The sequence below is a fragment of the Sesamum indicum genome, linkage group LG5 (genome assembly GCF_026168435.1).
Source record: "Sesamum indicum cultivar Baizhima isolate 11 linkage group LG5, ASM2616843v1, whole genome shotgun sequence".
NCBI lineage: Eukaryota > Viridiplantae > Streptophyta > Magnoliopsida > Lamiales > Pedaliaceae > Sesamum > Sesamum indicum.
Window position 1 is genome coordinate 6,935,228 of NC_142661.1, and position 72,089 is coordinate 7,007,316.

Sequence of the window (72,089 nt, forward strand, 5' to 3'; positions counted from 1 at the left end):
ATTTAGCCATTGGGCTTTCGGCCACAGAGTGCGGCGATGGATTTTTACGTCGCTGATTCATTTTACAGACGAAAAATAGGGTATCAGAGACGGAATGTAATTAACTAAATATGAAATAATGGAATGTAATAAACAATATGAAACATGAATGATTAAGAAAAAATGTTATATTAATATGAAAAATTATCTAATTACAAAATTGATAAAAAAAATTAAAACCTAATCTAAGCCCTCCTCTTTAGCGACATTAATATCGTCCTAGTTTGGGACCGGGGGGTCTGTCCAAGGCGGTTCTGGAACGCCTCCTGCAAGACAAAATAAAATTATTAGTACTTTTAACCAAGAATTATTTTTTTTAAAAATAATAATAATAATAATCTACTTACCGCCACGTCAGCCGCCCTCAGCCCACTCCAGCCGCCGTCCTCTTTTTTCTTGTAGCACCTTTCAAATAACTCCATCCGCTTGGGCGGCTGATCAAGGTTTGCCTCTTGTAAAAGAAAAAAACAGTTAGCATCTTATTTATCAATATTTTCTTTTGTTGACAGATGAATATGATTACCTAACTAGTTCTACTGACAAAATTCATTTGATGGGCTAAACAAACTTAAAGGCATGTGTTATCTGTTTGTACGTGGTTACAAAGGAACTATATATTTTTAAATAATTATTAATTTTTAATTGTATTTTAATTTCAAAATATTACCTCTATATTGTTATTGTTGATATTATTTTCTAAATAATATTATTATTGGGATTATTCATCTAATTTTGTGATTATTGACATTGTTATGAAAATAAAGGTATTATTGGTAATATTATCCTAATTTTTGTTAATGTGATTATTAAGTAAAAAATTATTAATGGGAATATTGTTTCAATTTTTTTTATTATTTACATTTATTATGTAAAAATATTAATATTGGGAAAATTGGTCAAAAAAAATTTATTAATGTGTTTATTATGTAAAAATTTATTAATTGGAACAAATTTCCAATTTTTTCATTATTTTAATATTTTTAATTATTTACATTTATTAATTTTTTAATTATTTACATTTACACAATGAAATAAACATAAATTACATAAATTACTCAGCAGATTATACATAAATTGCATAAATTACATAGAAATTGCATAATTTACTCAATTCAATTACACATAAATTGCATAAATTACACAACTTGTAGAAATGACCAAAAATCAGAAATTAACAAAAAAATTATAAAATTAACAAAATTTTCTGTCAATTTTTAAAAATTAAAAAAAAATTATAAAAAATTTTAAAAAAACCAAAAATTTATAGAAAAGTTTTAAAAATTACCTAAAATTTATAAAAAATTAGAAAAATTACAAAAATATTAATGAAAATTTGGAAAATTAAAAAAAAATCATAAAATTTTCAGAAAGCCGAAATTAGTTTTTTCAAAAAAAAATTCAGAAATTTTTTTCAAAAAACCGAAATTTTATATTGAAAAATGGCTGAATTTTTTTTTTGAAAACTAGCCAAAATATTATAAAAAAATTGGTGTTTATTTTTATACGAAAGTGGGGTAAAAATGGAAGAAAAGTGTGGTAATAAAAAAAAATAAGAAGAAAAATGATGGGGAGGGGGTCCAATAGAAAAAAAAGCAGCCATTTGATTCCAGTTACCTTTAGACGGCGGCAGTAGAGCTAAGTACCAGGTGAGGGAGGCAGTCGGTCGAGGAGAGTGAGGGAGGGAGAGTGAAGGAGGAAGAGGGAGGAAGAAATGAAAAAAATTTCTAAGTGTTGTATGTATACTGATTTTTTGAAGTGGGCTTTGGAACGGGCAATTTTTAAAAAATCATTCCTAAAACCGTTCCTAGCAAAAAACAAACACGTCGTATCTGTTGACAAGCATTATTTAAAAAATCATTTCTATTATTTAACCGTTCCAACAAAAACAAACAATGTCGTTTTGTTTCGGAATGACGTCATTTTGGTATAATATTAATACGATCATTCCTAATGATTACAAACAGTTCCTAATTGTATCTCAAATTTATTTTTCCAAAAAATTCATAAAAATAAAAAATATAGGAGAAACCTTCCCAGACATGTTAATGATCAGAAAAAAGTAGACCATAAATTAATTAAGGCCATTGAAAACATATAATGCATTGAATTAAATTGATGTATGTTCGAAGATCAAGTGTAGTTGTATATATAAGATTGTTAATCTTACATAAATGCAAGTAGCATCTTATACTGTTGTATTAGATTGCCTAATCAGACCAGTTAAAAAAATTTTATCAGACCATTGTATATTATTAAATCAACAAAATACTACATTCAATGAAGTTTTGGACATTTTTGTTATTCTGATACATAATTAACGATGTTAAAAATGATGCAACTTTACATGAAACCAAGTAATTTTAGATCAAATCACTAGATATGTTCACATATGGAAAGTATTGGTATGCGTTTAAATTTGGAATTCATCAGTGTCCCAGATTGAAATATCATAACTAGGAAGTGAACTAGGAATCTGTGGACATATTTGGGAACAGATAGTTTATAAATTTAGGCACGGTTTTATTTAAATTCATTTTAGGAATGGTCAAATATTTAAAAACCGTTCCTAAGTTTGTTTTTCCCACCACTTTTCATTTGGCTCGAAATTAAAATTTTTGAACTGATTTTGGAACGGTCAAAATAAATTGACCATTCCTAAATTTTTATCTTTCTCCTATTTTATTTAGGATATTGTAATGTATTTCGTAACGATTTTTTTAAAGTCCGTTCAAAGTTGGAACGGTTTATTGGTTTCTGTACAGTTCCTAAATAGGAATATTTGTTTTTTGTTTTCAAAAATAATTTTAATTGTGTGAGAACATTATTTTTCAAATTGTCCACTCCGTTCCAAAAACCATTCCAATTTGTAGTGGGTTTTGGAAAAGTTTTCCGAAACACATTACTTCTTAAGTAAAACTCATAATTTGGAACGATTTTTGGCATAATTCATTATGTGTGTACTAAAATCGTTCCAACTTGTAGCTTATTTTGGAATACTTTTTCTAACTATCATCTTTTGGACATCCATTGTCACACATATAGGAACGGTCAATGCAAGACCATTCCTAATTTTAATAATCTATTGCAAATAGAGTTCCAATTATTAACCGTTACTATTTTTTAGCGGTCTTTGGAACGAATTTTGTAACGGTTAGTTTGGAACACATATTAGAATGATTTTTCCGTTTGAAAATTATAACCCAAAAAAAAGTGGACCATGATGTCATCTATCAATATCCGTTCCTCATTTGTTCCAAAGCCCGTTCCATAATGAAACGGGTTTTGGATCGATTTCCTTACCCGTGCCAAATTCTGTCTTTTTTTGTAGTGTATATAAAGCCTTTTCCAATTTCTTCCCATTTGTTACGGTTTTCTCATATTGTATCCCATTAGATGGAAATATTATTTAATTTTGTCCTCACATCTATTTGCCATCCAATAATGAATTTAGCTTTAGCAATGTCATGTGCATTTTTATTTATTGTCTGTCAATTATTAGACAAACAATGCACTTGAGGACTATAGTTGAGAAACTTATCAACTCATGAGATGCAATGTAAGAAAATTATAATCAATGGAACTAAATTGAAAAGGGGCCTTATGGGACAAAAAGTGCAATTTTTTGCTTAGAGTTACATTACTTTGTCTACTTGTTAGATGGACACATCCAACCATTTTTTGTTTTAGTTCATTTTAATCCAACATAGTGTGCCGCCCAATTCAATACAATAGAGACACTACTTGTAAACCAATTTTGAAGTACCTTTAGTTTACCATAAAAAATAAATATTAGTTATAATTATTGAATATACTAGGTAGAATCACACTATTGGGATATAAGTTTATCCAAAAACTAATAAGTTATATGAACGAGTTCTTTGAACAAAATTATTATTCCAAAAGCTTCACTATTTCAACTTTGACCCCTTCAGTCTAATTTATATTATCACAAATAATATAGGTAACCCCTAGGACCCACCATTTGGTTAAATCTAAATTCATGATATTAGCTATTGCTAGGACACAATATTTGATTAATATGCATTTCTTTCTTTTCTTTTTTTTCTTGGATACGAAAATCATATCGTAAATTTTCCACCAAGAGCTATATAATACATTTAAGTAATAATTCAACCCCCTTAGCGCTGTAGTGAGCATTTCTTGCCAATTGATGTGCAAGACTGTTAGCTTGTTGATGAACATGCACAAAAGTGATAGAATGAAAAGCCACTGCTAATGTCTTGACATCAGAAATTGGTCCTAGTGATAAGGAGACCAATTCAACAACTTTAAGCTTATTGATGATGGATAAGCAATCACCTTCAATAAGAACATTCCTGCAGCATTTCCACTGCTTCCTTTGCTTCCAGGATAGTCTGGTGTACTAGGAAAATAGAAATGTTTCATCCACCCTGCTAAGCAGATTTCTTTAGAGTTTCTTGCAATAACCCCTATACCCATAGATGATTGTTCTTGAGAATTTGCACCATCAGAATGAACTTTTACTGAATCAGTGGGTGGAGGATACCACTGATTTGTTTAAGCATTAAAAATGAGAAAGGCCTGATTCTAATCAACAAACTCCTACGAGGATAATTCGTTTAAACTAGATCATGCATTCCCCATAACATAACTAATTACTATGACATAATTAATCATGCTATGTTGCTAGTAAGCAATGAACTAAATAAACAATTACACAGATTTATAAAGTCCAATTAGTTAAGCAAACCTTCTTGATAATGAACAATTGGCCATATCATTCAAAAATTAGACGTTCGTAATTAAAGCATAGAATAGCATGAATATTCATTTAACAAGTGTAGAGAGAGCAGATTAGATCTCACAACATATTGCGAATCAAGCAATCACCATACCTTAACCAGAAAATAAGGAATTTAGCCGGACATGTTAATGGAAGAACATACAAAGAAGTGGAATTCCATTAACTCTAGTAATAAATTAAAAATAAAGAGAGAGGATGAAATAAGGTAGAATAAAGTATTCTATTGAGCTCCAACGAATAACGAACAACCTTCAAATGAAGAGACCCCCTTATTTATAATAAACGTCTCCTACAAATCTAGACGTGGGGGAGGGGATAAATACATAATTAATTCTAAAAAGGTAAATAAATCACAATAACATGTTTTAAGGAATCATTTCCAAATCAAGCACATCATTCCTTTTTCGCTTGCGGAAATCACTCATTTTCCTTCCATCACCCGAATTGACCACTCCACTGAGCGTGGTCACGTTTAGTCAATGCTGCAGAAATTGCCTTGTAATCTCCTTTTTTTTCTTTTTGATGCCTTCAATTCCGATTTTAGCTTGATTTTTGCCATTTTTGTCTCATATCTTTCCTTTTGACTGAATATACAATAAAATCACATGATTAGGAATGTTTTGGCTTAAAAAGGAAGATTAAATCGCTATAAAATCGTGACAATTGCAGAATTATCAAATACCCCCACACTTAGCTTTTTGCTTGTCCTCAAACAAAAATCAAGATGAATCATGCATTCAAAAACTCCCTCCAAATTTTGAGCATACTCAAGGCAAATTGTAATCATGTGCAAAGTAAATGACATACTTTATGAAAAAGATAAGGGAAAAAGTATTATTTTAGTCCGCTAAGTATGCCTAATTTTAATTTTAGTCCGATAACTATATCCATTTTTGTTTAGGTCCAGTAACTTAAGAAATTGCTTACTTTTAGTTCTCTGGCAGGTTTTCGGACAATTTTACCCCTATGAGTGCATATGGACTAAAACTGTCTTTCAAAAGTTACATAAGGGTAAAATTGTCCGAAAATCTGCCAGAGGACTAAAAGTAAGCAATTTCGTAAGTTACTGGACCTAAACAAAAATGGATATAGTTATCGGACTAAAATTAAAATCAGGCATACTTAGCGGACTAAACTAATACTTTTTCCAAAAGATAATTCAACATGTATCAAACAAGTTTTGACGTAATGACTATCATCAAAATCGATCGTACAAAACTAGTGGACTATTTTTTCTCTCCGCTTTCCATTCTCTCAAGTGTATATATGGCTCAAGTGTATCTCTCGACACTTATTATGACAACGCTTCACCATAGGTTTGCCTATACACCACATCTGCACCACTTTTAAATATGCACATACATGGATCAAAAGGTTTTTGATTTTGGTTGTAATGGGGCTTTGGTTTGGAGTAGGATAAAAGGATAACGAGGTTAAATTTCAAGAAACTAATTAGAGCACCAAAAAATTTGAGTGAACAATAATGCGAAGCTCTCTAAGTTTACTCACCTACCTTCAAGATTTTTCTTTTCGACAATTTCTCGAACTATTCATTTCTTCTTTCTTTTGGAGAGTTCATACATTTTTTTTTCTCTTTTTCTTTTCTTTTTATTTTTTTTGGTGGCAAGAAAATTGCTTTTTCTTTTTTTTTTCTCTTTTTGCCACTTGGATTTTTCTCTTTTTCTTTTTCTTTTTCTCCTCTCCATTTTTTTTTGTGATAGGCATAGAACAAGAAAATTGATGTCGGCTCCCACAAAGTAAAGAAGAACACAATTTAAAACCCCACACTCATTGCGAGATATATCTTTTAAGCACATAAATCACAAAGGTCGATCCCCCATTTTGAGAACTTGTTCTTTTGAACATAAACCCATTTCTCTTGATGCTCTAATAGTTCTTGGAGGGATCAAAATTAAGATTTCAAACAAACAACGAGATAGCTTCGTATATGACGGGTTATTCAACAAAATTGGTCAAAAAAGGCTCAAAGGTGTTCTCTATAATTAAAATGTGTTGGGTGGTTAAAAAAGGCCGAAAGTGGTTTCTAATGCCTTTATCTTATCCAAATAAATGCACATTTGTATGGCCTCGATGTGGTTCGAGGCAAGTTCTAGGAAATCAAAGCCATAGAAGTGTTATTCTCTCAAGAAAGAATGAAATTTTTATTTTGGATATATCAAGTTCAAAATCTCACAAGGTATGTTTTAGACCATTAATCCTATATCAAAAGATTTTAACTCAAGTCATTTTTTGTAAAAACAAGCTTTCAACTTGTGAATTATCCTCAAACATAAAACATGTATTCTTTTTGCACATAACACCATCAAGCCAAGAGTTGTCCAAGATTGAAAGGGTTTTATCATGCCAAAGTTTTCCACAAATTTGCCAAACATCAAAAAAATTTCACATCAAAAAGGGGAAGGAAAAATTTCCACAAAAGTTTTGGTCAAGCACAATTCCATCAAAAATCAAGCACAAAAATATCTTTTCAAGCAATTTCAACAATTACATTCAACGACCAACAAGAACAACAACCATTTTCAACAAGCAACCAACAACACCCAATTCAACAAGCATGCTCAACAACAATACCCCCACACTTAAAATCCACATTGCCCTCAATGTGGACCATGACATGCATCTCAAGGAAAAATTAAAATTAGAGGGTTTAAGGAAGCGTCCCTGAGTGCATGTCGCGAAGAGCTCATGCTGTGGGTGGTTGCTTTGGTGTCAGCCCGATGTGTTCAAACAAGCCCATCAAATTGGCTTCTATGCAAGCGGTTTTTCGAGCTATGTCGTCCAAGGTTGTTTGTTGTGGATTCGGTGGCGGTGGTTGTGGTCTAGCTGTGTTGGTATCCTCTCTTTGCTCTATTGCTTCTTTGTTGGTTTCTTCTTCCTCATCATTTTCTTCATCCTCATCCTCATCACTTCCTTCATTCTCATCCTCATCGTCTCCATCATCGCTTTCTTCATTCTCGGTGTTTACGTCCTTGTTTGGCTCATTGTTATGAGGTGGTCCTGAAGTGGAGGGCGTATCTCCGGTGGGCGATCGTCCTGCATCCACAAACTCAAAAAGACTACCATTTCTATTAACAAGACCCATTCGTGTTAAAGTAGCCATGTCCAATGGTTCCGATTCACAAGCAATGTGGAGGTTATGGAAAGAAGGGCGAAAAACACCAAGAGTAACTGCAATTAAAGTAATGTATGAACTAAGAATTAAAGCACGATTTCGGTTAATAGATGATTGAAATTGCGTAGCCAACCAAAATCCAAGATTAACTTTAATTCCGTGTAACATACACCACAAGAAAAATAATTCAGCTTTAGATAAAATTCCGGACGTAGAGAAGTGTTGTCCCATCAAATGAAATTTAACTACTCCTGGCGTGTCTAACATGAGTGATGATGGAGTAGTGAACTCATAAGTGGTGTAAAATTCTCTCGTGAGTTCATCATAGGCATGCTCAGTGCAATCAAAGAAACATTTCCAACCAGTATTCTCAATCAGTAAGTTACTACTATCAACAGCATGCAAAGTGCGTAAAGTGTCAGTGTTCAATATTTTGCATGGGAAGAATAGTTCGAGTGTTGAGTAGTGTCTACCGATCCTTTTCCGCGCGGGTTGTGAATCTGAACCCGCTAAGAGCCTCAGATGATGGTGGAAGTGTGTTTACACAGCACGTGCTATGAGAACGGTGTCCCGATCGTGAGGATGTTTCTTCTTCTCGACTCCTTTCTCGGCTACTCATTCTCAGTCAACTGAAGAGAAAATAAGGCAGATTAAATAAAATAGAAGAAGAATGAGATAAAAGAGATAGAGAAAACCATGCACTGATGGCCTCGGAGGTGCGAGTAGCAGCAACGGCGGAGAAGGGTTTCTGCGGCGTCATGAAGGAGATGAGAAATAGCAGTGGATCAGCGGCCGAGAGGGAGAAATCCAGTGGTTGTGTGACTGTCGGAAAAAGAAGAGAGAATGGCGACGGTGGTTGTGGAGGAAAACAACAATGGTGGGTTGAAGGGGAAACTGAGACTGTGGCAATGGTTAAAGGAGAAACAACAACGATGGATCTGGGTTTTAGTCTTTAGCATCGGGAGAGAGAAAGAACGGCAGCGTCGTGGTGGTGGATCGGTGAGGAAACAGCAACGGCAGCTGCAGTTGTGGACGAGAGAAAAAGTGACAGTGTGGTTGGAACGATGAACGAAAACGGTGGCGGAACTGAGATAGAAGACGACGACGTGGGTCGTCGGTTTTTGGTGTCGGAGATGACGGCAGTGCGGAGACAGACGGCGAAACAGCAGCTGGACTACGTGAGCAACGACGGAGTCGACGGCGAATGGCGGCTAGTCGGAGTTGGGACAACAACGATGGTTGTGGAGACAAACAGTAACAGCAACGGCAAACAACGACTTCTTGATGTGGTGACGGAACTGAATGTCGGCGAAACTGGATAGAAGGCGACGATGTGGGTCGTCGGTTTCGGCTGCGAGATTGAGAGAGAGAGATCTTGGTGGTAGGTGGTGCTGCGACGGCTTTTTTGTGGGAGGGAAAGTTGAGAGGGAGAGAGTCAAAACTTTGGGAAAGAGATGAAGTGCTATGAGAGAAAAAGTGAGAAAATCTTGGTCAAAATAATTGAAAGATTTTGACCTATTTTCCTTTTTAAATGATTTTTCGATTTTTTGATTTTTTATTTATGTAAATATAAATAAATAAAAAGGAAAGTAAATGAAAATTGGTGAAATGAATAACAACGTGCGAAGTTTGACTAAGCGTGGGCACGCTTAATGAAAACTTCAAATCTATTTTGGTGAAGCAAGCCAAACAGATTTGGATGCTCCATTAAGCGTGGGCACGCTTCGCAAAAATTTAAGAAAAAAAAAACACTAAAACTAAAATCAAACAAAAGAGAAAAGAAAAGGATAGAAATTTCATGGGTTGCCTCCCATGCAGCGCCTTTCTTTAACGTCTTTGGCTGGACAGAGAGAGGTGTATTTAGGCGAAGGTGGGCTCCATAAGTTGAATTTTCTTAATTGTTAGTGATTGAAAATCCTCGTAGAAAGGCTTGAGCCGATGTCCATTTACCTTGAACACCTTATGAGTTGTGGGACTCTTGATTTCGACTGCGCCATGAGGAAAAACATTACTAACAACAAAAGGTCCTATCCATCGAGAATGTAACTTATCCTGGAACAACTTGAGCTTAGAATGAAAGAGGAGAACTTTTTGCCCAACAATGAATTCTTTTCGAGAAATGGTGCGATCATGGAATGCTTTGGCTTTTTCCTTGTAGACTTTTGAATTCTCATAAGCATCATTCCTTAATTCCTCGAGTTCTTGTATTTGCAACTTTCTTTGCCTTCCCGCTTCATCCATTGCCAAATTAAATTGCTTGATCACCCAATATACCCTATGCTCAAGTTCGACAGGGAGGTGACAAGATTTACCATAAACCAAACGATATGGAGACATACCTATGAGGGTCTTGTATGTCGTACGATAAGCCCAAAGTGTGTCATCCAAGCGTGTACTCCTATCCTTTCGGTTAGGATTCACCATTTTCTCGAGTATGAATTTGATCTCTCGGTTGGAGATCTCCGGTTGGCCATTCGTTTGGGGGTGATAGGTGGTTAAGATTTGATGAGTGATATTGTATTTCTTGAACAATGCCTCGACCACCTTCTTGCAAAAATGTGTCCCTCGGTCGCTTATGATTGCTCTTGGGATACCAAACCTAGAAAAAATATTAGCCTTGACAAATTCCACAACAGTTTTAGCATCATCGGCTCGAGTGGCCTTTGCTTGTACCCATTTAAACACATAATCTACTCCTAAAATGATGTAAGTCTTGCCAAAAGAAGATGAGAAGGGGCCCATAAAGTCGATTCCCCACACATCAAATACTTCACACACAAGTATCGGGGAAAGGGCATTTGATCTCGATGGCCAAGGTTTCCTACTTTTTGGCAATTTTCACAAGATTTAAAAAATAGATATGCATATGTAAACATACTTGGCCAAAACAAACCGCATTCTAGTACTTTTCATGCTGTCCTTTCTGGTCCAAAATGACCTCCACATGCATATAAATGACAAAACTCAAGAATTGAGGGGATTTCAGTTTCAGGAACGCACCTCCGAATGATTTGATCCGAACAAAATTTCCACAAGTAAGGCTCATCCCACACATAGTGTTTGGCATCGCTTTTGATTTTATCTTTTCTTGCTCTAGTCAAATCTCATGGAAGAATGCCGGTAACTAAGAAATTGACTATATCAGCGTACCATGGGGTGACTCCTTGAATGGTGTGAAGATGTTCGTCCGGGAACTCATCATTTAGAGGTGGTGGGTTTTCGTCAGTGACCAATCGGCTAAGATGGTCAGCTATGAGATTTTTCGCTTCTTTCATGTCTTTAATCGTCAGATCAAATTCTTGCAGCGGTAGTATCCATCTTATCAGTCATGGTTTTGCCTCTTTCTTTGACAACAGGTATCTCAATGCTGCATGATCAAAATACACAACAACTTTAGTTCCAAGTAAATAATGGCGAAATTTTTCTAAAGCAGAAACAACAACCAAAAGTTCTTTTCCATTGTGTAATTGCTTTGAGCGGTGTCCAACAACCGTGAGACATAGTATTTCACGTGGGGATCTTTTCCAATCTTTTGGCCTAGGACAGTCCCGATGGCGTGATTACTGGCGTCACACATTATCTCAAAAGGATGGTTCCAGTCAGGGTGACTAATCACTGGTGCTGATGTCAGGGAGTCCTTTAACCTGTCAAAGGCTTTCATACAAGCTTCATCAAACTCAAAAGTTACGTCTTTCTGCAACAGCGCACACAATGGTTGGGCGATTTTCGAGAAGTTGATAGAATCCTGCATGTCCAAGAAAAGAATGAATCTCCCCCACACTGGCGGGGTAAGGCAAGGCTTTTATGACGTCTATTTTAGACCTATCTACTTCTATCCCCCTAGAAGACACATTATGCCCTAATTAAATCTTGATCTACCATGAAATCACATTTTTCATAATTTAGAACGAGTTTTTTTTCTATGCACCTTTCAAGTACTTTAGTCAATTTTTCCAAGCAATCTTCAAATGAGTTGCCGTAGACAGTAAAATCATCGATGGAAACTTCAATGAATTGTTCAACAAAGTCGGAAAAAATACTAACCATACATCTTTGGAAGGTAACGGGTGCATTGCATAGACCAAAGGACATTCTTCTATAGGCGAAAGTTCAAAATGGGCATGTGAATGTTGTTTTCTCTTGATCCCCCGGTACCACTAGAATTTTATGGAAGCCTGAATATCCATCAAAACAACAATAATGAGATCGACCGGCTAACCTCTCTAACATTTGATCTATAAATAGGAGTGAAAAATGATATTTCCTAGTGGCGACATTAAGCTTTCTATAGTCAATACAAACTCATCACCCATTTTGAATACGTGTGGGTACTAAATTTCCAACATAATTTTTGACAACAATGATATCGATAATTTAATACAATGTTTTCAATAAAAACAAATCACTTATTTTTTGTTTTCATGAATCACAATTATTTAATAATTAATGAATGCATTTTAGAATATTGAATCATACTTTTAATATAGTAAAATAAGAAATGCCCCTTAATAGAACAAAAGAAAAAAAGTTGATCATTACTACCTTACAATGATTATAACGATTCACATGAATAAATTTATTTTGGTTTATGATAATTAAAAATGAAGATTCAATTAAAAATTTAATTAACGAGATCACTTAGATTGAGGCATAATTTGATCTATAGTTAAAGTAATTAAAAAAGTATTTAATCGATCCAATGAATTTGTTTAATGGAATTAATTTAAGTCAATTAAACTTTTCATTGATTTAACCTAATACTTTTTTAATCATTTGATTGATATTAAAAATTAGTTTTATTGATTTGTATGAGCCTAATCAAATCTTTCATCGGACAACCATATTGAAAGCTTTTGAAATGGAAGAAGATATTCGACTGGCTATAAATCAATTATTGGGTTGTTTAAAGCGCAAGCAAAGATCTCAAGCGCTTCATCTTCCATTTTATTTGGATTTCATTGCCCGGATTTGATGGAATGCCTATTAAGATAAGAGCATATAATAAAGATAAGAGTTAAAATTCAACCAAACCAAAACCAATTATGTTGGTAAGAAATGAATATGATTTAAAATAGAACATTCTACATACCTTCTATTTTCTTTTCTATCTCAGTGACAACGTTAACATTTCTTGTATTGCATCCCCAACCTGAATGTTGCGAAAGTTTTAATATGCGTCATGACAAAATGACATAATAGTTCATTCATTTTCGAAAACCTTCTATAGTTGAAAAGTTAAAAAATAAAATATATCCACATAAATTTTGGTCAAAGATCAAATGGATTTATGGGTTTTGAGTTTACCTGTTCCAGCACTAGATCATTCCTTCGACAACTATAGACTATAAAAGTTGCAACCTCCTTTAAAGAGCGGAAGTTTTGAGAGACTCTATCATGAATATAGTATTAATATATGAAAATTTAGTTGAAGAATGTTAGTTATATTACATTGGTTTTGCATAACTAAAAAATTTACAGATTATTTAGGTAAAGTATGAAACAGTCATTACCTTATCACTTGCATTTGAGGCATTGCGCTTTCTTTTTTGTAATATCCAACACTCTAGTCGTTCCTCTAGGGATAACTTGTATCTTGGTTGGATTTCAATAATTTTCGGTAGAGGGTCCACATCTTGTTGGAGAGGGACTTTCTTCACTCTTACGTCCAACTTGTCTACAAACAAAGTGTTATATGTAGATTAAAGAACAAATAAAAAATTACCAAGAAAATAATAAAAATTTAGAACAAAAAACAATAAGATGAGATAGAGATTACTTCAGTACTCGAAATCAGTAAATCATAATAGCAAACGGATTTGTAATCTTCAAATGATTTGGATATATAAACCTAGATTTCGTCTCAAAAATAAAGAATTACTATTATTTTAGTTTTATTGGTCATAGGGATCCACATTATATCTTGTAATTGAGAAATTTCACCAAACTAATGTTAATTCAATGGTCATGGACTAAACACATGGTGGCTAGTCGCTAATCAAGATGCCTAAAGAGTCGAGCTCAAGAGGGACTCAACCTAAGATCTGATTAACCCAATCAAGAAAAGTTGGTTGGTCCAATCCAGACCAACTTGGGCTGATGCCAAGTATCAATACTTGGGATAGCCCAGCCCAATGACCTAGGACCTCCTAACCCTGGGTCGAGTTAGCGGGCTGACCTAATCGAGCTCCTTCTTTTTTTTTTCTAATAATAGATGACATATACATTTTATTTTATTCTTGTAGCTTCACTATTCTAGATTTTTTATTCTAAAAAGTTTTACCTTTATTCTTCTACTTCTATATTAGTACAACAATTCACTAAAACTAATTGTTATTTTTTTTAAAATGTATTTTAAATATGTTTCTTGCCATTATTTAAGTATATTATTTGTAGCTAGTTGGTTAAATTGTTATTAAGTTCTTTATGCATTCTTAGCTACTTCTTTTTTGTAGTTTTGATTTTTTGTTTGGTTTAATTTATCATTTATTTATTTAAAATAAAAGCCTAAAATTATTTAAGTTTGTTAAAAAAAGTATATCATCTTCATTAAAAAAGAAAGAAAAGAAAACAGGCACAATCAGGTTTGGTTTGAGCCTAGATCAGGTCATCACAACTGTTATTGCACTTTCTCTTCATCCCTCGTTTTGTGCTTAATTTAAGGTATAAAAATTCGTGTTTTCAAATATGAGTTTAGTCACTACAGCTACTGGTCATGGTAAGAAAATATATAAAAAATAAGGTTAAAAAAAAAGACAAGCTTTATTGAGCTTGATTTCTATAGCCTGAAGAATGGGTTCCACATGAATTTATTTTAAAATATTTATCAAATAACTAAAATTGAATTTCTTGTTTAACCATAATTATGGAAAAAAAAATTCTTAATATAGTCAAAAATTAAATATTTATTTTTTTAAACTTTGATAGGAAAGGAAATTAATTAAAAATAAATTGAAGAAACAAAAAGAAAAATAATTAAATATGTAACTGAGGCTCCATTAATCTTGCAGGCAAAGCACAAGAGATGGGATCCTGCGATAGAACTTCACCGGAATCTTCACAAGATGAATTTGAATTTGGGTCGGATGAAATAATTCGGCCAAAATCTTTAGTGTATGTTCTTGAAGAATTCTGTTAACGAATTATACAACAATGACCAATTAACAAATCGATTCAGAAAAAAGAATTAAAGAAGGAAAAAGAAAGAATCAAATTCTTGAGAAAAGGAATAATGGAGTTGCCTGCATAGAATTCATCTTACATTTCTGGTGTTATCCGCCATTTCTTGGCTGCCGAAGGAATCAGATGTAAAGTACCTAGGGCTCTCTAAGCGTAGTACTTTAGGGACTTGAACAGTGTTCTGCAGTGAGTCTGTTGAGGGAGAAAAGGCGTGAGCAAATGTGAAGTGTGAGTAAATATTGTGTGTGTATGTGTGAGTGATCCAAACAACAAAGCTCGAAAAGGGGTAGCAGAAGCCTCGGAAGTTACTTTCTGTCTTTTTCTCATAATATTTTTCTTTTAATTTCTTCTTTTGGTTTGTCTTTACTTAATATTATTGTAATAATTATACAGAAAGCACTTTTAGAAAGAAATGTGTATAGTGATCTATCTATGAATACAATACAATAATTATTTTCTACATTAGATTCCTCCGAAAAAGGCAAAAAAAACGAAGGGGAGATAATATTTATGAAAATTAATTAAAGAGTTCATCAATCTGTGCATATTGTTGTATTGTAATCAACTATTTGTCTTTACAAAATTCTTTATATACAACTCCAGTTTTTGAGTAAAATTAAAAAACTTAAAGTAGTGATGAAATTAAAATTGACACTCAAAAATGAAAAATTAATCATGTATTCCTTTCTTGCAAGTTCAATCATTTTGCGTTTATTGAAATTTGACAATACTTTTAACTAAGGATCCATTGAAATTCGGTATCAAAGGCTGGATATTTTGAAAGAAATATATGTGGTAGGTGTGTTTTAATATGAAAAATGAAATTAATGGTTTGGTATATGAAGATAGGTATAGACTAATGTCACTTATTGGATTCATAATTTTAGTGATTATTACACTTTGAGGATTGGATTTCTTTTCATAATTTTAGTCAAGTAATTTAAGTTTGAAATTGAATTGCAATTATATTAAACTTATACAGATAAACTGATGTGTGTAAGAATTTTTTGCACCAATTTATTTGGTTCTTTGCCACCACATAACATATCACTTTCAAATATTTTGAAAAGAAAAATCAATTGAAACTTTGAATCCATTAATCCCAATATATATATATACATGTATATAATAGACACTTCAAAAAAGCTACAAGAATAACAAAGACTAGAGGGTTGGATATTACAAAAAATAAAGTAGCTTCTGGAATATCCAACCATCTAAGGATGACAATCTTCTAGCGGCTTCTGCAACGTCTCCTGGAAAACAAACAAAATTATTAATACTTTAAGCAAGAATTATTTTTTTAAAAAAAATAATATTAATACTGTACCTACTTATCGCCATCTCTAATGCCCTCGGCCCGCGCCTGCCGTCCACATTTTTCTTGTAGCAAACATTTAGCATCTTATTTATAAAATAATGGTAAAGAATTTAAAATACTATTATTTACTTACCAACTTTCTCTTGTGTATGCTGATAAAGGAAGACCTTCCCCCCCCCCCGATATACCATTGAGGACGACATAGAGTTCGCCGCCCATTTCACCTTATTCTCTGCGGACTCCCGCTGGAAGACCACGCTGGCCTAGTACGTCTGGAGCTGGAGCCAGGCCTTGTTGGCCAGCCAGAGTGCCTGACCAGGATGGACAGGGCGACGGAAAGTATCTTTTGGATTTACTTATCGGCTAACATGTGGAAGACCTAGAACATAGACTCATCGTCACAGTCCCACCAGTGGGTCATCTACAATAATAAAATTAAATAATACATTAGTAAAATTCATTAAATAATTAGATTATAAGATAAATCAAATTAATTTAAAATTGATTATTCTCATGCTCTGAAACCAGAAATGCTGGTACACTTGCGGCACCTGCCTCAAACATGGCGACGGGTGGGGAATGTGTCCCCGTCACGACTGCATTAATGCTCTCATGAAAGCGACAGTCAAACCTAAATCGACATGCTATATTAGATGTTTTCAAGATAAAATGATACTAAAAAAGTTTCAGAAACAAATTTACCCACGTCATCGAGGCTGATGTACTGGGCAACCTGATGGTGGGGGGGTGATGGTAGTGGTGGAGCAGCCATCGGGGTGGCAGATTGTTGTATCATCTCATCAACTGCCGGTGCAGCTCCAGATGCTCCAGCATCATCTGTAGTCTACAGGGTGGGGGACGGTGCGGTCGTGTCAGGTGGTGTGGGTGGTCGAAGAACTGATTCCCCAACTTGGGAAGCATCCGACGAAATTGGTAGAAGTGGCAGGCCATGACCATGACCACGTCCTCGACCATATGTTACAGGAGGTGTACCACTAAGCATGATCTGAACAAATTATTGAGAAGTATTAGTCTAAATTTTACGGTTATTGACATTAATATGTAAATAAAAAAGGATACACTAATTCTTACACAACGAAAATATTATCATGAAGTTATGATTATTGTACTCATTAATTATTTAAAAATGTATAATTCTCTTGTGCACATATACAAAAGGGCCAAGTATTGCTTTAAGCTTGTTTAGCCTATCACTTGAATTTTTTATTGTAGTATTCTTTACATTTATCCATTTTAATCTATCAACATTGTCTGTTGTTGACAGATGAAGATGGATAAACATAACAAGTTCTATTGCCAAAATTCAATTAATGGGCTAAACAAGATTAAATGCATGCGTGATCTATTTGTATGCTGTTACCAAAGAACTATACATTTTTAAATAATTATTAATTATTGGAAATATTGTCCTCAATTTATTTTCTATTTGTAATGATTACGTAATTGTATTTTTAATTTGAAATATTATCTTAATATTGTTATTGTTGATATTATTTTGTAAATAATATTATTATTGGGATTATAGGTCTAATAAAAATGTTACTGTTGGGAATATTTTCTAATTTTGCGATAATTGATATTGTTATGTAAATAATGTAATTACTGGGAATATTAGCCTATTTTTTGTGATTATTGACATTATTATGTAAAAATATTATTACTGGAAAAATTGGTCTAATTGTTTATTATTGACATTATTATGTAAACATGTTAGTATTAGGAATATTAGTGTAATTTTTGTGATTATTTACATTATTATTTAAAAATGTTATTATTGGAAATATTGATCTAATTTTTTTGATTATTTACATTATTATTTAAATAATATTATTATTGGGATTAACTATTGGTCTAATTTTTGTTTACATTATAATGTGAAAATTATTTTATTGAAAATATTGGTCTAATATTTTTTATTATTTACATTATTATTTAAATAACGTTATATTGGTGTAATTTTTTTTTTGTTATTTACATTATGATGTAAAAATTAACCTATTTATAAAATAAATTGCACATGTATACAATAAATTTCACAAATATTTTAAGCAAATACGATATAATACACATAAGACTTGCATAAATTATAGAATATTCAAGTAAATTGCACAAATAATTACACTATACAATTGCTAAATTACACAATAATTGAATTACACAACTATACAATTAATTTTGAAAAATTACAGAAAATTTCTGTAATTACATAAATTACATAAAATAAATTTCTATAATGTCATAACTTCTTATACAACTATATATTTCTATAATTGAAAAAAGTGCATAATAACTTTTTTAACAGAATTTTAAAAATAACTAAAAATTGACAGAAAATTTTTAAAAAATTTACAAAAATTTTGAGAATTACATAAAATTTACAAAAAAAAAATTTAAAATTTTAAAAAATTAACAGAAAATTATTGAAATAACCAAAAATTATGAAATTTTTTAAAACTTCAGAAATGAATAAATTTTTTTAAAAACTATAATTAAGAATTTTTTTTTTAAATTTGCGAAAGTTTTTTAAAATGTTTTATTTTACACTAAAAAGTCAAGAAAATAAAAAATGTAGCAAAAACCGTCCCAAACATGTTAATGATCAGAAAAAAGTAGATCATAAATTAATTAAGGTCATTGGAAACATATAATGCTACGAGTTAAATTGATACATGTTCAGAAGATCAAGTAAGTGGCATCTTATAATTTGGATATATAAGATTGTTAGTCTTATGTAGATGTAAGTGGCATCTTATACTGTTGAGATCGTCTAATCAGACCGTTAAAATTTTTATCAGACCATTGAATAGTATTAAATCAAAAAAATACTACATTCGATGAAGTTTTTGAAATTTTTGTTGTACGGATAATAAGATATCATATCTGATACACAATCAACGAGGTTAAAAACGATGAACTGTCCATCAGACAATTTAATTTTAGATTAGACCACTAGATATATTCACATATGGAAATTATTGTTATGAGTTTAAGTTTGGAATTAATCAGGGGCCCGGATGCTGGGACATTGTAATTGGGTAGTGAACGAGCAATCTATGGGAATATTTAGGGACGGTTTTTGGAACTCATTTGGAAATTGTTTTCTTTAATCATTTTAGAAGCAAATATTTTATACATTTAGGGACGATTTTATTTAATTTTGTATTTTGCAACGATCAATATTAAATAATCGTTCCTAGGTTTGATTACTCCTACACCTTCTCCTCACCATGAGACGTCCAATTATAATACTGCGGCATAAAACCTTTCATAAATAAGTCAAAATTTACCTCGTGTATTGTTTTGAAAACTTCATTTTTGCACTTCCGATAAGGACACTTAATTTTCTTACCCTCTATATATGCATGTTGAGACTTGGGTCATTCTATACATGTAGCAAAACCATCCTCAACGGAGTAAGACCCGCCATACTTGCAAGGTTCTTCTCATACATCCATCTCCTCAACTGTCTTAACATGACGATGACTCCTACACAAACACACACACATATATATATGTATATTATTATAACAGTAAATACAATCGACAAAATTACAACAAATATAATCAATTCACAAATAAAGTGTTAAAGTTGTTACCTGATCAGAATAACTTCAAATATCAACAAAAAATCGAGACAGGTTGAGAAACAAGAGTAGAAAAATGTTTGTGGGATAGTGAAAGATCAAAAAAATTCGAGGGAGATTCAGGAAATAGAGAGAAAATAAGAATGGAAGAAGATAGTGACATTAAATAGAAAGAGCACACATATTTAGCTGTAAAAAAATAGCCGTTGATTTAGATTTTAAAACGGTCCTTTCGACGAGTTTAGGAACGTTTTTTTTTACCATTGAAATATAGTCGTTGTATTTCATTTGGAACAGTTTCAGTAATACTAAATAAATAATACAAAAAAACAGGTTCCAATTTGCTTTGAATTTTGGAATGATTTTTGAAACACATTACTTGTTAAATAAAACTAATAATTTGGAACGGTTTTTCGCATAATTGATTAAGGGTGTTCCAAATCATTCCAAATTGCACCTTATTTTTTAATACATTTTCTAACTGTCATCTTTTGGACATCCTTTGCCACACATATAGGAATGGTCAACTCAAGACCGTCCCTAATTCTAATATTAGGTTACATAAAGAGTTCCAACCATTTACCGCTACTATTTTGTAATGGTATTTGGATCGGATTTTGTAATTGTTTGTTTGGAACTCATGTTGCAACGGTTTGCCCGTTTCAAAATTATAACCCAAAAAAAAATGTAGATCACGACATCATCTTTCAATATCCGTTCGTTATGTGTTCCAAGGACCGTCCCAAGATAGAACAGGTATAGGGACAATTGCCCTGACCGTAGCAAATCCCGCCTTTTTTATTAGTGTGGTGACGTGCTCTAGCCAAATTCCATCCATAAAGGTGGTTGACGAAGCACAAGATCTAGGATCCGATCATAGCACAGGAGATGGGATCCGCTAGATTTTTAGTTTTACAAGCTAGCTTAAGGTACAATCACTATAAAAAAAGGGGTGATTTGGAGCGGGTTTAGGAACGATTTTTTTTGGGTTTGGAATGGTTTGCAAGATACTGAACTTATTTGGGACTATTTTTGGAACAGTTGGAAATTCATCCTTACAAATGGCGTTACAAAATTTTAGAAATGGTTCAGGCAAGACCATTCCTATTTGGGATGGGAACTGTAACACACTATGAAAACCGTTCCTAATATTAAATTTGTCAAGAAAAATTTATTTTTTTAAATGAAACAGTTAGTCTTATTTAGGAACACATACATAAAACTGTTTTAGTAATGGTATTAGCAACGGTTTTTCAAAATTTGGAACACGTACTTAAAACTGAAATAGTAATGGTATTAGGAATGGTCAGCCACTATTTAGGAGCACTTATTTGAAATGATTTTAACAATGGTACTTCAAACAGTCAATTCAGTTTAGGAACACGCGTTCAGAACTATTTTAGTAATGGTATTTGGAACGGTCATTAATTTACATTTATAACATTACTTTACCATTACTAAAACCGTTCCTAATTTTCTAGTTTTATAATTTATTTATATTTTATAATTTATTCATATATTTAATAAATTGTAATAAATAAATTAATTTATGTATTTTAATATATAATTAAATTAATTTAATAATTATTTAATTAATTCTATTTATAAATTTAATTAATTAACTAAATATGAAATAATGGAATGTAATAAACATTATGGAACATGAATAATTAAGAAAAAAATATTATATTAATATGAAAAATTATCTCATTACAAAAATAAAAAAAAAGTAAAACCTAATCTAATCCCTCCTCTTCAGCGACATCAATATCGTCCTGGTTTGAGGCCCGAGGGTCTGTCGAAGTCAGTTCTGGAACATCTCCTGCAAAACAAACAAAAATTATTAGTACTTTTAACCAATAATTATTTTTTCTAAAAAAAATAATATAATAATCTACTTACCACCACCTCAGCCGCCCTTAACTCACTGCAGCCGCCGTCTCCATTCTCTTCTAGCACCTTTCAAATAACTCCATCCGGTTGGGCGGTTGACCGTGCTCTGCCTCTTGTACAAGAAAAAAACAGTTAGCAATTTATTTATCAACATTGTCTTTTGTTGACAGATGAAGATGGATAAACTTAACTAGTTCTACTGACAAAACTTACTTGATGGACTAAACAAGCTTAAAGACATGTGTGATCTATTTGTACGTGGTTATAAAGGAACTGTATATTTTTAAATAATTATTAATTGTTAATTGTATTTTAATTTAAAATATTACATCAATATTGTTATTGTTGATATTATTTTCTAAATAATAATATTATTGGGATTGTTGATCTAATTTTTTTATTATTGACATTATTATGTAAAAATATTATTATTAAGAATATTTTCTAATTTTGTGATTATTGAAATTGTTATGTAAATAATGTTATTATTGGGAATATTAGCCTAATTTTTCTTAATGTGATTATTATGTAAAAAAATTTATTAATGGGAATATTGTTCCAATTTTTGTGATTATTTACATTTTATTATGTAAAAATATTAATATTGAAGAAATTGGTCAAATTTTTTTTATTAATGTGATTATTATGTAAAAATTTATTTATTGGAATAAATTTCCAATTCTTTTAATATTGGTGAAATTGGTCAAGTTTTTTGAATAAACATAAATTGCATAAATTACACAATGAAATGAACATAAGTTGCATAAATTACTCAATAAATTATACATAAATTGCATAAGTTGCACAATAAATTACAAATAAATTGCATAAATTACACATAAATTGTAGAAATGACCAATAACAAGAAAAAAATCACAAAAAAATTTTAAAACTAACAAAACTTTTCTGTCAATTTTTAAAAATTAAAAAAATTAAAAAAATACCAAAAATTTACAGAAAATTTTTAAAATTACCTAAAATTTACAAAAAAATTAGAAAAATTACAAAAACATTGCTGAAAATTAGGAAACTTAAAGAAAATTACAAAAAAATCAGAAAATTTTCAGAAAACCGAAATTAGTTTTTTGAAAATAATTTCAGAATTTTTTTTCAAAAAAACCGAAATTTTATATCAAAAAATGGGCGAATTGTTTTTTCAAAAACTGGCCAAAATGTTTTTAAAGAAATTGGTGTTTATTTTATACCAAAGTGGGGGGAAAATGGAAGAAAAGTGTGGTAAAAAAAAAAGAAGAAGAAAAATGGTTGGGGGGGGGGGGGTATCAAAGAAAAAGGGGGGGGGGGGGGGTAAAAAAAAAACCAAGCATTTGATTCCACTTACCTCTATATGGCGGCGGTGGAGCTGAGTACCAGGTGAGGGAGGCAGTCGGTCGAGGAGAGTGAGGGAGGGAGAGTGAAGGAGGAAGAGAGAAGGAAAAATGAAAAAATCTTCTAAGTGTTGTATATATACTAATTTTTGGAGTGGGCAATTTTTAAAAAACCAATCCTAAGACTATTCCTAGCAAAAACAAGATGTTGTTTCTATTGTCGAGCATTATTTAAAAAATTTCCTATTGTTTAACAGTTCCAAATAACCGTTCCAAGAAAAACAAAACAATGTCGTTTTGTTTCGAAATGACGTCATTTTAGTATAATATTAATACGATCATTCCTAATGATTACAAATAGTTCCTAATTGTATCTCAAAATTATTTTCTCAAAATAACCGTCCCAAACATGTTAATGATTAGAAAAAAATAGACCATAAATTAATTAAGGCCATTGGAAATATATAATGCATTGAACTAAATTGATATATGTTGGAAGATCAAGTGTATTTGTATAGATAGGATTGTTACTCTTACATAAATGTAAGTAGAATCTTATACTGTTGTTTTGAATCGCCTAATCAGACTGTTAAAATATTAATCAGACCGTTTGATATTATTAAATCGACAAAATATTACATTCGATGAAGTTTTGGACATTTTTGTTATACGGATACTGAGATATCGTATCTGATACACAATGAATGATGTTAAAAACGGCGCAACTATCCATCAGACCATGTAATTTTTAGATAAGACTGCTAGATAGGTTCACGTATGGAAAGTATTGGTATGCATTTAAATTTAGAATTAATCAGGGTCCCGGATTGAAATATTGTAACCGGGAAGTGAACCAGGAATCTGTGGACATATTTAGGAACGGATAGTTTATCAATTTAGGCACGGTTTTATTTAAATTCATTTTAGGAACGGTTAAATATTTAAAAACTGTTCCTAAGTTTGATTTTCCCACCACTTTTCATTTGGCACGAAATTAAAATTTTTGAACTCATTTGGCGTGAAATTGAAATAAATTGACCGTTCCTAAATTTTGATTTTTTCTCCTATTTTATTTAGGATATTGTAATGTATTTAGAAATAATTTTCTTAAAGTCCATTCAAAATTGGAACGGTTTGTTGGAATCTGGACCGTACCTAAACAGGAAAATTTGTTTTTTATTTTCAAAAATAATTGTATTTGTGTGGGAACATTGTTTTCCAAATTGTCCACAAAATCCGCTCCAAAAACCGTTCCAATTTGTAGTGGGTTTTGGAACAGCTTTTAAAACACATTACTTTTTAGGTAAAAATCATAATTTGAAATGGTTTTTGGCATATTTCTTTAAGTGTGTACTAAAATCGTTCCAAATTGTACCATATTTGGGTATATGTTTGTTAACTATCATCTTTTGGATATCCATTATCACACGTATAGGAACGGTCAATGCAAGACCGTTCCTAATTTTAATAATCTATTTCAAACAGAGTTCCAAATATTAACCATTACTATTTTTGAGCGGTCTTTGAAATGATTTTGTAACGGTTAGTTTGGAACACATATTCGAACGGTTTTGCTATTCCAAAATTATAACAAAAAAAAAGTGGATAATGACGTCATTTATCAATATCCGTTCGTCATGTGTTCCAAAGCCCCATTCTAATATAGAATGGGTTTTGGAACGGTTCCCTTACCCGTGCCAAATCCCGCCTTTTTTTGTAGTGTATATAGAGTCTTTTCCAATTTCTTCCCATTTGTTACGGTTTTCTCATATTATATCCCATTAGACGAAAATATTATTTAATTTTTATCCTCACATCTATTTGCCATCCAATAATGAATTTAGCCTTTAGCAATCTCACGTGTATTTTTATTTATTTTTTGTCATTTATTAGACAAAAAATGCACTTGAGGACTATAGTTGAGAAACTTATCAACTGACGAGATGCAATGTGAGAAAATTGTAATAAATGGAACTAACTTCATGATATTAGCAATTGTTAGGACACAATATTTGATTAATATACATTTTTTTTCTTTTCTTTTTTTTTTCTTGGATACAAAAATCATTTCATAAATTTGCCACCAAAAGCTATATAATACATTTAAGTAATAATTCAACCCCCTCAGCGCTGTAGTGAGCGTTTCTTGCCAATTGATGTGCAAGATTGGTAAGGGGACCAATTCAACAACCTTAAGCTTATTGATGATGGATAAGCAATCACCTTCAATAAAAACACTCCTGCAGCGCTTCCCCTGCTTCCAAGATGGTCTTATGTAGTAGGAAAAGAGAAATGTTCCATCCACCCTGCTAAGCATATGTCTTTTGAGTTTCTTGCAATAACCCCTATACCCATATGACTATTCTTGATAATTTGCACCATCAAAATGAACTTTTACTGAATTAGTAGTGGAGAATGCCACTGATTTGTTTGAGCTTGATTCTGTATTGTACTAAGACTCTGATAACAATTCAAGAAGTAGGGAAGATGGATTGTTGACTGATCTATTATCTCCATAGGGTGAGAACTTGATGACTCCATCAAACACTTGTTGCGGTGATTTAGATATTCCAACAGATAGTAGCAAATAAATCAACTTCTAAGCGCCGAAGTGACATACAAGAATTTGGTACTATCGGCACAGTTTAGATAAGGCCCAGATTTTCTTGAAAAATGTGTACTTTAAAAGAACATAGTTGAGTGTTTCGTCCTCTGCTTTACAAAGGTCAAATGTTACAGAATTCAACCTTATGCTTTACCCAATTGCTCAATGTGGGTAATGCATTATTGCAAAATTTACCAGCTAAAAACCATAGTGTTCTGAGGTACTATTACATTCCAAACATACTTCCAATCCTCAGTATTCAGAATTCCTTTAATTAGATTGCAGGATGATGACGGGATTGCATATCACGAATTTTTATTGAGTGATTTGCACTTCTAATAAAAAATTAGCATTTCATGTTGAAAAGTCAGATTATACGATCTATGGAGTGTTTACCCAACAAAATGGCCTATTTGCAACTATTTTGGAAAGAGAAAATATGACTTGGAGGTTAAGCTCCTTCCACTCGGCAGTGTCATGATTGGCCACCTAGTTTATCACTAAACAAATTCATATTTCGGAAATTATTATGCTTTAAACATGCGTCCAACCAAAGATGTCGTAAAAAGGGCATCATTGAAGGCCTCAAGGTGTTTAAAACTCATACCACAGTCCTTCTCTTTCTTGCACAAAGTGATCTACGATATCCAATGCTCTCTCCTGTCGCCTTTCTTGTCCCACCAGAAGATAGACATCATGCCCTCAATCTCATGAATAAGTGATGAGCGAAAATTTTAGCATGACATAGCATACATTGGGATAGACTGAATAATTGCCTTTAGGAGAATCTCCTTACCTGCTTGGGAGAGCATCTTCTTCTTCCACCCTTGTACACATTCTCAAATCTTATCCTTAATTCAAACATCCACCCACCGCCGGTTACCCCAAGTGTTGATTTTCGCTACGACCAAGATATCTATCAGATGCTTTGGTGTTCATTGCATATGTTTCTACTAAACCTCGTGCTTGAGTTTTGGAGATTAATAATTTGCCCCGATGCTTATGTGTATCGGTATAGTATGGTTCCATGGAAAGATGACGATGTGGCTTTGCAAAAAACACAACGGTATCTTCAACCAAGAATAGGTGAGATATTCGGGGTGCCATGGTTGCCACTCAAACCCAATGATTTAGCCGCTTTTAAAATGACACTGAGAGCTTCTCCTCAAAATAAGAATAGGTAAGGCGATAGGGGGTCCCCTTGTTCGATTCCCCTAGACAGCTTTACTAGTCCAAAATTGTCACCATTAAGAACAAAAGAATAACTAACAGTACAAAACAAACATCAAAAGGAGATGGACAAAACAGTACTCAAACCCTCGTCTAATAAGATAGACTCCAAGAAGAGCCACTCAATCCAGTTGTAGATGCTGCTTATGTCAAGCTTCATTTTTAAATAGCCTTTCTTCCTCCTGTCTCAGATTTCAACAAGTGATTAGCGTCATAAGTAAGAAAACTATTAACAGATATTAATCGACCTGGAGGTAAAGGCCAATTGTGTTGTATAAGAATTTCTGCAATTATAGAAATTTATTTTATGTAATTTATGCAATTGTAGAAAGTTTGTGTAAGTTTTCAGAATTAATTGTATAGTTGTGTAATTAATGCAATTATTGTGAAATTTAGTAATTGTATAGTGTATATTTATGCAATTTACTCATGTAACATTCTATAATTAATGCAAATCTTATGCGTATTATACCATATTGCTTAATTATTTCGTGAAATTTATTGTATACATGTGCAACTTATGTTATAAATAGGCTAATTTTTACATGATAATGTAAAATAACCAAAAACAATTAGACGAATATATAATCTCAATAGTAACATTATTTAAATAATAATGTAAATTATAAAAAGTATTGGACCAATATTTTCAAATAAAATAAGTTTTACATCATAATGTAAACAATCACAAAAATTAGACCAATAGTTAATCCCAATAATAACATTATTTAAATAATAATGTAAATAATAAAAAAATTAGATCAATATTTCCAATAATAACAATTTTAAATAGTAATGTAAATAATCACAAAAATTACACCAATATTCCTAATAATAACATTTTTGCATAATAATTTCAATAATAAAAAAATTAGACCAATTTTTTCAATATTAACATTTTTACATAATAATGTCAATAATCACGAAAAATAGGCTAATATTCCTAGTAATAACATTATTTACATAAACATGTCAATTATCGTAAAATAGAAAATATTCCCAACAATAACATTTTTACATAATAATGTCGATAATCCAAAAATTAGACTAATAATACCAATAATAATGTTATTAACAAAATAATGTCAACAATAACAATATCAAGGTAATATTTCAAATTGAAATACAATTACATAATCAATAGAAATACAAAACAAATTGAGGACGATATTTCCAATAATTAATAATTATTTAAAAATGTATAGTTCTTTGGTAACTGCGTACAAACAGATCACGCATGCCTTTCTTGTTTAGCCCATTAATCGAATTTTGCCAGTAGAACTTGTTATGTTTATCCATCTTCATCTGTCAATAAAAGATAATGTTGATAGATTAAAATGGATAAATGTAACGAATACTACAATAAAAAGTTTATGTGATAGGCTAAGCAAGCATAAAGAAATACTTGGCTTGTTGGTATATGTGCACAAGAGAATATACATTTTTAAATAATTAATGAGTACAATAATCATAATTTCATGATAATATATTCGATATATAAGAATTAGTATATTCTTTTTTATTTATACATATTAATGTTAATAGTCGTAAAATTTAGACTAATACTTCTCAATAATTTGTTTAGATCATGTTTAGTGGGACGCCTCCTGTACCACGTGATTGAAGACGTGGTCGTGGTTGTGGCTCGCACCACACGGGAAGCAGTTCTTCGACCACCCACACCACCTGACACGACCGCACTGTCCCCCGCCCCGCAGACTCAGATGATGCTGGAGCATCTGGAGCTATACCGGCAGCTGATGACACGATATATCAGTCTGCCACCCCGGCGGCTGCTCCACCACTACCATCAGTCCCCCCACCATCAGCGCGCTCAGTACATCAGCCTTGATGATGCGAGGTAAATTTGTTTATCAATTTTTTTTAGTATTATTTTATATTGAAAATGTCTAATATGTAATTTTAATTTGACCGCCGCTTTCACGAGCGCATCAATGCAGTCATGACGGGGACATTTTCCCCACCTGTTGCCATGTCTGAGGTAGGTGCCGCCACAGTACCAACATTTCTGGTTTGAGGGCATGAAGGTAATCAATTTCAAATTAATTTGGTTTTATCTAATAATCTAATTATTTAATGAATTTTACTAATATTTGATTTAATTTTATTATTATAGATGACCTACTGGTGGCACTGTGACAATGAGTCAATGTTCTTGGTCTTCCACATGTTGGCCGTTAAGTATATCCGAAAAATACTATTTGTCGCCCTGTCCAGCCTGGTCAGGCCACTCTGGCTGGCCAACAAGGTCTGGCTCCAGCTTTAGACGTACTGGGCCACCATGGCCAATAAGGCGAATCGTGCGGCGAACTCTACGGTGCCTTCAATTGTGTATCAGGGGGTGGGGGTCTTCCTCTATCGACATGCACAAGAGGAAGTTGGTAAGTAAATAATAGTATTTTAAATGCTTTACCATTATTTTATAAATAAGATGCAAAATGGTTTTTCTTCTACAGGAGGCAAAAGTCAGTCGCCCCCCAAGCAGATGGAATTATTGGAGGTGTGCTACAAAAAAAGAGTGGACGGCGACTGGGGCGGGAAGAGGGCGTTGGAGGTGGCGATAAGTAGGCACAGTATTAATATTATTTTCTTAAAAAACTTAATTCTTGCTTAAAAGTGTTTATAATTTTGTTTGTTTTGCAGGAGACGTTGTAGAAGCTGCTAGAGGATAGTCAGGCTTAGAGGGTTGGATATTCGAGAAGCTGCTTTATTTTTGTAATATCCAACCCTCTAGTCTTTGTTATTCTTTTAGCTTTTTTAAGGGTCTATTATACATATGTATGTATATATATATATAGGGATTAATGGATTCAAAAGTGTCAATTGATTTTTCTTTTCAAAATATTTGAAAGTGATATGTTCTGTGGTGGCAAACAACCAAATAAATTGGAGCAAAAAATTCTTACACACATTAGTTTATCCGTATAACTTTAATATAATTGCAATTCAATTCCAAACTTAAATTACTAGACTACAGTTCCTAAATGAAATCAAATCCTCAAAGTGTAATAATCACTAAAATTATGATAAGTAAGTGACATTAGTTTATACCTATCTTTATATATTTCTTTCAAATATCCAGCCTTTGAAACCGAATTTCAATAGATCCTTTGTAAAAACTTGAATGGAAAGGATAAAGAAAGGTGTAGAAATCATTATCGAAAGTTGGAGATCGAATTCTTGAAGAAAACTGTATAACTTGCAGAAGATATTTCAGCTTTGTTTCTTGCTTCTTCTGTAGGTAGCTGTTATACAAACGTTTATATAGAATTTAAAGTTGTAACTTCGATAACTGTCATACTTGCCACTAATAAAAACGTTACAGCAGTGAAATAACACTTGCGACTTCTATTTTACTGCTACAACTTAATAAAGTCGCATATACTACTAATAAAGGCGCAAACCCCTTTTTACGTTTCTTCATCTCATTTGCAGGTTTGTTGCTCGTTTGACAGAAGAAGAAGAAGTTCATGCTCTGCAGCAATGTTGTGTTCTTCTTGATGTATTTTAACATGCCCTCCTCAAGTGAAGCTTGTTGAGATATTAACAAGATTCAACTTGGAGATAAGAAACATGAACCTTGGCCCTGGTAAGGTTTTAGTAAACACATCTGCCGGCTAAACTTTGGAGGAAATATGCATAGGAGTAGTAAATCCCTGTTTGTATTTTTCTCTTACCAAGTGGCAATCAATCTCAATGTGTTTGGTTCTTTCATGGAAAACCGGAATAGCCGTGATGTATAATGCAGCCTGGTTGTCACAATAAAACTTGATAGGTGTAGGATGGATGATTTTGAAATCCTGCAGCAAGTTGAAAATCCATATGAGTTCACATGTGGTTGTCCCCATACTCCTATATTCTGCTTCAGCTGATGATCTTGACATGGTTGTTTGCTTTTTAGTTTTTTCAAAGAAATGAATGATCCTCCCAGAAATACACAATACCCAGTGAGTGATTTCCTTGAGTCCTTGCAACTTGCTCAATCTGCATCGCAGAATGACTTAAGTTTAAAGCTGTCATCTGTGTTTAGTTGCAGTCCTCTGTTCATGGTTCCTTCGAGATATCTAACCAGGTGAAGTGCTGGTTCCAGTGTGCCTTACATGGGAATTGCATGTATTGACTTAGTTGTTGTGTCCCATGACAAATATCCGGCTGGTAAATCCTAAAGTATAGCAATCTTCCTAGTAATCTCCTGAAACTTTCAGGATTTTCCAGTTGTTCTTCTTGTGAGCTGTTGAGTTTTATTCCCATAGGTAAAGGTGTACTTGTTGCCTTTGCTTCTGATAGCCCAACATCATCAATTATATCCTTGATATACTTTGTTTGAGATATGACAATGCCCGTTTTTGACCTGCAGATTTCGACACCAAGGAAAAATTTGGCTTCTCCCAGATCTTTTATAATGAATAGATTATGCAAGTAATTTTTTATTTCAGAGATAGTATCTTTACATGGTCCTGCTAATAAAACATCATCTACATATACTAGTAGACAAAAGAAACCTTTTTCAGTTTGTTTAGTAAATAGACAATGTCAAGCTTAGATTGATTGAAGCCATATTTTTCTAATTGTAAAGTGAATTCTTGATTCCATTTCCTAGAGGCTTGCTTAAGACCATACAAAGATTTCTTTAACTTACAAACATGATCTTTAGGAATAGAATAACCCTTAGGGGGTAACATGTAAATTTCTTCATCGAAAAATCCATGTAAGAATGCGTTATTGATATCTAGTTGCTGTAGATGCCAATGATGTTTTGCAACTACGGCAAGCAGGGTTCTAATTGTGACTGCCTTAGCCACAGCAGAAAAACTATCTAGATAATCTACCCCTTCTATTTGGTTGTATCCCTTGGCTACAAGCCTAGCCTTATATTTATCTATAGTTCCATCTTGTTTAAGTTTTAACTTGTATACCCGTTTACATCCTATAGCTCTTTTTTCTTTTGGAAGTACATTAATTTCCCATGTTTGATTATCTTCTAAGGCCTTAATCTCATTATTCATTACATCAACCCATTCTTTTGTTTTAATGGCTTCATTGAAATTCTTAGGCTCTGCAGGGTTCTTAGCGGCAGTAAGAAGTCATTATGCAGGTAAGGAGAATGCAAAACAACAGGTATATCAGTTTCTGTTTGTGCATGAGTGCATACATAATCATTGAACCTAATAGGTCTGTTAGTGTGTCTATTTGATCTTCTAGGAACACGTAAATGGTCAGGCATTTTTTTGTATTTCATTAGTATTAATATCAATGTCTGTTTCTTGTTGATAGTCTAAGTTATTATTAGACAGTATGTTACGCAAAGAGTAGCTGATGGGATCAGTAGGTTGATTAGAAAAAGAAAAAACATTCTCATTAAAAATAACATCTCTAGATACTATCATAATCTTCTTATTAAGATCATAGACTTTATAACCCTTTTGATTAGGAGCATATCCAAGGAAACACATTTTATACTTCTCAAATCAAACTTAGACTTGTGTGGTTGATTATTAGCAGCAAAACACATACATCCAAAGGTTCTGAACAATGAATAATCTACAGGTTTGTTGAACAAGACTTCATAAGGGGTTTTCCATTTTAATATAGGGGTAGGTGTTCTGTTTATTAAGAAGGTAGATGTTAGATTCTTCTGTCTAGAACATCTTAGGTAAATTAGCTTGAAACATTAGACATGTTGCTACTTGTAACAGGTGTTTATGTTTTCTTTCAACTACACCATTTTGTTGTGGAGTGTAAGTGCAAGTAGTTTGGTGGATTATTCCTTCTTCCTTGATAAAATTTTGACATTGTTCACTTAAGAATTCAGGTCCATTATCACTTCTAATTGTTTTGATTCTTTTATTAAATTGGGTAAGAATCATCTTATGGAAGTTCTTTAGCAATTCTAGAGCTTGTGTCTTATAATGCATAAGGTATGTCCATGTAGATCTACTACAGTCATCCACAATAGTTAACACATGAGTGCATCTAGATATTGAATATTCATCATAGGGGCCCCATAAATCAATATGTAAAAGATCAAAATATTCATTTGAAAAAGAAGTGCTTGAAGAAAAAGGCAGCCTCTGCAGTTTTGCCTGTAGTCAAATTTCACAAGATGTAGCATGTTCTTTGACATTTTTTACTAGACCAGTGTGGATCAATACATTGTGAGATAAGTGGCCTAGCCTCTTATGCCATGTTTCTACAGAAATATGTGAGGCATTAAGTCCAAAAGTACTAAAGTTACACATAATATCCTTTATAATTTTGCTGTCAAAGGATTGTTTATTCAAAATATAAAGTTTCCCTATAAGAAGGGCCACTGCAATAGTATCCTTAGTCTTTGGTCCTGCATCAGACAATAAGAGTCAAGAAGTTCAAATTTGATGTTTGGTGATGCACATAAACTACTAACAGACAACAGATTGAAATGTAAACTTGGGACATATAAGATGGTTTTCAAGATCAGTTTATCACTAAGCTTCATGTCCCCCATACATATCACTTTATGTTCTGTTCCATCAGCAAGATGGATATATTTATTACCTATTTTAGTCCTTTTATTGGTTAGTAGCAGATCATTATGCACATGTGAGTGGTGGTGCCACTATCTATTATCCAAGAAATTTTAGAACTGATGGTAAAGTGTTCAGTAATTTTACCTGAGTAAACAACATAGTTTCCATTAGTGAGTGCTAGTGTTTGAGGTTTGAATCCTCCTAGAATCTTATGCAATTCAGACTTCAAGACTTGAGCTATTGCTTTCTCATCAATCATCTTGTTGGTTTCTTCCTTTATCTCTATAACAGCAACAACTTTGTTGATTCCAGTAGCATTCTTCTTTCTTTGTTCCATTAAGTTCTTGTACCAGTCAGATACCTATGGATCTCGAAACATACTTCCTTGAGGTGCCCTGTCTTACCACACTCCTTGCATACTTGAGACCTCTTGTCAAAAAAGTTTCTTTTCTTTTGAAAGGTTCTTGGAAATTCTTGTTTCTTGAAAGCTTGCATTTCCATATTTTGAGATGCATACTGAGGTCTATATTTGCTTCTTTCTGTTTTTCAATTCTAAGTACCATGGAAAAGGCTTTGCTCACATTAGGATAGGGCTCCATCATAAGAATTTGACTCCGTAGGAGTCATTCAGCCCCATTAGGAACTGCATAAGTTGATCTGAGATCTTGATATCCGTATTTTCCCTTGCTGCAGTACATGTGCAAGTACATGTGCAATTTGGAGTAGGTGTAACGCAGGCTAATTTGTCCCATAACCTTTTTAATTTTGAAAAATATGTAGAGAGATTCGAAGAACCTTGTGACAATGATGCAAGTTCCCTCTTTAGCCTATACTCCATTGGACCATTGCTTTGTCCATATCTGTTTTCAAGTTCAGTCCATAGTTCTTTTGATGTTTTTGTGTATATGAAGCTCTCCACTATATCTCTTGAAATTGAATTCAAGATCCATGAGGTAACCATGCTGTCTACCTTAATCCACTGCTCGAATTCCTTTGTATTTCTTTCTGGTATTTCGTCATCTTTACTTATGAAACTCATCTTCATTTTGGCTGTCAAAGCCAATTTTATTGATCTCCTCCATGATAAGAAATTTGAGCCGTCCAAGAGGGTAGTGACTAAACTCAATCCAGGATTGTCACTGGGATGCAGTTTGAGGGTATCAAGATCTTCTACCATTCTTGATTTTCTTTACGAATCTTGTGGTCAAGATGGAAGCGCAGTAGATTTTCTTTGTTTGAACTAATCAGAGACCATTAAAATTGGCTCTAGTACCATGTAAAAACTTGAATGAAAAGGATAAAGAAAGGTGTAGAAATCATTATTGAAAGTTGGAGATTGAATTCTTGAAGAAAACTGTATAACATGCAGAAGATATTTCAGCTTTGTTTCTTGCTTCTTCTGTAGGTAGCTGTTATATAAACGTTTATATATAATTTCAAGATGTAACTTCCATAACTGTCATACTTGCCACTAATAAAAACATTACAGCAATGAAATAACACTCGCGACTTGTATTTTACTGCTACAACTTAATAAAGTCGCATATACTACTAATACAGGCGCGAACCCCTTTTTGCGTTTCTTCATCTAATTTGCAAGTTTGTTGCTCGTTTGACAGAAGAAGAAGAAGTTCATACTCTGCAGCAATGTTGTGTTCTTCTTGATGTATTTTAACATCCTTAGTAAAAAGTATTGTCAAATTTCAATAAACGCAAAATGATTGAACTTGCAAGAAAGGTATACATGATTAATTTTTCAGTTTTGAGTATCAATTTTAATTTCATCACTACTTTAAGTTTTTCAATTTCAATCAAAAACTGGAGTTGTATATAAAGAATTTTGTAAAGATGATTGATTACAATACAAAAATATGTACAGATTGATAAACTCTTTAATTAATTTTCATAAATACGGTCTCTTTTTTTTTTTAGAAAATAATTTATTGTTTTGTTGTATTCATAGCTAGCATCAATATATACATTTCTTTCTAAAAATGTTTTCTGTCTAATTATTACAATAATATGAAGTAAAGACAGACCAACAAATAAGAAATTAACAAGAAAATATTATGAGAAAAAGACAGAACGTAACATTCGAGGCTTCTGCTACACCCTGTCGAGCTTTGTTGTTTGAAACACTCATACATCCACACACAACATTTACTCATACTCTGTCACTCAATCGCTCACACTTCAGATTTGCTCACGCCTTTTCTCCCTCAACACACTGACTGCAAAACACTGTTCAAGTCCCTAAAGTACTCTGCTCAGAGAGCCCTAGGAACGTTACATCTGATTCCTTCGTTAGCCAAGAAATGGCGGAAAACTCCATAAATGTAAAATGAATTCTATCCAGGCAACTCCATTATTCCTTTTCTCAAGCATTTGATTCTTTCTTTTTCCTTCTTTAATTCTTTTTTCTTTTAATGATTTGTTAATTCGTCATCATTGTACAATTTGCCAACAAAATTCTTCAAGAACATACACTAAAGATTTTGGCCAGATTATTTCATCCGACTTGTGAAGATTCCAGTGATGTGCTATCGCCAGATCCCACCTCTTGTGCTCTGCCGGCAAGATTAATGGAGCCTCATGTACAGATTTGATTATTTTTCTTTTTGTTTCTCTAATTTATTTTTAATTAATTTCTTTTCCTGTCAAAGGTTAAAAAAATAAATATTTAATTTTTGAATATAGTAGGAAATTTTTTTCCATAATTAGGATTCAAAAAGAAATTCAACTTTGTTATTTGATAAATGTTTTAAACTAAATTCATGTGGAACCCATTCTTGAGGCTATAGAAATCATGCTCAAGAAAGCTTATCTTTTTCTTTTACCTTATTTTTTGATATATTTTCTTACCATGACCAGTAGCTGTAGTGACTAAACTCATATTTGAAAACACTAATTATGATACCTTAAATTAAGCACAAAATGGGATGAAGAGAAAGTGCAATAGCAGTGGTGATGACCTGGCCTATGCTCCAACCAAACTTGATTGTACCTGTTTTCTTTTCTTTCTTTTTTAATGAAGATGAGATACTCTTTTGAACAAACTTAAATAATTTATGCTTTTATTTTAAATAAATAAATCATAAATTAAACCAAACAAAAAATCAAAACTTCAAAAAAAAAAAAAAAGTAGCTAAGACCGCATTAAGAATTTAATAACAATTTAACCAACCAGCTACAAATAATAAACTTAAATAATGGCAAGCCCAAAAAATATTTAAAATACAGTATTAAAAATTAACAATGAGTTTTAGTGAATTGTTGTAAACTTTTTAGAGTTTCAAAAGTATAAAAAATATTGAATAGTTAAGCTACAAAAATAAAATAAAACTTCTATGTCATATATTATTTAAAAAAAAAAGAAGTGGCTCGATTAGGTCCGCCCGCTAACTCGACCCAGGGTTAGGAGGTCCTAGGTCATTGGGCTGAGCCTATCCCAAATATTGATACTTCAAATCAGCGCAAGATTGGCCTGCATTGGACCAACCAACTTTTCTGATTGGGTCAATCACATCCTAGGTTGAGTCCCTTTTGAGCTCGACTCTTTAGGCATCCTGATCAGCGACTTGAAACCATGTGTTTAGTCCTTGACCATTGAATCAGCATTAGTTTGTTGGAAGTTTCTCAATTACAAGATATAATGTGAAATTCCTATGACCAATAAAACTAAAATAATAATAATTCTTTATTTTTGGGACGCAAGCTAGGTTTACATATCCAAATCATTTGAAGATTAGAAATCCGTTTGCTATTATGATTTAAAGATTTCAAGTACTGAAGCAATCTTTATCCCATCTTATTAATTTTTATTCTAAAATTTAATTATTTTCTTGGTAATTTTTGATTTGTTCTTTAATCTATGTATAACACTTTGTTTGTAGAAAGCTTATGGAGTCATTTTATTTATCTCTAGCCCCACGCACTAAAAAAAGGAAACAAGATTAGATATTAGTGTGCAATCACGTGCATTTTTGCTATTATGCACTTTTACGTTTCTTTATCTAAAAATTATGATATTAAAATTTATAAAAGGCAAAATATCACTTTTGGTCCTACTAGATAGGGACGTTCTCACTTGTAGTCCCACGCTTTACGTGTTAAACACCTTTAGTCCCAAAATCCTATTTTTTTAACAGAAATGGTCCCATTCCGTTAACAACTAACATAAATGGCACGTGACATTAGTCAACTGGGCAAAATATCACTTTTGGTCCCACAAGATAGGGCCCTTCTCACTTGCAGTCCCACGCTTTAAGTGTTCAACACCTTTAGTCCCAAAACTTTATTCTTTTAATAGAAATGGTCATGTTCTGTTAACAACTAGCGAAAAAAACAGAAGACCATGCTTGTATTTAGTTTTTGGAGGGAAAAAAAGACGCAAAAAAAATATTTTTTTCCTATTTATATATGTGAATAACCCACAAATACCACACAATATTTTTATCTTTTTTTTCATCACTTAATCTTGAGAGCAATAGGCTAAAAGATATCACAAACATCTCAAAATACCTCAAATATTATGTGATGTTTTAAGGAACAAAATGTTGCATTGTACTGTAAGACTTTTGGGGGGAATGTTTTGGCACATTTTGGATTTTTAAAGTGGTAGTATTTGACAGATTTTAAACATGCAAAGTTGCACTTTATAGCACATTTCATTAATGATCAAAATCAGTGGATTTCATTATATTTTCTATTTTTTTGCAATTTAGTGCTTTTGTGCAATTTTAGTTTCCGTTATTATTGCTTTCAGAATTTATGCTTACACATTTAAACACAACATAAACTATAATTACTTGAAAGGGCATCTCCATTAGTCCTTTTACACATAATTCACCATTACTAAAAGGTGATCTAGTAATATATAAGAACATCCTTTTACAAATAATTCACCATTACAATAGCATTAATTATTTGGAGTATTTTGAGAACATCAATTTTGGCCTATTGCTCTCAAGATTAAGTCATGAAAAAAAGATGAAAATGTTGTGTGGTGTTTGTGGATTATTTACATATATAAAAGCAAAAAAATATTTTTTTGGCGCCTTTTTTTCCCTCCAAAAAGTGAACACAAGCCTGGTCTTTATTTTTTTCGCCAGCTGTCAGTTGACTAACAGCACGTGACAACTGACATGCCGTTTTCGTTAGTTGTTAATGAAACAGGACTATTTCTACTAAAAAAATAGGATTTTGGGACTAAAGGTGTTGAACATGTAAAGCGTGGGACTGCGAGAGAAGGGCCCTATCTAGTGGGAACAAAAGTGATATTTTGCCCAGTTGACTAACGGCACGTGACTTGTCAGTTGCTAACGGAATAGGACCATTTCTGTTATAAAATAGAGTTTTGGGACTAAAGGTGTTGAACGCGTAAAGCGTGGGACTGCCAGTGAGAATGACCCTATCTAGTGGGACCAAAAATGATCTTTTTCTTTATAAAATAAACTCATCTATTGTACTAACATACATATGTATGGTAGGTTGAAGTAGGGGAAAGGGACATGTATCACACAATTGTACAAGAAAATGAAGACAAGTTGGCCGTAAGGGTGAAGAAAGTTCCTCTCCAACAAGACGTGGACCCTCTACCGAAAATTATTGAGACAATAAAAATCCAACCAAGATACAAGTTATCCCTACAGGAAGGACTAGAGGGTTGGATATTACAAAAGAGAAAGCGCAAGGCCTCAAATGCAAGTGATAAAGTAATAATTGTTCAATACTTTACCGAAATAATCTCTAAATTTATGAGTTATGCAAAACTAATGTAATATAACTAACATTCTTCAACCAAATTTTCATGTAATAATACTATATTTATGATAGAGTCTCTCAAAACTTTCGCTCTTTAAGGAGGTTGCAACTTTTATACTCTATAGTTGTCGGAGGAATGATCTAGTGCAGGAACAGGTTAATTCAAAGTCCATAAATTCATTTTATCTTTGACCAAAATTTATGTGGATATATATTAGAATACAAAAATTAATGAACAACTCCCTTTTCTCAAGTAGAATTAATGAGATCAAGTAACTACCAAAACGTTGTTTTGTAATTGAATGTACTTGTATATTTTTCAAAACATTCAAGGAAAAACCAATTTGGAAACAAGATCACTAAAAATATGCAAAGTAAGAAGCCTTATCATTTAGTTCAACGATACTTACATGTCCACTTTTATATGTGCATGTGAAAATTAAGATAAGTATAATATGCAAAATAAAAGGCATGAAAATATGTAGAAAATATGTTGTCTTAATACTTAGAATTTACAGGACAACAATGCGTATAGTTGAAAAGAGTAGATGTGTTTTATGCTAGCCCGTCACACATGGACTATGAATTAAAAAGATAAGCAACATATAAACATTGGCGAAAGAACTTGATTGAATCCATTCGATATCCCTTTTCGGTTTGCTTTCATAATCAAATTCCAAAATACACTCGGTGGGTTCGAGGCAATTCTAGGGCCCAACGGGCTTGTGGGCCCAGGGCCCAGGGCATGACCAAATAGTATGAAAACAAATTACCAAGTTGAGTCGAAAGCTAAGTATATGGGAGACAAACTGGAATGCATGTGGGGAGCCACCTCTTGAACATGCAGGACAAAATGCTACATGCATGGGAATCACCTCTAGAATCTTGATACATAACGACCAATCATGGGATAAGTCACTCCACATTGAGGATGTCACATTTTTATGAATGGTGATTGTAATATCACATTCCATATACATTAGAAACTAATAAGATAAGCAACATATAAGCATTGGGCAAAGAAAAACTATAATGTATTCATTTGCAATCCCTTTTCGGCATAATGCCATAACTGAATTTTAGAATGCACATGGTGACTATGGAGGCAATTATTATATCCAACGGGCTCACGGGCCCAGGGCGTGACATGTTCCATAGAAATATTTGATCATTGTGTTTAACAAATTGGAAATGATGCTTTAAAAAATACGAAAGATGTTTTGTAGAGGAAATAATACAACAAATACATGAACAGAAGATATTGAAACTTTTCATTATTCATTTGACCATAAGACGTTGCATAAAAGAAAAATGTATTCAAGTGGAAAATAAATTGATTTTTTTGTGAATGATGCAAACACTTAGTTTATAATTCTAAAGCCAACCAAATATATTGTATGTAGCTTATTTTCATTGTGAGTCATTTCCGTAATCTCAATGGTAATTGAAATATAAATCACCAGGAGAAGAATCATTATAGAGGAAAAAATCTTAATTTTCTTGATATCTCTTAGATTGTGCATGCAAATTGGTGATACTGTTGGAAGATCTGTGAAGATTTTTGTGAGTAAAGATTCTAAAGACTCTAATATTTTATTGTATTTATAAGGTAATAGTAATAAGCTTTATTTACTGAGACGTGATTGAACACTCATCATTAATTATTAGTGCCTAGGCCACTTCTATCTAGGCAGGGGATTAGGCAAGATCAGTTCCCATTTATTGATGATAGGGAAAAAGATATCAAAACTTTTGAGTGGATAGATCATTTGAGTGGCATGGATATCTCACTCCCATGAAATATGTAATTTATCTTTCTGTCACACGCTTCATTTGTTAGGAGGTCCACCACATTATCCCTTTCTCTGTAAGTGTACAAAAAATTACATTTCAAACTTCTTTATATAGCATGAATTTAAGCTAAAATATGCCGCAACCACTAGTTGCCTCTATGTTGTGACTTTGTCAGTAAAGAAATATTTTTAGCATCGATTTCTATCTAGATTCTTTTGAAAGCATATTCTTCAACCTATTTAAAACATTAATAAAATGGTCATTTGATAATGTAAATACTCAAAACTACAAATACTACATCTCCTTGGTTATTATGCACAACTTTGCATGCTCCCACCTCTTAGGATTCTCTTAAGCCGCCCTATGGCAGGAAGTTCGTGTGGTAAGTGAATCCATGTGTCATCAACATTTGAATCACTTATCCTTTGTTGTCTTTTAAATACACTTGCTTTGGCAACAACTATAACTGGTGATGCACCCTCAAGATGATCGTTTAAGCTCAAAAACAATGACCGAGGTGTTTGGATTGTTTCATGTCGTCCCAGCAAATTATAGAACAAGCTACGATACAAGGATATCTATATGTCCCTCAGTCAAGGATGTTGTTGTCGGCTTCCGTTAATGATGAACTATCATTATCGCCAAATCCACTATTAGAAGCTACAACTGGAAAAAACTAACAAGGAATTCCAACACCTTCGCACTTTAAAACTTCAAAAGAACATATGTGCAATGGTCTTAATATGGGAACAACACTAGCAATTAAATGCCACTGCTATCGTTTGTTGACCTGCAATCAGTCATTCAGCAATTGCCATGAAAATGTTGATATTGAATGTATAATAGTAGGTTGTTGGAAACTATAATAAATGTTGAAGAACCGTTGCATCACAAACTAAATGCAAAGGGACATAAATTAAAAGATCCCTATCATATGAGGGCCGCTAAACCACTTGTCTGTAGAATTCCCATTTAGCATTACCGCGACATAAAATGTTTGTTTTAGAAAAGAGTTTACATGGGTTTACTAGTATGTCATTTTTGCATTTATACCATCATCTCACCAATGGTTATAACTATTAGAATTGACATATATGACATCACCCTGATTCAAAAACCACTGTACTGCATAGCCTTATCCAAAATCAGCCCGTATTTGGTATATCATGGAACCCACCACCGTCTATATGAATTTTTTTTGTGGTCATTGAATCGTCTTAGCTTCCCGACAACCACTTTTATAGTATCTTTACCACCCTATGTGCATGCCCAAATAGAGTTGTTTCAATATTGTCACTCTCTAAGTTGGCCACTTTAGATTTTGGTCACTAACACCTTCATCACAAATTGCATCATCACCATGCTACATGGATATAGTATTGTTCTTGACGCATAATGACATGTTGCACCACCATTTATATCTGCAGGTAGTGATCGATGCATTGCCGCCTTTCTTACATGATATCTTTCATTCCAAATCCACTTGAAATACTTCATGATAGCGGTCCTCTACCTAGTATTATAAATTGCTCTTTCAACTTGCAACAGCTCCAATCTTGGTCATGGGTTATTTCTTTATTGACAGGCTTCAGTGCTAACTAAACCTTTGTAAAAGTTTGAATTTCTCTTCAACTTGTTATGAAGTGATTAAAAATCAAGCATACTGAGATGCTACTTTATCTCATGCTTAGTGTAAAGTATTACTAGCTTATCTACATGAGCAAATTTGAAAGGAAAATAAGTTACATTGATCAAATTTCCTTTGTTGGATTATATTATTTGTATAGTGTAATTTGGATCTATATATCAACAAAAATTGGTTACGTTTAAAGTTTAAAAAATGTAATTATAAGTAAGATATCCTGATTGGGAGTTTTTAAAGAAAATATAGTTTGGATATGAAAAAAGTTGGCAAATTGAGAAAAGATGTATAGAACACTAAATAGACAGATGGATCAGAGAGCCGAGACCAGAAATACTAAAAGTAACATTTATTGTCCTATGTATGAAAAACGACATACCAAGAGATCCAATTTTGTGCCAAGTAGGATAATGTAAGGGGATTAACGCCTTCTAAATCATTGCATGGAAAACCAATGTTGTGAACTAAAAGACTTATTACAAAAAAAATAATATGTATGGTGATGAAGAGAGAATATATAATAGTTGCAACAATTAATACCTTATCGGGCTTCCAAACATGAAAGAATTAGAAACTTTTTTATCAAAAAATCACAGTAAATAAGAAAAATTGTATATAATTATGAAAGATACCCTAATTAATGTCTTCTCTTCTCCATTAATATAATTAAAGATATTATACCATGAGCCATGGTAGTTAGTACTCTAAGTTGAGGTCGCAATCTTTTCTTGTGGTTTTATTTTTTTTCAATTTTAATTTTATTTATTTATTTACTATTCTTTTTCCTTCTGTCGTACTCTTTTCATTACCACAAAATATTTTCACATTTGCGATATTTTATTTTCTCCACAATACCCTCAAACGTTTATATTTTCTCGAAAAGAAAGTTGGCCAAGTAGATATCAAAATCTGGGATGTTCTCCCCAAGTTTCAAATTATAAGGAGAAAGTTGACAAAATTATAATTAATCAAATGTTCAGTTTGGAGTCAAAGAGATGCTATAAGCATTTGGTTTCTTAATCATATTATCATCATTCAACAATCAATTATAATGGATATTGAGGTATGAAATGTGTTCAACGATTTTTTTCCTCTATTTTTTTGTTCATTGTGCATAGAGAATTCATATTCTTGCAGCCCAAAAATAAAGAATTACTATTATTTTTGTTTTATTGATCATAGGAATCTTACATTATATCTTGTAATTGAAAAAGTTTCACCAAACTAATGTTAATTCAATGGTCATGGACTAAACACATGGTGGCTAGTCGCTGATCAAGATGCCTAAAGAGTCAGCCTCAAGAGGGACTCAACCTAGGATTTGATTGACCCAATAAAGAAAAATTGGTTGGTTCAATCTAGGCCAATCCTCGGCTAATTTCAAGTATCAATACTTGGGATAGGCCCAGTCCAATGACCTAGGACCTCCTAACCCTGGGTCGAGTTAGTGGGCCGATCTAATAGAGCCACTTCTTTTTTTTTTTTTTTAATAACACATGACATATAAGTTTTATTTTATTTTTGTAGCTTAACTATTCTATATTTTTTATACTTTTGAAACTCTAAAAAGTTTTACCTTTATTCCTCTACTTCTATATTAGTACAACAATTCACTAAAATTCATTTTTAGTTTTTTAAATCTTTCTTGGGCTTGGCATTATTTAAGTTTATTATTCATAGCTAGTTCGTTAAATTGTTAATAAGTTCTTTATGTGGTCTTAGCTACTTCTTTTTGTAGTTTTGATTGTTTGGTTTAATTTATAATTTATTTATTTAAAATAAAAGCATAAATTATTTAAGTTTGTTCAACAAGTATCTCATCTTCATTTAAAAAAAGAAAAAAGAAAATAGGCACAATCAGGTTTGGTTTGAGCCTAGGCCAGGTCATCACCACTGCTATTCCACTTTCTCTTCATCCCCCATTTTGTGTATGAATTTGGGTCAGATGAAATAATCTGGCCAAAATATTTAGTGTATGTTCTTGAAGAATTCTATTGGCAAATTATACGACAATGACGAATTAACAAATCAATTCAGTAAAAAAAATTAAAGAAGGAAAAAGAAAGAATCAAATGCTTGAGAAAAGGAATAATAGAGTTGCCTGCATAAAATTCATCTTACATTTATAGAGTTTTCCGCCATTTTTTGGCTACCGAAGGAATCAGACGTAAAGTTCCTAGTGCTCTCTCAGCGTAGTACTTTATGGACTTGAACAATGTTCTGTAGTGAGCTTGTTAAGGGAGAAAAGGCATGAGCAAATGTGAAATGTGAGTGGTTGAGTGAGAGAGTGTGAGTAAATGTTGTGTGCTTAAGTGTCAGTGTTTCAAACAACAAACTCGACAGGGGGTAGCAGAAGCCTCGAAAGTTACGTTCTGTTTGAAGGATTGCGTGATCTGTTTGTAAGCTGTTACTAAAAAATATACATTTTTAAATAATTATTAAGTATTTGAAATATTGTTCTCAATTTATTCTATTTCTAATGATTATGTAATTGTATCTTAATTTGAAATATTACCTTAATATTATTATTTTTGACATTATTTTGTAAATAATATTATTATTGGGATTATTGGTCTAATTTTGTGATTATTCACTTTCTTATGTAAAAATGTTATTGTTGGGGATATTTTCTAATGTTGCGATAATTCACATTGTTATGTAAATAATGTTATTATTGGGAATATTAGCTTATCTTTTGTGATTATTGACATTATTCTGTAAAAATATTATTCTTGGAAAAATTGGTCTAATTTTTTTATTATTGACATCATTATGTAAAAATGTTATTTTTTTTCCGGTAAACTATGTAAAAAAATGTTATTATTATTAGGAATATTGGTGTAACATTTGTGATTATTTACATTACTATTTAAAAATATTATTATTGGAAATATTGATCTAATTTTTATGATATTTTACATTATTATTTAAATAATATTATTATTGGGATTAATTATTGGTCTAATTTTTGTGATTGTTTACATTATGATGTAAAAATTATTTTATTGGAAGTATTGGTCCAATATTTTTTATTATTTACATTATTATTTGAATAACTTTACTATTGGGATTATATATTGGTCTAAATTTTTTTGGTTATTTACATTATGATGTAAAAAATTAGCCTATTTATAAAAAAAATTGCACATGTATACAATAAATTCCGCAAAAAAATTAAGCAATATAATGTAATACACATAAGAATTGCATAAAGGGAAAAATAGGCCTCATTTGGCTTCAATTTTCAAATTCGAAGGAGACTAATAATTAATCTCTTTCTTTCATATGATTTGACCAATTGTAACTTCTTGATTTGAATATTTGAAGTATTTATTGAACGAAAATTTCTATTTATTGAAATTAGTTAGTGCATATCTTCATATAGAATATTACAGTAAATTTTACAAATAATTACACTATACAATTACTAAATTACACAATAATTACATAAATTACACAACTGTACGATTAATTTTGAAAAGTTATACAAAATTTCTATAATCGCAGATTACATAAAATAAATTTCTATAATTGCAGAAATTCTTATACAGCTAAATATTTCTATAATTGCAAAACTTACATAAAATAATTTTTTTTACAGAATTTTTTTAAAAATAACAAAAAATTGACAGAGAATTTTTAAAAATCACCCAAAATTAAGAGAAAATTATTAAAATAACCAAAAATATACAAAAATTTGGAGAATTACATAAAATTTATAAGTTTTTTTTAAGATTGTTAAAAATTTATAGAAAATTATTAAAATTACCAAAAATTATGAAATTTTTTAAAATTTCAGAATCTATAAAATTTTTTAAAGATTACAGGAAAACTAAAATGTTTTTTTTTTAAATTGCCGAAAGTTTTTTAAAATGTTTTATTTTACACCAATAAATTAAGTAGATAAAAAATATAGGAAAAATCGTCCCAAATATGTTAATGATCAGAAAAAGTAGACTATAAATTAATTAAGGTCATTGGGAATAGATAATGGTACGAATTAAATTGATACATGTTCAAAAGATCAAATATATATATAACATTGTTAGTCTTAGTAGATGTAAGTAACATCTTATACTGTTGTATTGGATCGTCTAATCAGACCGTTAAAATTTTTATCAAACCATTGGATAGTATTAAATCGATAAAATACTGCATTCTATGAAGTTTTTGTGACATTTTTGTTATACGGATACTAAGATATCGTATTTGATACACAATCAATGAGGTTAAAAAAATGATGGAACTGTCAATCAGACAATTTGATTTTGGATCAGACCAATAGATATGTTCACATATGAAAAGTATTGTTATGAGTTCAAATTTGGTATTAATCAGGGTCCCCGATATTGAGACATTGCAATCGGGAAGTGAACGAGCAATCTATGGGCATATTTAGGGACGATTTTTGGAACACATTTAGAAAGTTTATTTAATAATTTCATAAAAAGATATTTTATACATTTAGGAACAGTTTTATTTAAATTTCATATTTTGCAACGGTCAAATATTAAATAACTGTTCCTATGTTTGATTTTTCCTCCAGTTTTCTTTTGACGCAAAATTAAATTTGTTGGAACTTATTTTGGAACGGTCAAAATGAATTAATCGTTCCTATATTTTAATTTTTCCTCTTTTTTATAGGACATTGTAATCCTCATCAAAGCTATCATTAGACTCATCATCAAATTTAAAGATCCTCAATCGGGATGTACCTGCTCCTTGTTAATTAGCCATAGAAAGCTCAACACGTAATTGTATACCATTTGGGTCATGCAAGTCATAATTATGATTGTCCGTCGCAATTTGTGGAGTAAGTATTGTCTCAACCTCCTGAAGCGCAATGTCGGTCCATCGAGATTCAGATTATATACGGCTATTTTTTCCCATTTGATACGGTTTTCTCATATTGTATCTCATTAGATGAAAATATTATTTAATTTTTGTCCTCACATCTATTTGCCATCCCATGATGAATTTAGCCTTTAGCAATCTCACGTGCATTTTCATTTATATTTTGTCAATTATTAGCCAAAACTGCACTTGAGACTACAGTTGAGAAACTTATCAACTCACGAGATGCAATGTGAGAAAATTGCAATAAATGGAACTAAATTGAAAAGGGCCCTTACGGGACAAAAGGTGCAATTTTTTCTGTAGAGTTACGTTACTTTGTGTGCCGCCCAATTTAGTACAATAGAGACACTACTTGTAAACCAATCTTAAAGGACCTTTAGTTTACCATAAAAGATAAATATTAGTTATAGTTATTAAATACACTAGGCAGAATCACACTATTGGGATATAAGTTTATCCAGAAACTGATAAGTTATATAAACAAGTTTTTGGAACAAAATTATTATTCCAAAAGCCTCACTATTTCAACTTTGACCCATTCAGTCTTATTAGATATTATCACAAACAATATAGGTAACCCCTAGGATCCACCATTTGGTTAAATCTAACTTCATGATATTAGCTATTGCTAGGACAAGATAATTGATTAATATGCATTCTTTTTCTTTTCTTTTTTTATTCTTGGATATGAAAATCATATAATACATGTAAGTAATAATTCAACCCCCTCAGTGTTGTAGCGATCATTTCTTGCCAATTGATGTGTAAGACTGTTTGCTTGTTGGTGGAATGAAAAACCACTGCTAATGTCTTGATATCTTCAGAAATTGGTCCTAGTGATAAGGAGACCAATTCAACAACCTTAAGCTTATCGATGATGGATAAGCAATCACCTTCAATAAGAACACTCCTGCAGCGTTTCCACTGCTTCCTTTGCTTCCAAGATGGTCTTGTGTAGTAGGAAAAGAGAAATTTTTCATCCACCCTACTAAGCAGATGTCTTCAGAGTTTTTTACAATAACCCCTATACCCATAAATGATAGTTCTTGAGAATTTACACCATCAAAATGAACTTTTACTGAATCAGTAGGTGGAGGATACCACTGATTTGTTTGAGGTTGATCCCATATTGTACTAAGACTCTGGTAACAATTCATGAAGTTGGGAATGATGAGGGAAGTTGCATAATTACTAAAATACCCTCATACTTTCAAGCATTTTTTTATGTTTCTATGCCTAATTACGTGGGGCCCAACATGTCACGAAAAGCAGCGGCGGCAGCAGGCGGCAACAGGCTTTTCAGGAGGTGACGTGGCTCAATTCTATTGGAGCCACGTGTCGTATACACAGTGGGTACCGTATAGCCTCATTTATGATTATTCAAATACGTTTTTTATCTCATCATTTTACCGCCATTTCGTGATCTCGTTCGATCTCATTTTTATCTTTTCGACCCCTCTTTCCTAACTTAACATTGGAGGGCCATTGCCGAGGGTTACTCGACTAGCCTCACGTTCGCTTTGTTCTCAGGATCTACTAACAGGTACATCAAAAGAAGGATTCAGCGACCCGACTTAGCGATCCGATCCTGATTTCGCGCGACCTACAGCATTTGGCGCCGTTTGTGGGAAACTGAGAACGAACTAGAAATGGAAGGGTCATCTCGATGAGATCAATAGATGGAAGAAACCCAAGGGAGAGAGGAGGGGCGGATGATACAGATGACGAAAGAAGAATTGCAGCGAATGATCGAAGAGGCAAGCAGAAAGGCCATTGTGGAATACGAGCGTAGAACGGTAACCCCAGCTAGAGAAGGGGTCAGGAGACAATTATTCCAGGAAATAGAAATGGAGCAAAGGAGAGAGGTCTCGAGGGTGCCTGAAAAAGGCCCTGAAAGAACCTTATCAAATGAGGTGACTAGCAAAAGAACGGTCACCAGACAACCGGGCATATCACGAGCGGATGTGGACAACGTTAGCAAGCATATCGAGAAGATGGGAAAGCAGATAGAGGAGCTGAAAAAAAGGGGAGAGATCGTGTCGCAAAATAGGAACTCACCTTTTACTAATCGGATCCTGCTGGAGGTGGTGGATAGTAGCTTTCGGTTCCCGGATCTTCCCAAGTACGATGGGAGCAAGGATCCTAGGGAACATGTGGCTGCATTTGATCTGGTCATGAACCTATACGGTCAGACTGATCCGATCAAAGCGAAGCTATTCGTGACTCCTCTGAAGGGCAAGGCTCAGGAATGGTTCACGAGCCTGGGTAGTGGAATAATTGATTCTTATGAGCAATTAATTCATAAATTTTCTTTTCATTTTTCCAGCAAAAGAAAAGCGAAGAGGTCAGCCACTCACCTCTTCACGATCAGACAAAGGGAGGACGAGACGCTGAAGTCTTTGATGGGGAGATTTAATGACGAAGTGTTGGAGGTCCAGGACTTATGAATTGACATGATGGTGAGCATTTTAATACATGGTTTGAAGAAAGGCCTGTTCGCATCGGCGCTGGCTCAAGATCCACCAACGGGAATAGAGCAATTAATGGAAATGGCACAAAAATACATTGATGAGGAGGAGATGAATGCCATGAAGGACAATGAATGGACAAGGGATCTGGGGCGATCGAAGGGAGAGCGATCAAGAGATGGGAAGCAGCAATCTGAAAAAGATCGAGAGCGAAAAGGACCATACCACCTCGATATCATAGGTACACTACCTTAACTACGACCAGAGAAAGAGTGATGACGATGGTGGAGAAGGAAGGCCTCCTGCAGTGGCCAGGTAAGATACATGATACACCTGCGAAGAAAAATTTCACAAGTATTGCAGGTTCCATAAAGACAAAGGCTATAACACGGAGGACTGCTACCAGTTGAGGGACGAGATTGAACGATTGATAAGACAGGGCTATTTGAAGCATTTGATCGATAAGAGGACTGAAGCAGGTGACGGTAGTAGGTCGCGGAGCTGTGAGCGGCACCCAAAGGACGAGGCAGGAAAGAGTATAGCTCGGGATAATGCACCCACGAAGGGTGTTATTCATACTATCTCGGGTGGACCGACAAAGGGAGACTCGATGAGAGCAAGAAAGAAGTATGCAAGGGAGAGCAGGATCAAGTATGGGGAACAAATGATGCATGTAGAGAAGCAGGAACATATCGTCTTTGGAGATGAAGACTTGAGTCCGGATGTTCTCGATCAGAATGACCCCATGGTCATTAAGATGGACATTGCCAACTATCAGGTACATAAAGTGTTGATAAATAATGGCAGTTCTATTGACATTATTTTCAGTGATGTTCTCAGAAAAATGGACTTGGGGAATGTAAAGCTGAAACCAGTTCGAACACCTTTGGTCGGGTTTGGAGGGAGTGAGGTCATGCCTAAAGGTGTGATCAATCTACCAGTTTCATTGGGAGAAGAACCCAGAAGGAAGACGTGCATGGTTCAATTTTTGGTGGTCGACAGCCCATTTTCATATAACGTGGTATTAGGGCGACTGGGATTGAATAAGTTTATGGCTATGGTATCTACGTACCATTTGAAGATGAAGTTCCCCAAAATACAAGGAATAGGAGAGGTGCCAGACAGTATTATAACTTGGCCATTAAACAGGGAGAGACAGCAAAAAAAGAGAAGAGGAAGGAGGAGATGAGCCAGAGTGAGAAGGTAAAGCGGGGAAAAATGGAAAGAATTGAACCATCAGAGGAGTACAAGAAAGTGGAATTAATTTCAGGAGATTTCCAAAAGACGACCTGCATTGGGTCGCAGATGACGGCGGAGATGGAAACGTTGATGATCGTCTTCTTGAGGAGCAATAACGACCTATTTGCATGGAGCCCCTCTAATTTTCAAGGTATAGATCCTGAGGTAATTGTACACAGACTGAATATTGATCCGCAGGTCAAACCAGTGAAACAGAATAAGAGGATGTTCGGGGTCGAGAGGAACAAGATCATCGAAGAGGAAGTGAACAAGTTGTTGCAAGCCAGGTTCGTAAGGGAGATTCAATACACGACCTAGCTCTCAAACATGGTCATTGTTCCAAAAGCCGCTGGAAAATGGAGAATGTGCACGGACTTTATCGATCTTAACAAAGCGTGCCCGAAGGACCCGTACCCGCTTCCAAGGATCGATCTGCTAGTTGACTCAACTGCAGGGTGCATGTTGTTTAGTATGATGGACGCGTACCAGGGTTACCACCAAATTTTTATGGCGAAGGAAGATGCAGAAAAAACCGCATTCGTGACTGAAAAAGGAGTCTACTGCTACAATCTGATGCCCTTCGGATTGAAGAACACGGGTGCGACCTACCAGAGGCTGGTGAATCGAATGTTTAAGGACCACATTGGAAGCTTGATGGAGGTGTATGTAGATGAAATGTTGGTAAAAAACAAGCAAGAATGTGATCATGTGATGCACCTGCGAACAGCTTTTAGCATCATGCGATCCTATGGCATGAAGTTGAATCCATCTAAATGTACCTTTGGGGTGCGAGGGGGTAAGTTTTGGCGCTATATGGTTAGCGAGCGGGGCATAGAGGCCAATCCTAAAAAGATAAGGTGATCATGCAGTTGGGATCGCCAAAATCGATAAAGGAGGTGCAGCAGTTGACGGAGAAGGTCGCCTCACTAAATCGCTTTATAGCCAAGTCAGCTGAACGCAATTTACCTTTCTTTAAGGTTCTGCGAAAAGTAAATAATTTCGAGTGGAATGACGAGTGCAAAAAAGCTCTTCAAAAGCTAAAATTGTATTTGACTACCCCCCACTACTCTCTAATCCCATGATTGGGGAAAAATTGTATGTATATTTAGCTGTCTCAGATAACGCGCTTAGCTCGGTGCTGGTTCGTGAAGAAGATGGAAAGCAAAGCCCAGTTTACTACGTGAGCAAAATGTTGCAAGGGGCAAAGAAGAAGTATATCCAGATCGAGAAATTGGCGTTAGCTTTGGTTACAACGGCGAGGAAGTTGCGACCTTACTTCCAGTCTCATCCTATTGTTGTGTTAACTAACCATCCACTAAAGCAGGTTATGTCGAGACCGGATACGTCCGGCAGGATGGTCAAGTGGGCAGTTGAGCTGGGAGAATTTGACATAGAATTCCAGACAAGGAGTGCAGTCAAAGCGCAAGTGTTTGCTGATTTCCTGATCGAGCTCGTGGGCGAGCAGTAAGAAAAAGATGAGAGATGGCTGCTACATGTGGATGGGTCGTCGAATTCAAAGAATGGGGGAGCCAGAATTTACTTGCAGGGCCCGGATGGTGTTGAGATCGAGATCGCTATCAGGCTTAATTTTCTGGCGACCAACAATGAAGCTGAATATGAAGCCTTAATTCAAGGATTGCAAACAGCATGGGACGAAGGTATAAGACAAGGAGATGTTTATACGGACTCACAACTGGTCGCGATGCAGGTAAAGGGTACTTATGAGACGCGAGAGTGGTCCATGACTCAATATTTTGGTGAAGGTGAAGGAAATGATGAAAACATTTGATAGATGTACGATCAACCAGATCCAGAAGGATTAAAACGCACGAGAAGATGCGCTATCAAAATTCGGATCCTTGGTAGAAGGAGTTAAGGAGAGAAAGATCACTGTGATGGTAAAATCACAACTAGTAATAGATGAGAAGGTGGTCCACGCAGTCGAAGTAACAGATTCGTGGAAAACACCTTTCGTTCGATACCTGAAACAGGGGGAACGTCCTAGCGATGCGATCGCTGCAAAGAGGCTACAATTCAAGGCTAATTGTTTCCAGATGCTTGGAGACGATCTATACAAGAGAACTCCGGAGGGTATCTTATTGATTGGATGGTGAGAGGTCGTAGTATGTTATGAAAGAAATACATGAAGGCAGCTGCGGAAACCATTCAGGGGGAAGATCGTTGGCCTAGAAGATCCTCAGGCAAGGCTACTTTTGGCCTACTATGGTGGAAGATGCGAAGGAGTTTGCCAAAAAATGTGAAAGTTGCCAGAAGTATGTGGGATTATTGCATTAGCCTGTGACCCCATTAGATCCATTGAGGGTCGCATGCCCTTTTGATCAATGGGGGATAGATATTGTTGGTCTGTTTCCTCAGGTAGTGGCCCAAAAAAAATTCTTAATTGTTGCGGCCGAATACTTTTCCAAGTGGGTCGAAGCTGAAGCTTTCGCAAAAATCTCTGAAAAAGAGGTAATCAATTTCATTTGGAAAAATATTATTTGCAGGTTAGGGATCCCACGAATTTTGGTATCAGATAACGGAACTCAGTTCCAAGGCAAGAAGATCGTGGTAGGGAGCTGAAAATTCAACAGAACTTCACAGCGGTTGGGAATCCTCAAGCGAATGGGCAGTCACGAACCGAACATTATTGCAGTATTTGAAGACCAGGCTAGAAGGAGCAAAAGGAGCATGGGTCGAAGAATTGCCTGGAGTGCTCTGGGCATATCGAACGACCCCACGAACAGCCACTGGTGAGACACCCTTTTGTTTGGTTTATGGCAATAAGGCTGTTATACCTACGGAAATAGGGGAAGAGACTGCTCGAGTTGCCCATTATGAAGCAGAAAGAAATTCTCAAGAACGATTATTTGACCTTACAGTGATTGAAGAAAGTAGAGATCGCGCGTATCCAAAGATCTTGAGATACAAGAGTATGATGACCAGGAATTATAATCGAAGAATGCGACCCAGGAGTTTTCAAGTTGGCGACTTGGTATTGAAGAAAGCGGAAGTGTCAAAACATGTTGGAAAGCTCAATCCAACATGGGAAGGTCCATACAAGGTAGTGGAGATCAGACGGAAAGGAACCTACATTCTGCAAGATTTAGAAGGGAAGAATTTGCCGCGACCTTGGAATGTGCATAATCTGAAGAAATTTTATGCTTAGATGTATGTAAGCTACCTAGTAAGGTCTTACCTGAAAAAGGCTTGTAATTGTCTGAAAGAGACGTCTTAAAAAGACAACGCAATAAAGTCTGAAGAAGACGACCTGAAAAAGGTCATTTTGCATCTATAAGTTCTGTTTTGTTCTTTCAAAGCTAACCTTAAAAGGAAAAGGTTCACAAGCAATCTAAAAAAGATTGCAGGATTTCTAACCTGAAAAAGGTTTATAAGCGATCTGAAAAAGATTGCAGGACTTCTAACCTGAAAAAGGTTCATAAGTGATCTACGAAAGATTGCAGGATTTCTAACCTGAAAAAGTTTCATAAGCGATCTGAGAAAGATTGCAGGACTTCTAACCTGAAAAAGGTTCATAAGCGATCTGCGAAAGATTGCAGGATTTCTAACCTGAAAAAGGTTCATAAGCGATCTGAAAAAGATTGCAGGATTTCTAACCTGAAAAAGGTTCATAAGCGATCTGAGAAAGATTACAGGACTTCTAACCTGAAAAAGGTTCATAAGCGATCTGAGAAAGATTGCAGTATTTCTAACCTATAAAAGGTTTGTTAAGTAGTGATTTGGAGAATATTGCTGGATTTGATAGTTAAAAAGGGGGGTCTGCCAAACGACCCAGAAAGTTGCGTCGAACATACGCGATTAGAGGAACTAGGAGATAGCAAATGAAGCAAAAAAGGTCATTTTGATTAATAGTTCAATTGTTACTATACAAGAAGGAGGATTCTTACTATTACATCCAAAGAGTTCAAAAAGAAATACACAACTGAACAGTTTACAAAAACAATGTCCACAAATAACATTCAGACAAGTTTGGGAGATGGCAGCTCGTCCATTAGAGGAGCAAATTCTGGAAATTCATCACTGGGTGGTGGTTCGCTAGGATATGGCTCCATGTTCCTATCCAAACCCACATCCAATTGCTCCAGGTCGAAATCTGGATTGAGTCCGCCAAGCTTTTGGATCTGGCCTTGACATTTTTCAAACCCCTCAATCATGAACTCGGAGGCTTGGTTCTCCACGGCTTCTTTGAAGGTCTTGGATTTGAGTAAGTCACGAGCCCCTTCATACCGTGTTTGCCCTAGGAGGGCTTGATGCTCAAAACTTTGAAGGTACTAGGACTGACCTTCGTGTAGTCCCTGTTCTCTGCCAGATTCAAACGCAGCTTTGCGATCGTTGTGGGCAGCAGATCTTAATTCTTCTAAAGTTCTTTTGGTGGTTTCCAGCTCTAAAGTGAGTTCTGCCATACTCCTTACCTCCGATTGTAGGGACTCGATCAAAGTTTGCTGCTCGAGGATTTTCTTGTCATGGTCTAGCGTCCTAGAATTAGCAGCAATCTTTTCATGGCGCTACACAGAGCATTGGAGAGAGAGATTGTGAGAAAAAGCCATCACCTGTCAAGGAAAGAGGGGATTATCTCACAAGAAACTTACCGAGTTTATGAAATATTGAAATCATTGTTTACCTGGGCAATGTTGTGTGCCAAGTGCTCTTCAATGGAAGTATGGGAGGCCTGGGCTACGATGATTTGGTCGCGTTCGAGGCAAGCCGCCTTGTATATCTCCCAGGAGTCCTGGCCAGCTAGTGTTCGCAAGACGCTCCTATTTTTTGATATTTTCCAGTCGGGCACCCACTTTTCACCTGACATTTCAGCGATCCGAATTGGAGGAGATCGCTCGTCCCTTGTGCGCTGCCACACCTCCTATGAGGTTAAAAACTTCTGACGGCTGACGGGCTCGGCAGCTCGGTCGGCAGCAAGTTTGGCCTCTAATCGGCTTTGTCGGTCGGATTTGGAAGAGAGCTCGCTACCACTTTTACTCCGGCTCTCTGTAGGCTCGGGGGTTGTTGCACGTCCTTTTCCGTTGCTTCTTTTTCTCTTCAAACCTTGTTCCTCAGAGACCTCTACTATCTCCATATCCGGGGAAAGCTGTTCGGTAGGGGCGGAAGGTTGTTCAGAAGTGTCGGGAATAGCAGACGAGGGCACAGTAGTTTCGTCCTCTTTGCCTTTGCCCTTCCGAATGGCAGCAGCGCGAGCTAATTCACGATCAACAAAGGGAGGCAATGTTCCCTTTTTGGCCCGGGATTTGTTTGCGAACCTAGCAAGCATGATTGTGGATTCTGTTTAAGAACAGGTTAACAGGATATTTTTTCTTAAAAAAAATGGGGGAGGGGGAGGCAGGGGAAAAAATAATGGAAGTTAAAATCACCTAAGGAGCCCTTGATAGGAATAGGGGCTGGGGAGAGGCCCTCGAGCTTTAACACTTTCTCTTGCAGCAAGACCTTTGGAAGATACCAGAATATGGTGGTATAGTTGATGAGGTCGCTGTCGAGCCCCTCCCCATATGTTTTTGGTTTAGGTTTTTTATTTACGCCAATCAAGGTGAAAATTCCAGGAATGGCCAAGAGGAGGACATATGAAGAAAAACCTATCTCGCCAAGGACCCACGTTTGATGTCAAATCATCTAAATAACGGCAATCCTTGTGGGTGGTCAGATAGAACGATCCGGTTTCGCCTGACCTTTTGGAGGCAGTAATATTATAAAGGGACCAGAAGTTGTCAAAAGTGGGAGGAAGATCAAGGTATTTCATCACGGTATTGAATAGAAGGATATGGCTTATGGAATTTGGGGACAGCTGCATTGGACAAACATCTAACCTCGTGAGAATATCGTTTACTTCACGAGGTAGAGGAAAACGCAACCCTGCGTCTAAGTGGGGAAGGGATATGGCATAACAATCCTCGGGAGGTTGATGCATCCGATTAAAGGATCGAGAAAGGATAATCTCATATCTATCAGGGATGAAATGCTTTCTTTTTATTTGTACAACAGGCATTTTGATTGTGCTAGCTATTGCTAACCATGGCTTATGTTGCATCATTTCAGAATATTTTTGAAGTATTGGAACATCGTCTGAGTCAGCAGTTTCTTCAGGAGTGTCAGATGGGGAAGCAGGAAGGGAGGAAGTAGGGTCGTGAGATGTACCAGTGAACTCCCTTGGGGAGGTCGCGGACGACCCCGACATGGAACTCGAATCTGAGCCCGATGAAGATGCGGACTCGGAATCAGAAAGGATCCTAGACTTAGTCCTAGAAGACATGCTACTATAAAAGCGGAAATAAAAGGGTTTTAGTAGTACCTGAAGGAAAGGAAGGGAGCTCGTAGGGGGAGATCGAAAGCAATTAACTGTAAGGTGCGGTCAATGATGTTCAAATGAAGGACCATATATAGGGGAATATCTGAAGCAGCGCGCTTCTTCACACCTTACGGGAAGGAGACACGTGTACTCTGATGAAAGGCTCCGATTCTCGCACCTGACAGACGCCTGTTCACTTTCCTTAGTGTCATTAATGACACTAAGAGAAGTGGGGGAGTAATGATGAGGGAAATTGCATAATTACTAAAATACCCTCATACTTTCAAGCATTTTGTTTATGTTTCTATGGCTAATTACGTGGGGCACAACATGTCAGGAAAAGCAGCAGCGGCAGCAGGCCTTTCAGGAGGTGACGTGGCTCAATTCCATTGGAGCCACGTGTCGTATACACAGTGGGTACCGTACAGCTATAAATAGCCTCATTTATGATTATTCAAATATGTTTTTTATCTCATCATTTTACCGCCATTTCGTGATCTCGTTCGATCTCATTTTTATCTTTTCGACCCCTCTTTTCTAACATAAGCATCGGAGGGCCATCGCCGAGGGCTACTCGGCTAGCCTCATGTTTGCTTTGTTCTCAGGATCTACTAACAGGTAGTTTGAAAGAAGGATTCAGCAACCCGACTTAGCGATCCGACCCTGCGATCCGATCTTGATTTCACGCGACCTACATCAGGGAAGATGGATTGTTGACTGATGTATTATCTCCATAGGATGAGAGCTTGATGACTCCATCAAACACTTGTTGTGGTGATTTAGTTATTCCAACAAATAGTAACAAATGAATCAGCTTCTAAATGCCGAAGTGATATAGCGGAACTTGGTACTAGTTGGCACAGTTTAGATAAGGGGCTAAAATAATTCGATGAGTTATAAGTGACAATGCCTAGATTTGCCTGAAAAATGTGTACGTTAAGACACATAGTTCAGTGTACTATAAGTGACAAAAGATCTGGGGCATACCATTGGGTCTGGGTGATTTCAATGAAGACTTTTGTGAGATAGCTTCTATAATCTCCTTCTCTTTGTAGGGTTCTTTGAACGGTCATTTCATCTCCATTGATACCTTACGTTCGCCAGTGTTTACTACCTCGTCAATGATCGTTCGAGAGGGGTGTGCCAACGTAAATAATTCATTGAAAAAATTGATAATGATGCTCTCAATCTGCTCTTTTTCTTTACACCACGTAGACTCATCATTTTGCAGTCAATCAATCTTGTTCAGTTGATGCCTATGAGATGCTTTCAAATGAAATAGCCTTGTGTCTCAATCATCCTCTTTCAACCAATCTTCTTTGCCTCTTTATTTCTAGATGATCTCATCTTCCATAAGACATCTCTCAATTTCCTCTCAACATTTTTTCAGCATTTTCAGTCAACGGTCAAGACTCTAGAAATTTAATCCTTTCTTCAAGCTCTTTAATCATACATTTCAAGTGTCCAAATGACCACTTGCTCTATCTAGCCAGTTACATCCTACAATTTTAGACTCACTAAGTCGATGTTTAATGTTAAAAGAGGTACAAACAACCTTCCCACTATCAGAAATGATTTTCACACACTCGTCTGCCTTCAACCACATTGCCCCAGAGTACCGCACCTTATAGCAGTTGTCGTGAAAATTTTTGATTTAGAGTCATACTTATATTAAAGGAGCATGGTCGGACATGAGAATCGGGATGACATCTACTTTTGATTTGATCCGGTAGACCACCTTGGGTTTGCACATGTACAATCCAAACGAGCCATGACATTGTTGGAATGAATGACAAAAAGCCAGTTAGATTGGTTGTTAGGCATTCTCCAATATTTATCGAATAACATTATATTGATGAACACGGTAAGAGTTCATCAAGTTGGCAGTGTATTTTATTGTGTTTTCCACTGAAATTGAATGGGGTTTTCAATATCACAACTAAATGCCTCGAAAGGTGAAACTCATGGAGGGGCGGTTGTTGTAAACACTAGGGACTGAGTTAGGCTTAGTGGTGATCATGTTAGTAATAGGGTTTATGTAACCTAGCATGATCGAAATAGTGATTTCAATTATTGTTGGACAATTTTGATTACGTATTTTGATCAATAAAATCTTTTATGTGACATTAAATGGGATCCATGTCTATTGGGTGAAACATAAAATTTATATTATCTCATAATTGGATTATGAATACTCAAATAAAGAACAAAATGATAATCAAGAATGAAACTTACCATTCTGGTTGGACAATCTCTTCTAGTTGATGATGAGAAAGAGTGATGGAATCATAGAGCATTAGAAATAGGCGATTTGGATCCATTAGCTTTGAAAACCTTTTGTGAGAAGGAGAAAGACCATAATTATTTTGTAGGTCAAAATGAGCTTATCATTTGCACATTGGATTGGATCTAGTGTGATATTTGTAAGTCACTAAAACATACAAAATCAGTATGGGGCTCACAAGTCTAGTTCCGTTTGATGAGGTCAAAGAATTAGACTCGAAGTGGTGAACCAAACTGATCACCTTTTGATAGGATCGAGAAGGTATGTTGTAAACCCATAAAAAACAATAGGGAAGAACGTCCATTTCTTAGTTAAGTTATTTACAGTTTAATATTTTTTTAAAATTTATGTTTACATCATTAAATTTCTAAGTACCCACATGGGACAATTATTTGTCATAGCTTCAAGTATAAGAAAAGATTTTTCAACATTTTCAACTCTCATTTTATTTTAGCGTTTTTATTTTCCATTACAATTCAATTTCCTGTTACTATATAATAAAGGGAAGCTATTTGTTCAATCGATAAGTTCACAATCTATTGGTATTGAAGTAATACTTTAGTTCAAACTTGAAATAAAATCTATCCATAATAGAAAGTTATCAATTTTATTAAAGAGCTTCTTCAGTATTGCCTTGCTAACTAACTAATCTAAGAAGGAAATCTTAAACTTCCTTACATAAAAGATGTATATATATTGGTAATAGTTATTAAATTATTAAACAACATAGTTTCTGCATGAACTAAGAAGTAATATGCGCTCCTGGAACAAAATTATTATTGAAAAAAGTTCAATATTTTCAACTTAGATATTATCTCAAATATTATTCGAAACATTAGAATACCAAAATTAGTGAACAACTCCCTTTTGTCATGTAGAATAAATGAGATCAAGTAACTACCAAAACATTGCTCTATAATTGAATGTACTTATATATTATTCAAAACATTCAAGGGAAAACCAATTTGGAAACAAGATCACTAAAAATATGCAAAATAAGAAGACTTATCATTTGGTTCAACGATAGTTACATATCCAACATTATTTGTGCATGTGAAAATTAAATAAGATAAGTATAATAATAAATAATAGGAATGAAAATATGTAGAAAATATGTTGTCTTAACACTGAGAATTTACAGGACAACAATGCGTAAAGTTGAAAAAAGCACATCTGTTTTATGCTACCCGTCCCACATGGACTATGAATTAAATCGATAAGCAACATATAAGCATCCATTTGATAGCCCGTTTCGGTTTGCTGTCATAACCAAATTCCAAAATGCATTTTATGGGTTTGAGGCAATTCTAGGGCCCGACGGGCTTGTGGGCCAAGGCATGACCAAATAGTATGAAAGTCAATCACCAAGCTGAGTCCAAAGCTAAGTATATGGGAGACAAAGTGGAATGTGCGTGGGGAGCCACCTCTTGAACATGCAGGACAAAATGCTACATACATGGGAATCACTTCTAGAATCTTGAGACATAATGACCAATCATGGGATAAGTCCCTCCACGTTGAGGATGTCGCATTTTTATGAACAATGATTGTGATATCGCATTCCATATAGATTAGAAACTAATAAGATAAGCAACATATAAGCATTGAGCAAATAATTTTGGTGTATCCATTTGCGATCCCTCTTCAGCATATTGTCATAACTGAATTTTAGAATGCACATGGTGAGCTTGGAGGCAATTCTTGCATCCAATGGGCTCACGGGCCCAGGGCGTGACATGTTCCATAGAAATCTTTGAACATTGTGTTTAACAAATTGGAAATGATGTTTTCAAAAATACGAAAGATGTTTTGCAGAGGTCATAATACAAAAAATACATGAACACAAGATGTTGAAACTTTTCATTATTCATTTTACCATAAGAGATCGCATAAAGGAAAAATGTATTCAAGTAGATAAGAAATTGATTTTGTTGGGAATGATGCAAACACTATTTTGGCCTCATGAAGTTTAGAATTCTAAAGCTTGCCAAATATATTGTATGTAACTTATTTTCATTGTCAGAGTCATTTCCTTAATCTCAATGGTAATTGAAATATAAATCACCAGGAGAAGAATCATTACAGAGGAAAAAATCAATACAAATTGGTGATACTGTTGGAAGATCTGTGAAGGTTTTTGTGAGTAAAGATTCTAAAGACTCTAATATTTTATTGTATTTATAAGGTAATAGTGACAAGCTTTATTTACTGAGAAATGATTGAACGCTCAACAATAATTATTAGTGCCTAAGCACTTCTATCTAGGCAGGGGATTAGGCAAGATCCCTACCCATTTATTGATGATCGGGAAAAAGATATCTAAACTGTTGAGTGGATAGATCGTTTTGAGTGGCATGGATATCTCACTCCCATGAAATATGTAATTTATCTTTCTGTCACACGCTTCATTTGTTAGGAGGTCCACCACACTATCCCCTGCTCTGAAAGTGTACACAAAATTACATTTCAACCTTCTTTTAATAGCATGAATTTACGCCAAAATATGCCGCAACCACTAGTTGCCTCTATGTTGTGACTTTGTCAGTGCACAAATATTTTTAGAATCAATTTCTATCTAGATTCTTTGCAACGTATATTCTTCAACCGATTTAAAACCTTAATAAAATGATCATTTGATAATGTAAATACTTAAAACCACAAATACTACATCTCCTTGGTTATTATGCACAACATTGCATGCTCCCACCTCTGAGGGTTCTCTTAAGATGCACTATGGCATGAAGTTATTATGGGAAGTGAATCCATGTGTTATCAACATTTAAATCACACCTATTCTTTGTTGTCTTTTAAATACACTTGCTTTGGTAACAACTATAACTGGTGATGCACCTTCAAGATGATCGTTCAAGCTCAAGAACAATGACAGAGGTGTTTGGACTGTTTCATGTCGTCCCAGCAAACCACAGAACAAGCTACAATACCAGGATACGTATATGTCCCTCAGTCAAGGAGGTTGTTGTCAGCTTCCGTTAAAGATGAACTATTATTATCACCAAATGCGCTATTGCAAGCTACAATTGGAAAATAATAGCAAAGAATTCCAACACTTTCCCACCTTAAAACTCCGAAAGAACACATGTGCAATAGTCTTAACATTGGAACAACACTAGCATTTAAATGCCACTGCAATCGTTTATTGACCTGCAACCAGTCATTCAACAATTGCCATGAAAATGTTGATATTGAAGGTATAATAGTAGGCTGTTGGAAACCATAATAAATGTTGAAGAACCATTGGTTCACAAACTAAATGCCAAGTGACATTAATCAAAAGATTCTTAGCATATGAGGGCCACTAAACCACTTGTTTATAGACTTCTCATTTAGCATTAATTATAGAGACATAAAATGTTTGTTTTTTAGAAAAGAGTTTACATGGGTTACCAGTATGTCATTTTTGCATGTGTACCATCATCTCACCAATGGTTATAACTATTAAAATTGACATAGATGACATCACCCTAATTCAAAAACCACATTATTGCATAGCCCTATGCAAAATCTTCCTGTATGTGGTATATCATGGAACCCACCACCATCAATATGAATTTTTTTGGTGGTCATTTAATCGTCTTAGCTTCCCCACAACCACTTTTGTAGTATCTTTGCCACCCTATGTGCATGCCCAAATTTAGTTATTTGAACATTGTCACTCTCTAATTTGGCCATTTTAGATTTTGGTCACTAAAACCTTCATCACAAATTGCATCATCACCATGCTACATGGATATAGCATTGTTCATGACGCATAATGACATGTTGCACCACCATTTGTATCTGCAGGTAGTGATCGATGCATTGCCGCCTTTCTTACCCGATATCTTTCATTCCAAATCGGTATGAAATACTTCATGACAACGGTCGTCTAGCTAGTATTATAAATGGCTCTTTCAACTTGCACCAGCTCCAATCTTGGTCATGGGTGATTTCTTTGTTGACAGACATCAGTGCTAACTAAACCTTTGTAAAAGTTTGAATTTCTCTTCAACTTCTTACGAAGAGATTAAAAATCAAGCGTATTGAGATGCTACTTTAACTCATGCTTAGTGTAAAGTGTTACTAGCTTATCTGCGTGAGCAAATTTGAAAGGAAAATAAGTTACATTGTTCAAATTTCTGTTGTAGGACTATATTATTTGTATAGAGTAATTTGGACCTATATATCAACAAAAATTGGATAGGTTGAAAGGTTGAAAAATGCAGTCATAAGTAAGATAATCCTGATTGGGAGTTTTTGAAGAAAATGTACTTTGGATATGAAAAAAGTTGGCAATTGAGAAAGATGTATAGAACACTAAATAGACAGATGGATCAAAGAGCCGAGACCAGAAATACTAAAAGTAACATTTATTGTCCTAAGTATGAAAAACAACATGCCAAGAGATCCAATTTTGTTGCAAGTAGGATAATGTAAGGGAATTAGCGCCTTCAAAATCATTGCATGGCAAACCAATGTTGTGAACTAAAAGACTTATTACAAAAAAAAATAATATATGTATGCTGATGAAGAGAGAATATATAATAGTTGCAACAATTAATATTTTATGGGCTTCCAAACATGCAAGAATGAGAAACTCTTTTATCAACAAATCGTAGTAAATAAGAAAAACTATATATAATTATGGAAGATACCCTAATTAATGTTGCCTCTTCTCCATTAATGTAATTAAGGTTATTATATGGTGAGCCATGGTAGTTAGTACTCTAAGTTGAGGTCGCAATCTTTTCTTGTGATTTTTTTAAAGATTTTATTTTATTAATTTATTTACTATTCTTTTTCCTTCTTTCATACTCTTATCATTACCACAAAATATTACCACGTTGTGATATTCTATTTTCTCCAAAATATCCTCAAACGTTTATATTTTCCCAAAAAGACAAGTTGGCCAAGTAGATATCCAAATATGGGATGTCCTCCCCAAGTCTTAAATAGGAATTATTTAGTTAATAAAATATTCAAGTTTTCAGTCAAAGAGATTCAATAATCATTTGGTTTCTTAATCATATTATCATCATTCAACAATAAATTATAATAGATATTGATGTATTGAAACATGTTCAACTATTTTTTTCCTCTATTTTTGTTCATTGTGAATAAAGAATTCATATTGTTGCGCCCGAAAAATAAAGAATTACTATTATTTTAGTTTTATTGGTCATAGGGATCTCACATTATATCTTGTAATTCAGAAACTTCCACCAAACTAATGTTAATTCAATGGTCATGGACGAAACACATGGTTGCTAGTCGCTAATCAAGATGCCTAAAGAGTCGGGCTTAAGAGGGACTCAACCTAGGATCTAATTGACCCAATAAAAAAAAGTTGGTTGGTCCAATCTAGGCCAATCCTAGTCTAATTTCAAGTATCAGTACTTGGGATAGGCCCAGCCCAATGACTAGAACCTGCTAACCCTGGGTCAAGTCCACTTCTTTTTTTTTAGTAATACATGACATAAAAGTTTTATTTTATTCTTGTAGCTTAACTATTCTATATTTTTTATACCTTTGAAATTCTAAAAAGTTTTACCTTTATTCTTTTAATTCTATATTAGTACAACAATTCACTAAAACTCAATGTTATTTTTTTAAAAATGTATTTTAAATCTTTTTTGGCCTTGCCATTATTTAAGTTTATTATTCGTAGCTAGTTGGTTAAATTGTTATTAAGTTCTTTATGTGGTCTTAGCTACCTTTTTTTTGTAGTTTTGATTTTTTGTTTGATTTAATTTATGATTTATTTATTTAAAATAAAAACATAAATTATTTAACTTTGTTCAAAAAAGTACCTCTATCTTCATTAAAAAAAGAAAAAAAAAAGAAAATAGGCACAATCAGGTTTGGTTTGTCATCACCGCTGCTATTGCACTTTCTCTTCATCCCGCTAATTCAGATTTATTCATTTCAGGAGTCAAACAGCATTTTCATATTGGAGAAGTCTAATATTTAATGAGTAAAATTATGTGTCCTTTCTCTTGTACTATGAGGAAAGCATAACTTTTGTATAATCATACTTATATGATCTCAACGTATTGATATGTAGCAGTATCATCTTCAATCCTAATTCAGATTTATTCATTTTATGAGTCAAAAAAGTTTAGCATGCATTTTCATATTTGGAGGGGTCTAATATTTAATGAGTAAAATTCGTTTACCCGAGTTTTGCTATTAATGTGGTTTTTATACCTAAATGCGAATCGGTACCGGAGTTTCAGCATTAAAATCACTTTGACACTTAATTAATATTTTTTACACAAATTGCTACATATGATAGGGCTTTGACTTGAATGCTTCGGACATTTTCAATCCTTCCAGGATTTTCATGTAGATATCTACACCCAATGACCCACACAAATATGTAATCAGCACATCCATGAGCTACATTTGCAATTGTTCAATTACTAATAAATTGATTAAAATTTAAGTGTGGCTGCATCCACTACAGGTGAATATGTTTCAATATAATTAATTATTATCTTTCGAGTAAAGCCTTCGGCCACAAGTCTATCTTTGTACCTTACAACTTCATTTCGTTCATTTATCTTTCGTACAAACACCCACTTATGGCCAACTGGCTTGAACACCTTTTCGTGCTGGAGTTATAGGTCCAAATACTTCTCGCTTATTTTCAAATTTTTTTCAATCATTTAAGTGTTAACATTCCTCAATAGTTTGAGGATCATTATCATTTTCATCCATCATTTCGATGGCTACAAAATAGACAAAAATTTCATTCATTTCAATAGAAATTCGAGGATAAATTGCATTTTTAGCTCCATAAGTGGACTTGTTTTCAATTTTGGTCCCATAGTGTAGATGATTCATACATTGCATCCTATATGTGTCTTTTTTCCAATTTCAAAACACAAAAGGGGCAATTGTTAAGTGGCTAACGTTAGTTGAATTTTTCATTAGGTGGGTGCAAATTTGGAGGGAAAATGAACCAATAAATGAAAATATGGCGGGAAAGGTTTATTTCTTCTTCTTTCTCATATAAATAGTTGATTTGTTTTCTTCTCTCTTCCATTTCTAGTAGAAAAAAGTGTAAAACATTACTACAAATGGAGATGTTTTTTGTCACTATAGTCGGGTTGAGTTTGAGAATCTTATGGACTGATGATGTGTGACAAAAAAAGCACACCAAGTTATTTTTTTCGAACACCAAAGAAACCTCCTACCTGTGTTGTCGTCTGTCCATAAGGTTCTTAAACTTGCAATCCTTCCAAAGTGACAAAGAACTTCTCCATTTGCAGTCGTGTTTTAAACTTATTTCCTACTAAATAGAAGAGAGAAGAAAACAAGATAGCTATTTATATGAGGAAGAAGAATAAATAAACCTTTCCCACCAAATTTTCCTTTATCGATACATTTTTCCTCCAAATTTGCACCCACTTAATAGAAAAATCAAAAGCCGTTAGCTACTTAATGGTTGCCCATCTTGTGTCGTGAAATCGGAAAAACAAATGCATATAAGGGCTGCAGTGTGCAAATCATCTACAGTATAGGACCAAAATTAAGAAAAGGTCCATTCATGAGATAAAAAATGCAATATACCCTCTTTCCATACCAACCGAAACATTTGTGAGCATAATTAGCAGACATCTCTTAACTGTCCTCGAGATCTTGATCATTACATTTAGAGTCTTTAGATAAATCAGTTCAAGAATTTTATCCTTAGAGATATTACTAGTGGTCACATTAGCATTGAAATTAATTGAGACGACATGCTCCTTTCTCTTTCAGGATTTGCTTCTTTAGCCAAGTGTTCTACCACGCTCAGTGATTTACTAGAATATTATGTGTAACTATGTTACAGAGCATTCAATAAGATTACTAACTTCTGAAATAGTATTCACAATTTTTCTGCTCGTTAACAAGTTTGAGAAAAAACTCTTGTTTCTTAGAATGGTTTGTGTAGTGGCACATCAACAAGAAAATGCTCCTTGCCATTGAGAATTGTCATGGCTTGATCCATTCTATATAAATGAAATAGACACATAATAAGGAAAGGGAAAACTTCATTCATAAAAATATAAAAGACATTACAATATTAAAGAAAAAATACCCTACTGATTAAAGTAAACATACCTTAATAATGAAAACATTCTAATAATATATGAGATAATATCTAATCAACAACCTTGCTTGAAATCCTCAGGAATGTTACCAAACGTTAAGCGAATCTTAGGGAGACCTTTTTCATCATTTTCAATGGATTGAAAAAATCTGAGATTCCAGCCTCAACAAAATTAGTCTCAACTTCTTTACCCTTTGCTTTCATATAAGCTTGGTACAATTTGATTTAATGATTTTCCATATTACAGGTACAGGACCAATCTCCAGACATTCCACATCTATGGCAAAGCTCTACATTTATTGTTTTCTCTTGTTGATTCTTTGCCCTGTTCCCATTGTTCTTCTGAATGTTGGAATTAATCCATATATTATGATGATGTCCACGACTATTATCACTATCACGACCACGACCTCCATGACCAAGACCACATCTATAAGAATGGCCTCGTGGTGAGCCATGGTATCGACCATGCCCCTTTTGTGAAGAAGTAGCAATTTCAAGAAATGCTACTGAATTTTCAGGAAGTAGTTTGGAACCAATGGGTCAAGTGTGATTATTATTCAACAAAAGCTGATTATTTTTTTTCTCAACATGTACGTATGAAATCAACTGTAAATAGGTTTTGAATCCACGTTTTCTTTATTGTCAAAAGTAGAAATATTTTTTCTAACATTTGTTCATTGTCATATCATCTCCACGTAATCTTAGTTTTGATACAATTTGAAACATCTCAGAATTATATTCAACGATTGACTTGAAATCTTTCAAACGCAATTGTATCCACTCATATCTCGCACATGGTAATATTATAGTTTTCTTATGGTTAAATCGATCCTTTAAACTCTTCTAGAGTTAAAAAGGACTTTTTACGGTTAAATATCGAGACTTCAATCTTCGTGGAGATGATAACAAAGCAAAATTATCTCTTTACCACAGTCTTGCTCAAAAGCATTAGTATTTTCTTTTATTATTTCCCCCAGTTTGCTACTTGTCAAATGCAGTTCGGCATCAAGGACTAACAATAGATAGTTTGTTTCAGAAACATCAAGTGTACTGAAATCCATTTTGCGAGATTGGTCATTAATCTACAACAAGTTAATATGCACTTTTACCACAACATTCAACATATACATTTTTAAGTAGAATCAAATGTATTACACATGAATATAAAGTAAAAATGACATAAAAGTATTACTAGCAATAAGGAACATATACGTTACCATGTAATTAAATTGAATTACTATGACATACATACATGGATTTAAATATATTTAAGTTTGGCTTAAATCTTAAAATGTTACAAATAGCAATTAAATGGTATTCATGTCAATTGGTTGTCACTAATTAAATTTTACTGCATATAAATATGCTAGAAAACATTCAATTACATTTTTCAGATTAAAACACACCTACAACATTATTTTTTTCAAATATCCATCCTTTGAAACTTGATTTACTCACACATGCACACACAACATTTACTCACACTCTCTCACTCAACCACTCACACTTCATATTTGCTCACGCCTTTTCTCCCTTAACACACTCACTACAAAACACTGTTCACGTCCATAAAGTACTACGCTTAGAGAGCCCTAGGAATGTTACATCTGATTCCTTCGGTAGCCAAGAAATGGCGGAAAACTCCAAAAATGTAAGATCAATTCTATGCAGGCAACTCCATTATTCCTTTTCTCAAGCATTTGATTCTTTCTTTTTCCTTCTTTAATTCTTTTTACTGAATCGATTTGTTAATTCATCATCGTCGTATAATTTGCCAACAGACTTCTTCAAGAACATACACTAAAGATTTTGGCCAAATTATTTCATCCAACCCAAATTCAAATTCATCTTGTGAAGATTCCTGTGATGTGCTATCGCCGGATTGCATCTCTTGTGCTCTGCCGGCAAGATTAATGGAGCCTCAGGTACATATTTAATTATTTTTCTTTTTGTTTCTCCAATTTGTTTTTAATTAGTTTCCTTTCCTATCAAAGTTTAAAAAAATAAATATTTAATTTTTTACTATATTAAGAACATTTTTTCCATAATTAGGGTTCAACAAAAAATTTAACTTCACTTATTTCATAAATGTTTTAAAATAAATTTTTGTGCAACCCATTCTTGAGGATATAGAAATCAAATGTTGTTGGCAAATTATACGACGATGACGAATTGACAAATCGATTCAGAAAAAAGAATTAAAGAAAGAAAAGAAATAATCAAATGTTTGATAAAAGGAACAATGGAGTTGCCTGCATAGAATTCATCTTACATTTTTGGAGTTTTCCGCCATCTATTAGCTATCGAAGGAATCAGATCTAACGTTCCTAAAGCTCTCTGAGCGTAGTACTTTACAGACTTGAACAGCGTTTGCAGTGAGTGCGTTGAGGGAGGAATGGCGTGAGCAAATGTGAAGTGTGAGTCGTTGAGTGAGAGAGTGTGAGTAAATGTTGTGTGTGTATGTGTGAGTGTTTCAAACAACGGTGCTCGACAGGGGATAGCAGAAGCCTCGGAAGTTATGTTTTATCTTTTTCTCATAATTTTTGCCTGTTAATTTCTTCTTTTTTGGTTTGTCTTTACTTAAAATTATTGTAATAATTAGACAAAAAATATTTTTAGAAAGAAATATATATATTGATGCTATATATGAATACAATACAATAAATTATTTTCTACATTAGATTCCTCTAGAAAAGGCAAAAAAAAAAAGAGATAATATTTGCGAAAATTGATTAAAGAGTTCATTAATCTGTATTGTTGCATTGTAATCAACCATTTGTCTTTACAAAATTCTTTACATACAACTCCAGTTTTTGAGTAAAATTGAAAAACTTAAAGTAGTGATGAAGTTAAACTTGATACTCAAAAATAAAAAATTAATCATTTTGCGTTTATTGAAATTTGATAATACTTTTAACTAAGTATTTATTGAAATTCGGTTTCAAAGGCTGGATATTTTGAAAGAAGTAAATGTGGTTGGTGTGTTTTAATCTGAAAAATGTATTTAATGGTTTGGTATATAAAGATAGGTATAGACTAATGTCACTTGCTTGATTCATAATTTTAGTGATTAATACACTTTGAGGATTGGATTTCATTGATGAACTAATGTGTGTAGTAATTTAAGTTTGAAATTGAATTGCAATTATATTAAAGTTATATAGATATACTAATGTGTGTAAGAATTTTTTGCACCAATTTATTTGGTTCTTTGCCACCACAGAACATATCACTTTGAAATATTTTGAAAAGAAAAATCAATTGATACTTTTGAATTCATTACTCCCAATAAATATATATATATACATATATAATAGACACTTAAAAAAAGCAAAAAGAATAATAGAGACTAGAGGGTTGGATATTACAAAAAATAAAGCAATTTCTGGAATATCCAACCCTCTAAGGTTGACTATCCTCTAGCAGCTTCTGGAACGTCTCCTGCAAAACAAACAAAATTATTAACACTTTTAAGCAAGAATTAATTTTTTAAAAAATATAATATTAATATTGTACCTACTTATCGCCACCTCCAACGTCGTCGGCCCACTCCAGCGGCCATCCACTTTTTTCTTGTAGCACCTCTCCAATCACTCCATCTACTTGAGGGGCCAACCGAGCTTTGTCTCCTGTAGAAGAAAAAATATTTAGCATCTTATTTATAAAATAACGGTAAAGTATTTAAAATACTATTGTTTACTTACCAACTTTCTCTTGTGCCCCCACCCCCGATACACAATTGAGGACGCCGTAGAGTTTGCCGCCCGGTTTGCCTTATTCTTTGAGGACTCCCGCTGGAAGTCCACGCTGGCCCAGTACGTCTGGAGCTGGACCCAGATCTTGTGGGCCATCCAGAGTGGCCTAACCAGGTTGGACAGGGCGACGAAAAGTATCTTCCGGATTTACTTATTGGCCAACATGTGGAAGACACAAAATATGGACTCATCGTCATAGTCCAACCAGTAGGTCATCTACAATAATAAAATTAAATAAA

General features: G+C 33.9%; 1 protein-coding gene and 1 pseudogene across 1 annotated transcript; both read right to left on the reverse strand.

Moving 5' to 3' along the window:
- Positions 1 to 9,818: 9,818 nt before the first annotated feature.
- Positions 9,819 to 33,977, reverse strand: LOC110012031 (uncharacterized; annotated as a pseudogene).
- Positions 33,978 to 34,238: 261 nt separating this feature from the next.
- On the reverse strand, positions 34,239 to 34,817 carry LOC105162368 (uncharacterized). The gene is made up of 2 exons (XM_011080369.1): positions 34,436 to 34,817; positions 34,239 to 34,327 (listed from the first exon to the last, which is right to left on the reverse strand). The coding sequence occupies exons 1-2, from the start codon at positions 34,815 to 34,817 to the stop codon at positions 34,239 to 34,241; spliced, it is 471 nt and encodes a 156-aa protein (XP_011078671.1).
- Positions 34,818 to 72,089: the final 37,272 nt, after the last annotated feature.

Excerpts from the sequence above, each read along its gene's own strand:
- LOC105162368 (XM_011080369.1), bottom strand. The coding sequence starts at position 34,817 with ATGGTAGAAGATCTTGATACCCTCAAACTGCATCCCAGTGACAATCCT. Across the intron at positions 34,328-34,435 it reads ACTTGCATCATTGTCACAAG|CAAGGGAAAATACGGATATC; the intron begins GTTCTTCGAATC and ends CATGTACTGCAG.